The 60,948-nt window shown below is 49.0% G+C and overlaps 1 protein-coding gene across 3 annotated transcripts; it reads left to right on the forward strand.

The window, feature by feature from the left end:
* Positions 1-15,358: 15,358 nt before the first annotated feature.
* NKPD1 (NTPase KAP family P-loop domain containing 1) lies at positions 15,359-53,373 on the forward strand. Of its 3 annotated transcripts, XM_039509669.1 has the most exons (5): positions 15,389-15,466; positions 20,053-20,295; positions 22,137-22,305; positions 41,991-42,122; positions 51,259-53,373. In XM_039509669.1, exons 3-5 carry the CDS (start codon positions 22,188-22,190, stop codon positions 52,962-52,964), a joined length of 1,956 nt encoding a protein of 651 aa, XP_039365603.1. In that variant the 5' UTR covers positions 15,389-15,466; positions 20,053-20,295; positions 22,137-22,187; the 3' UTR covers positions 52,965-53,373. The 3 variants fall into 3 exon arrangements, with proteins under 3 accessions (XP_039365601.1, XP_039365602.1, XP_039365603.1); XM_039509667.1 differs by lacking the exon at positions 20,053-20,295 and having other exon boundaries at positions 15,359-15,466; XM_039509668.1 differs by lacking the exon at positions 20,053-20,295 and having other exon boundaries at positions 15,359-15,466; positions 22,137-22,251.
* Positions 53,374-60,948: the final 7,575 nt, after the last annotated feature.

Genomic DNA, 60,948 nt, shown 5'->3' on the forward strand with positions numbered 1-60,948 from the left:
GTTTTGCTCTGGGCAGCAGCAGGGCATGTGCAGCTCCTCCTCACCTCATTTGTTCAACTTTTAACACTGACACTGTTGAGTGCTGAGCGGTAGATGTGACTACACTGTCTGAACTGCAGGGAGCAGGCTCCGTGGCTACTCGCTGGGAGGGATCATCTTTGTAGCTGGGGAATCAAGGTCTCTGCTACTTTTCAAAAAGGATCCAGTCATGGGCAGCGGCTGTGCCAACAGTCTGGCTGTTATCGCTGTCATCAATTTGTATCACCCTGAGACCCAGTGCTAAACCAGGGCCCTAAGACCGCTTTCGTCTCTGAGAGCCCCTGTGCATCCGAAGAAGTGGGCTGTAGCCCATGAAAGCTTATGCTGAAATAAATTTGTTAGTCTCTAAGGTGCCACAAGTACTCCTGTTCTTTTTGCGGATGCAGACTAACACGGCTGCTACTCTGAAACCTGTCTCCAGCATGACATGTTCCTTCCACACAGTCGAATCTGGGGCCTAGCAGAGGCCTTCTCCCACTGCCCACAGGCCTGAGGACACTAGAAGTACCAACACTGACAAAACAAATATCTCAGCTGGATTTTCCATTCTTCCCACAAACCTTTCTTCTCTAAGGGGGACTCTTTCCTACAGAACACCTCTGCTCCCACCCCTTACCACCCAGGAGCTGTATATTCGCTTTTCTGCACCCATTACAGTGCCTGCATGGAATGTCTTAGCTAGGAAATGGAAGCTCCCACAGGCACAGCTCCCATGCGCAATGATTTGGGGGAGAAATTAGGGAGCAGAAAGAATCCTGCAGCAAAGGATGCCTCCCTCTTCACTCCTGTGAGCAGGGAAAGGGCTTCTCTGCTCCCCCCACCCCGCAACACCCTCCCTGGGAAGGGAGAGAGGGCACTCCAATGCAGCTGCCCACCCAGCCTGAGGGGGTGGTGAAGAACCCCAGGAGGAGCAGAGGTAAGGTTGGGGATGGGGTGCAACAGAACTGATATAGGGGCAGGATTAATCTGGGGGCATGGTGGATTCTAGGGGGACAGAACTGATGTGAGGGGCTGGGCAGAACTGATTTTCAGGGGCAGGACTGATTTGGAGATTGACAGGGCAGAATTAATTAGGGGCAGGGGTAGGATTGCCAGGTGTTCGGTTTTCGACCGGAACACCCAGTTGAAAAGGGACCCTGGCGGCTCCGGGCAGCATAGGATTGCCAACTTTCTAGTCGCACAAAACCAAACACCCTAGCCCCACCCCTTCCCGAGGCCCTGCCCCCCACTCACTACATTCCCCCTCCCTCGGTGGATCACTCTCCCCAACCCTCATTCACCTTCACTGGGCTGGGGCAGGGGGTTGGGATGCAGGAGGGAGTGAGGGCTCCGGCTGGGGGTGCTGGCTCTGGGTGGGGCTGGGAATGAGGGGTTCAGGATGCAGGAGGGGGCTCCAGGCTCGGGGGTGGGGCCAAGGGATTTGGAATGTGGGAGGGGCCTGCGGATTGAGGCAGGCGATTAGGGTGTGGGAGGGGGTGAGGGCTCTGGGGTGGGGCCCGGGATGGGGGGTTGAGGGTGTGGGAGGGAGCTCTGGGCGGGGGCAGAGGGTTGGGGTGCAGGGCGGTTGAAGGCTCTGGGCTGGAGATGAGGGATTTGGGGTGCAGGAGGATGCTCTGGATTTTGGGGGGGCTCAGGGCTGGGGCAGGGCATTGGGGCTTGGGGTTGGGGTGTGGCCTTATCTCGAGTGGCTCCCGGTCAGCGGCACAGTGGGGGAGGCTAAGGCAGGCTGCCTACCTGTCCAGGCACCGCTCTCGCCCGCAGGCACCACCCTCCCAGCTCCCATTGGCTGGATCCTGGCCAATGGGAGTGTGGAGCTGGTGCTCAGGGTGGGGGCAGTGCGTAGAGTCCTGTGTCCCCCACACCCAGGAGCTGGATTTGCTGGCCTCTTCCGGGGCACAGCGTGGTGCCAGCCAGGACGACTAGCCTGCCTTAGTGCCACTGCACTGCCGACAGGACTTTTAACAGCCCAGTCGGTAGCACTGACCTGAGCCACCAGGGTCCCTTTTCGACCGTATGATCCGGTTGAAAACCGGAGACCTCGTCACCCTAGGTCAGCACCCCTGACTGGGCTGCTAAAAATGCGGTTGGCTGCGGCGGGGCTAAGGCAGGCTCTGTGCCTGACTCTGCATGGCTCCCGGGAAGAAGCAGCGGCATGTCCGGCTCCTAGGCAGAGGGGCAGCCGGGGGGCTCCATGTGCTGCTCCCACCTGTAGGCACTGCCCCAAGTGCCGTCTCCACAGCTCCCATTGGCCAGGAATCCGCAGTGAGTGCAAATTGGGGGCACCGCAGCCAATAGGCGCTGCAGAGCTGGCACTTGGGGTGGTGCCTGCGGGCAGGGGCAGCATGCAGAGCCCCTCTGGCTGCACCTCTGCCTAGAAGCCAGATATGCCGCGGCTTCTCAGGAGCCGCACAGACTTCCTCCATCCCTGGGAAATGCCAGGGCAGTGCTGGTGCAGCTGCTAAGGGGCCACCTGAGGTCAACACCTTCTGGAGCCTCCGTGAACCGCACCAGCCAGGGGTGCCCAGAGCCCGCATCCCCAGCCTGGAGCCCATACCCCCTCCTTCACCCCAACCCCTCATCCCCAGCCCCACCCCAGGGCCCGCACCCCTAGCTGGAGCCCTCTCCCCCTCCCACACCCAAACCCCCTGCCCCAGAGCCTGTACCTCCTCCCGCACTCCAACCCCCTGCACCCCAGCCCACACCCCCAGCCCCCTACCATACTCACAGCCCCAAGCACCCTCCTGCTTTTCCTAGCAGCCGCCTCAGGTAAGTGGCCCTGCTCCCTACAAGATAAGGCCACTTAGATAACACTTCCTTATTCACTTTCTCCACACCAGTCATGATTTTATAGATCACTATCATATCTCCTCTTAGTCACCTCTTTTCTAATGGTACGTCTACACTACCCACCAGATCGGCGGGTAGTGATCGATCTGTCGGGGATTGATTTATTGTGTCTAGTGTCGATGCAATAAATCAGTCCCTGATCACTCTGCCGTCGATTCCTATACTCCATCGCGGCTAGAGGCGGAAGCGGAGTCGACGGGGCAATGGCGGCAGTTGACCCCGCGCCGTGAGGATGCAAGATAAGTCGACCTAAAATACGTCGACTTCAGCTACGCTATTCTCTCCCTCCTCCACCTCCCACAGTGTAGACCAGGCCTTAGACAAACAGTCCCTGTCTTTTTAATCGCTCCTTCTATGGAAGCTGTTCCATACCCCTAATCATTTTTGTTGCCCTTTTCCAAGTCAAATATACCTTTTTTGAGATGGGGCAACCAGAACTGCACTCAGGATTCAAGGTGCGGGCGTACCATGGATTTATACAGTGGCATGCAGATATTTTCTGTCTTTTTATCCCTTTCTTAATGGTTCCCAACATTCTGTTCACTTTTCGACTGCTGCTGCATACTGAGCAGATGTTTTCAGAGAACTATCCAGGATGACTCCAAGGTCACTTTCTTGAGTGGTAACAGCTAACTTAAACCCCATCATCTTGTATGTATAGTTGGGATTATGTTTTCCAATGTGCATCATTTTGCACTTATCAGCATTGAATTTCATCGGCCATTTTGTTGCCGAGTCACCCAGTTTTGTGAGATCCCTTTTGTAACTCTTCGCAGTCTGCTTTGGACTTAACTATCTTGAGTAGTTTTGTGTCATCTGCAAATGTTGCCACCTAACTCTTTAACCCCATTTCCAGATTGTTTATGAATATGTTGAATAGCACTGGTCCCAGTACAGATCCTTGGGGGACCTCACTATTTACCTCTTGCTACTGTGAAAACTGGCCATTTATTCCTATCTTTTAACCAGCTATTGATCCATTAAAGGACCTTCCCTCTTATCCTGTGATTGATTATTTTGCTTATGAGCCTTTGGTGAGGGACCTTGTCAAAGACTTTCTGAAAGTTCAAGAATGCTATATCAACTGAATTACCCTTGTTCAAATGTTTGTTGACTTCCTCAAAGAGATCTTGTGAACTCACATAAGACCCTGAACTCAGGGAGTGTAACATTCCCGGGCATTGCCAGATGGTGCTATTATATATCATCATTCATTCACCCCTTTAAGAGCTTCAAAAGAAAGTGAATGAAACATGAAATCATCAGGCCTTGTGGGATTGCAGCTATTGCATGGAGTGCAGATATCTATTGCCAAGGAGGACTGTTGATAGCAGTAGGACTTAAATCATACTGGCCTGCTACGGAACATTGTTCTTGCACTTTTGAGGGTAAGCGTGCTAGTACCAGAAGTGTGTTTCTGCACTTCTTTTTTAGTACTCACACGTTAGATGCCAATCTATATGCCCACGCTCTAGCGACAAAGGAGAAAAGTTAATTCCAGACAAATGCATCTTGTATTTCAGCTACATACACGCAGCCAAGGGCTCAGCCTAAAGAGGCTGCAATCACTGAGATAAGGGCACCTGAAAATAACAATGATCTTTGGAAAAAATACCAGGACAGCTACTTACCATGCCAGGTTTAGCCTCTGCCTTGCAGAGTTTTGGCCACACTGAGAAACTGACTAGACACTCCATGTTTCAAAGGGACTCCCTGCTAAAGGTGGGCAAAATTTCTTGGATGAATAGCTTATTTTCTAAAAATATAGTTTGGGGATGATTGAAGCTGCTCATGAATTTGTGTTGAATTAGTTGACCAAACTGAGAAAGGAAAAGGAGGAGGTCGTGCTGCCAGCACCCTTGTAATGCCAGTAGCTGGTAAAACATAGGAGATCCATGTTCAGTCCCCGCCCCGTTCTGCTAGATGTGGAAAGTGGTTTTGAGCATGGGTCTCCTGCATTGCACGAGTGTGCCCTAACCAGTGGGCTCTGGAATATTCACAGCCAGGGCCATCCCTACCCGTACGCAAAGTACGCAGCAGCGTAGGGCACCAGGAAATGTGGGGCACCAAATTTCCTGGTGCCCTATGCAGCCGTGTGCTGCTCCAGCCCCTGTTCTGCCTCTTCCCCATGGCCTCCACCCCCAACCCTGCCTCTTTCTGCCCCTGCTCTGCCCCAGCCCCGCCCCCACTCCTCTGAGGAGTGCAGCAGGGGGTGGGTGCCCTGCGCCCAGCCTGCTCTATTCCCCTGTGAGTGCTGTGGGGCGGTTCACCCCCGCCCCCCAAGTCCCAAGGCTGGGAGCAGAGCGGAGCGGGTTGGGGCCCAGGGCTGCCCGGGCGGGGGGCAAGTGGGGCAATTTGCCCCAGGCTCTGGGCTCCACAGGCGCCCCCACGAGAACGGCCGAGGCTCCCTCCCCGGCCCCAGCCCGACCCGACCCCGCCTCCGCCCCTCTCCCGGAGCCTCAGCACATCCAGGAGCATCCCTGGATAGGGCTGCAGCGTGGCTCCAGCAGGGCCCCTGAGCTCCGCCCTGCTCAGAGCCACGTGGTCAGGGGGCGGGGCTGCGAGCCCCAGCGGGGCCTGAGTTCCCTCTGCTCAGCCTGGAGCTCGCAGCCTCACCCCCTTACCACGCCGCTCTGAGCGGGGTGGAGCTCAGGGGCCCTGCCGGCGCCACGCTGCAGCTGGGGAGGGACGCTGCTGGATGGGCTGAGGCTCCGGATGAGGGGGAGCCGAGTGTAAGGGGCCGGGAGGGGTTGGCTAAGGGGCAGGAAGTCCCAGGGACAGTCAGGGCACAGGGAGGGGGCAGAGGTTGGGGGCAGTCAGGGGACAGGGGGGTTGGATCGTGGGCATTTCGGGGGTCTGTCAGGACTCAGCGGGGGGGGGCGGATAGGAGTCAGGGGACAGGGAGCAGGGGTGGGATCCCGGGGTAGTGGTGGGTCTCTGGGGGACGGTGAGGGGACAAGGAGCAGGATGGGTTGGGGATTCTGAGGGGGGGGCGGGCAGTCAGGGGGCAGGAAGTGGGTGGGGTTGGATAGGGGGCAGGGCCAGGCTGTTTGGGAGGCACAGCCTTCCCTACCCTAAAGCTCGTTCAGCAGTTTGAGGCTTGCAGAAGAGCCAAGCTGTTCGCTTTTCCATTAGGGCTCCCATCCCTTTCACTTCTCACATGCCAAGTTATAGTCTATATTTAATTTCGGTGCCATAGGGAGATTCATGTCAGGGGAGGGTAGTTTCACTGAAAATTAGCCACTGGGGGAGGGATCACATGAGAAGAGCAATATCCTACACCACCTACCTCCTTCCCGACCCTACCAAGGGAGACACCCACCCTGCATTCCCTGAGGCTTCAGAGGGGTTAATTCAGTGGTTCTCAAACTTTTATACTGGTGACCCCTTTCACATAGCAAACCTCTGAGTGTGACCCCCCCTTATAAATTAAAAACAGTTTTTTATATATTTAACACTATTATAAATGCTGGAGGCAAAGCGGGGTTTGAGGTGGAGGCTGACAGCTCACGACCCCCGGTAATAACCTCGTGACCCCCTGAGGGGTCCTGACCCCCAGTTTGAGAACCCCTGGGTTAATTTAATTTTGGCACCCTGTGTCCATTCACATGCATGTGCTATTTTGAGCATTTCAGTTTTCACAACATAGGCTCATCCCAGATTCTGGAACAAGCTCAAATGCTCAGTTCGTGGCGTATGTACATAGTCTATACTAAAGACAAACCCACAGTAACCGTCTCCAGTTTGTGAGGGACCCCATGGAGCCAGTCTCTAGGAAACAGATAAATGCATGGAGGTTAAGTCCATTAATGGCTATTAGCCAGGATGGGTAAGGAATGGTGTCCCTAGCCTCTGTTTGTCAGAGGGTGGAGATGGATGGCAGGAGAGAGATCATTTGATCATTACCTGTTAGGTTGACTCCCTCTGGGGCACTTGGCATTGGCCACTGTCAGTAGACAGGATACTGGGCTGGGTGGACCTTTGGTTTGACCCAGTATGGATGTTCTTATATTCTAACCTAAATGAACCCAAAGTTATGGAGACAGATATGAGTCAAGGAAGCCAGCAGAGTATCAGAAACCTGGAAAAATCTCTGACTGGATGGGCTCAGGCGTTTGGTCACAAGCTAAGGTGGTTCAAAAGTTTTGGATTGTTTTTAAGCAGAATTTTTTTTATTGTTTCTTTAAACAATCAAACACAGCAAGCAGCAAATATCTGGCCACACACTTCTGAAACCCCAAACCATGTTCAGGTTTTGGCAGATTAATTTCAGCTTTTCAATTAAAAAACCCACAACAAATTTTGAAGGAAAGCAGACATTATCCGTGATTTTTTTCTGCTTTTTAAAAACCCCTAGTTTTCGATCCAGAAAAAGTTCTGACGGAAAATATTTGTCCAACCCTTTTAATGAGCTTTAGTGCCTTTTAGCACTAGCTGATGCTGAGAACCAGTGATACCTTGTAAAGAAGTTTTCTCAAAACTGGGTTTGTGCCGAGATGCGGAAGGTTTATTTTTCCCAGGGCCGCCAGTGGGTGCGGAGCAAGTGGGGCAATTTGCGCTGGGCCCCACAGGGGCCCCCACGAGAATATAGTATTGTATTTTTTTTATGGAAGGGGCCCCCGAAATTGCTTTGCCTCAGGCCCCCTGAATCCTCTGGGCAGCCCTGTTGGGGCCAGGTCACTCCACTTCCCGCCGCCCTGTGAGTGCGGGGTTGGGCCCACCTTGGAATCACCAGGCAGCAGGAAGTGAAGCAACCCGGCCCCAACCTGCTCCACTGACTTGTGCTGGGGGGCGGTTTCCTCCCTGCCCCCCAAGCCAGGCTGCCTGGGAAGGGCCCTTTAATATATTTAAGTGGCTCAATGAGGTAAACAGTGTGACTGAGCTGTCTAATCACTCCCACTGGCACCAAGTGTATAATGGGATCGTGATTAAACCATATTATGACAGAGAGAGTCTAGGTCCTGGCTGTGTGCAGGCAATGGGAGGAGGAGAAGGGAGAAGATCATAGAACCATAGGGTTGGAAGGGACGGCAAGGGTCATCTAGTCTAACCCTCTGCCAAGATGCAGGATTTGTTGTGTCTAAACCATCCGAGACAGCGTCCTTTGGAAAACCTCCAGTGAAGAAGCTTCCACAACCTCCAGAGGCATCTGTTCCATTGTCCTGCAGTTAGGAAGTTTTTCCTGAGATTTAATCTAAATCTGCTATGCCCTGGCATATAAAGAAGATATCTGTATCTTCAGTCAGACTTGGGAAGAGTACGTGACCCATGGAAGGAGGGTGCTTCACAGCATTCAGGCAGCAGCCCTGACTCTCAAGATGGAGAAATGCAAGGTCGAGATGGCAGAAGTAGGCTGTTTTGCTATAGGGTGGGAGGGCTGCATAAAACAAGGGCCTGAAAAAGTGGAGGCTCTTAAGAACCAGCCAACTCCCTACACAAGAAAACAGGTTCAATCCTTTATTCCTGGAGATCCGTCCTGACCACCCCTATCACTGATCTATGTAAAAAGGGTGAGCCAGACATGGTCATCTGGTCTGAGCAGTGTCAATGGGCCTTCTGCAAACTGAAGAAAACCCTAAGTATTGACCCATTTCTGGTAAGCCCCACCTTTGACAAGCCATTTAACGTGGGACTTGGGGCTGTGCCGATGCAGTGTTGAAAAGGGAGTGTATCTGAGCAAGAAATTGTTTCCCTGAGAGAAAGATGATGCAACAATTGAAAAGAGAATGTTTAACCATGGTGTGGGCCCTCAGCCCATTACAGCCCTATCTATCTGGATGGCATTTCATTGTATATGCAGCCCACTCACCACTTACCTGGCTGCGTCAAATGAAAGGACTAATGCCAAGTTGCTAAAATGGAGCTTGGTGCTCCAAGATTACGATATGGAAGTGATTCATGTCAAAGGGAATGCAAAGTTGGTCGCTGATGCTCTGTCCAGGAAATAAATCATCCCTGGCGTGCTAGACAGCCACCTTTGCGGATGCCCACTTCTTTTGGGTGAGACGTGACAGATATTGCAGCTGCCTGCAGTATCTTTGGGAAACCAGATTGCACTGGGTTTATGAACGGTTTGGGTATGTCACTGTTGCTCAGGGATTATATGCAATTCCAGGGTGGAAGAGTTACCACAGTCCCTTCAGGAACTAAAAACAGTGTGGGGTTGATTAAGGGTAGTTGCTGAAACTGTACCACGCTGTGGGGTGGTTTACAAATACTGGTTCCTACTCAGTTCTCAGAGACTAACTGACAAAGGAAGGGCTTTTGGTTTGAAAAAGCTGAGTTTAAACTCACACAAGGCCTTATTCTGATTCAGCAAACAGGCAGGAGCTTCTGTCCAAAGGGGGCGCAATCCTCGCAGAAGTGTTGGAAAGACTTTGGCTTACTAGGGTCCCGTAAGACTGACGGGCGACCTCTGATAAGGTTTTAGCAGGTGTATAGGAACGTTTATATGTTTTTTCTGTGATGCTTTTGCCCTAAGAATAAAAGTATTTTGCTTTATAAAGGCTAGTTGGGGTAGCCTTTATAAAGCAAGGGTTTAGCCACAGGTGCTGGACCTCAGTCAGACCTGCTTGGGAAATTACAGTGAGGTGAAGAGGGGTTCCAAGCCTAAAACCCATTCCGGAGGGACAGACCACATGAGGGTCTCCAACTGAGGGAGGTGACAACTGGGAAGCCTGAATCCTTTAAGCGGGTGCCCTGAAGGAAGACCAGGAGGAAAGTCAAAGGTCCAGTTAACTCTGAAGCTCTGACAGGGTTAACCGACGCTGTTCATGTGTTTGTGTTGATTTAGCCAAATAGTTTTGACCAAACTGAGACAGGAAGAGAAGGAGATGATAGTGGTAGTGGTGCAACCATACCTATAAGTTTTAGTCACGTGGTTAGGGCACTTGCCTAGGATGTGGGAGGCTCAGGTTCAACTCTCCCTCTCTGCCGGATGTGGAAAAGCAAACTGCTGATGCGGGCATATTTGCATACTGTGATATAAATAAGTAGGTGGATCCATTCACGCCAGGACCTGGGGCTGTGTGGCTGCCGGAAAGGAAGCTGGAAGTTTATTCATCCAAGGAAATAAATGATGGCAGCTCAAACAAGAGAGAACAGCTACAGTGGAGTTTGGCCACCAGCTTTTGGAGGAAACAATGACAAAGCCCCATGGCAGCACCTCTAAGGATCATGGTTTAGCAGACGCCAGGAAAGGAGATACCAGTCACGACACCTCTCTGCCTTACCCTCTCTCTTCTGCCTAAGGGCTCGTCCACATTAAATAAATGTGCACTGGTGTAACTTCATCAAAATAGGTACCGTCGTAGAGGCGCTGCACCAGTGCGAAATGAGCTTATGCCCAATGTACCGTAATTTGGTGAATTACGCCTCCATGAGCCCCACCTTGCACTGGAGAAATATGTCTAAATTAGGGGATTGCAGCATGTCCGTGCCAAATTTCTTAATATAAACAAGCCCTAAACTGTGTCTTAGTTGGTAGATGCTGCCTACAGGCTACGCCCACACTAGGAAATCAAATATTACACAGTGCCAAAACATGACAAGCAACCATGACTATGGACAATTGACACAGCCTCCCATTCTTTTCCTCATAGGGTGACCAGATGTCCTGTTTTTATAGGGACAGTCTCGATTTTGGGGTCTTTTTCTTATATAGGCTCGTATTACCCCCTACTCCCTGTCCCAATTTTTCACATTTGCTGTCTGGTCACCCTATTTCCTCATTTGGTTGAGTGCAATGATTCAGACACAAAGAAATATAAAAGATCAGACTAGACAATGTAATGGTCCGTGTGGCCTTAAACACTATAAATGTATGAAATAAAACATCATTATTACTCTGATGGGAGTAATTCTGGAAAGTGAAACTTGATATAGCAAAAGCGACATGACAGCACATTGCTTGTCTCTTAGTTAAGTGATATTGTATCTTTATACACTATCACCAAGCCCAGGTGTTCAAATATTATGAATTAGGCCTAAAACAATGAGTTTAGCTTAATATTTATCATGAGATTTGAAAAATAATAATAATACATTTGGGGCGTCTGTTTTTTCTCAAATGCAGTTACTCTGCACTGGAGGGGACTGGAAGTTCTATGAGGTAGGTATATCTCCATTAAAAAAAAAATAATCCTGAATAAAACCCTTTTATTTTGAATGTGATTCATCTTTATTAGTTTACCACACATGGTGTACAGTGCCTGCAGGTGTTGTCAGTCAGCTTGCATGTGTGTATGTCCTTTCCGTGGGCTGTCCAGCTCTGCGCAGAGAGCTGATTCAGCAGATCTCAATAGTACTACCCAGCCCAATGCTGTTCAAGGTGCTCAGTGTGTCTGTTGTTGAAGCTTCGACGTTATTAGTAGATAGTACAGCATGTTAATTTAGCAGACCTCGATGTTACTCATAAGGAAAGACCACAGGCACAGGTCAGTGGCAAGGGTGCTCGACCAAGTTTATTGTAAACAGAGCATTGTCCTAGTGCCCTGGCTCCGTGGTTACAGATACAGTAAGGCTACGTCTACACTACCCGCCGTATCGGCGGGTAGCGATCGATTTTTCATCGATCGTATATCGCATCTATCTGCGATGCGATATATCGATCCCCGCGCTTTCGATTCGATTCCGCGACTCTCTCCACCCCCCGAGCGCGGCGGCGCGGTCGATGGAGGATCCGGACATCGATCGGCCGGCGCGTGAGGTGAGGTGAGATTATGATATATTCTTCAGCTTCGTTTCGCTATCAGCTGAGCGATTATCTTATATCTCATCTTTTTTTTTGTAGACCAGCCCTCACACAAGTATGATCATTATAGTGGACTCAACTCAGGGTACGTCTAGACTACCCGCCATATCGGCGGGTAGCGATCGATTTCTCGGGGATCGATATATCGCGTCTCATCTCATCTTGATCCCCGAAAGCGCTCCCGTCGACTCCGGAACTCCATCAGCGCGAATGGCGGTAGCGGAGTCGATAGGGGGAGCCACAGACGTCGATCCTGCGCTGTGAGGATGAGAGGTAAATCGCTCTAAGATACTTCGACTTCAGCTACGCTATTCACGTAGCTGAAGTTGCGTATCGTAGATCGATTCCCCTCCCCCCCCAGTGTAGACCAGCCCTCAGTCAGCAGCAGGACTTTTCGCTGCTCTCTTGGCTGGACAAAGGATTAAGGCAAAGTACCCTGCCATTTATAGCCTGAGGCAAACAACTGGAATACACAACACACACACACACAACCATAGGTATTTCATAACCTCTGTTTGTTACCTCCCCTTGTTCCTGATATCTTGGACAAAACATCCCTATTCCTTTTTTTGTCAAACCATCTCATCTTGTACTAGTTTGGGATGTAGCTGTACTAGCTGGAATATATTTACGTAAATAGCAAGTGCTTAGTACACTAACATCCAGCTTTGCCAAGTTCATCTATTGGAGAGTGAACTTGTAAACATCTGCTTACCTACATGGTCTGACGTTGGTTCATGGCCTCTGATCCTGCACCAGGCCCAGTGCTCCAGGCTCTCTCTCTCTACTACAGCTGGCAGTGAACATAATGGTCTTGTACGCTCACAACCCATAGGACCAGTGCCAAACAGCATAGCTGTCATAAATGTCCAGCAGGTATATGATGGTGCGCACACACTCCTCGTGAGCGCCTCCTGTCAGTCGGTGCAACCTGCACTCTGCTCACAGTGCCCCCTGCTGACTGTTGCCCTGGTCAGGCGATGCCTCAGCCCTCCAGCTGAGTCACACACAGTCTAAACACATTAAGGAATCCCTTCCGGGGTAATAGGTCCAACAGGGCCTCTCTCTGTGACCTTGTTACTCTCTTTAGCCCTGTCTCTGGGCTCTGTCCTCAGCCCCTTCTGGGCTAGCTTTAAGTCTGTGTCTGCCCTGGTGTAGAGCAGTGCCCCCAGGGCTTCCTCACTGCAGACTCTTTAAGTCCCACCCTTCACTTGGGCTTCTAAACAAGCCTTCTCCCTTTCTTGGGTCCAGTGGCCAGGGGGAGGGGGGAACTTGGGCCCACCCACTAATCCAGGGACCCTACAAATAGCAGCCAAGTGTAATAGCTGCTGCTGCTGCTATTCCCTGGGCCACTTCCTATGTAGCCCCTCCTCTTCACCCTTACTCAGGGATGATGATCTCAACTCCTCTCCTTCCTCACCCTTCTGGTCCCAGCCAGCAACTGACCTGCTCAGGCCCAGCAGCTCCTTTTAACAAAGACTGCTGTGCTCTGGCTGCTTCCCTGAAGCCTTTCTAGGCAAGTCTGGAAAACCCACCTTCACTGCTTCTTTCCTGGAGTGGGGTGTGGTAGGAACATGAGGACTCCAGCGGGGGGGGGTGTGGCTCAAAGGGCCTAGTACACCCCATCACATAGTACCCCAGTATTATTAGCTGTACTATCATGATATATGCACAGAAGTGCAGGAAGCACCACACTGTTTCTAACAGGTTCCCAAATTGCAGCACCAGGTTGAGCACAGTAGCCACAGCGCATTACTGTGGCTTGCTGTTAAAGTGCTCTTTCAAAGCCTCCCCAAGCCATATACTGTACCTCCTCGTTCAGCTCCGTCCAATAGCCCTTGTGCCCATCTGTTCAAACTCAGCAGACAGCCGCTCCACGTCCACCCCTCTGGCAAGTTCTCCCCCATGGGGCAGGGGTCGCTTGCTGGAGGATTATCTGCTACTTGAAGTCTTTAAATCAGGATTTGGGGGGACTTTTCAACAGCTGAAGAGAGGGAGATTTTTAGAGGGGAGGGGGGGTTTGCTTTTTTTGTCTCCTGCATCTTGTGGGAGGTCAGACTAGATGATCATAATGGTCCCTTCTGATCTTAAGTTCTATGATTCTATGATTCTATGAAATATTATGCAGGACACAGCAGGCAATTATAACCATTGGGATGTTTTGACATTCTTTGGTGAACCAGAATGTACATACCAGAATCAGGAGATTCCTGTAATCCCTCTGTACCCCCTTGTCAGTCGGTATTATGAGGTTCTTGGCTCCACCATCTAGTAATGGATTAATACCATTGTTAGGATGCTTTTTGTTCCGAATATACTTAAAAAAACCTCTTTCATATGGTCCTTAAGGACTCTGCTTACCATAGATTTCTTCTTGTGTCCCTTTGCTTCCCTTATCAAATTTCTACAATTCTTAGCTTCTGATTTTTATTCATTACTATCAACTTCCCAATTATTGCATTTGTTATATATTATTTTGAATTTTTTATAGCTGGTTTCACTTCCCCTCTAAACCAGGTCAATTTTTTAACCAATATGGCCTTCTCCCTCAATTGTGGCTTTTAGGGTCTCTACTTAAATGTTCTTAAACAATTACCAATTATCATTCACATTTTTCTGGTTAAATTGTTCCTCCCAGTTGATTGGCTCATAACTGTTTTCAGCTTTGTGAAATTGGCCCTTTTAAAGCACCAAATATCTATATCACTGTTCTGGTCTTTATTCTGTTTGCACGTTCTAAATGTGATCAAGTCATGATCACTTATAACTAAATTACCATGAATTTTTAGCTTTGTAATCAGTTCTTCTTTATCTGTCAAGAGAAGATCTAACAAAATTCCCCCATGCTGGAAGGAAAATAGTGTTAGGAAATAGTCATCTATAATATTTAGAAATTCCAAAGATGTTTTAGTACTGGCAGCATGAGACATCCAGCATGTGTCACTCAAATTGAAGTCCCCCATGATCACTCATCTTTTCCCCCCTACACATTACTGATAGGCATGCAAGGAGCTGGTCATCCTGTTGCCTAGTGTAATTTGGTGCTCTGTAGAAGACAGCAACTAATACCCCATCTTGCGCTTTATCTGTTAGGACATGGATCCATAAGCATTCAAGATCATTTTCTTCGGAGTTATCAGTGACTTGGAAACAAATAATACCATTTTTGATATACAGCGCCCCCCCACCCATTTTATCCTTTCTAAATAGGTTATAACCATTGATTTTAACATTCCAATCATGGGATTCATCTCAGAAGGTTTCAGTAATACTAGCCAGATCCAATCTATGCTAATAAACGAGCAATTCCAATTCTTCTTGTTTCTTACCCAAATTTGTTTGTGACAAATGGTCACTGTTTCCAAGTCTCACAACTCCACTTAATTCCAGACATCCCCCCTCTGGACAGAGATTGCACATAACCAGGTACCCAAATTTAGTGGTGTAGTCTCGACTGCAGTTCCCCTAATGGAGACATTTCTATCTCCTGACTCAAGTTCAGGGGAGGGCAGTTCTTTGTGTGCTCAGCACTCTATGCTGCCACTTGTACAGCCGGAATTTCTACCTAATCCCCAGCTAATTATTTCCTTTGAGAGGATTCTTTTCTTAGTGTTGTCAGGTGTTTGTCATACCATTCCCCAGAGGGAAAATAAAGAAGGTGTGATAGTAATTAAAGGAAAGAAGCCAGCTTGTGACTATGTATAAATTCAGAAGCGCAGCAGGAACATGAAAGGAACCATAAGTGTGGCCAGAAGAGAAAGACTGAAGAGAAGCAAAGATCACTGGATGTATTCAGAGGCAGAGAGACACCTGACATCAAAGTCTAAGGTAGGCGCACACAGCAGCAACTCCATCAAGGAGTCCCTGCTAATTTTATAATACATCATTTGGAGAATGGGAGAGGATTCAGTGAGAAAGACAAAACTCCACTCAGTGGGTAGAAAGATTCCTTGATGTTTCCCATCCCAGAGCTTCTCCTGGGGACCTTCTGGCCACCCATAAGGATCTACTTGAGGAACCAGGCATAGGTAGTTTCTAAATTATCCCACAATTACTTTTAGTTTGTTGTAATATCTCCCTGCTGAACAGGAGAATCATGAGACTCTGTTCATTCATATTTGTGAAATGTTTTTAGAGCCTGGGATGGAAGAAGCTAAAGATATGGAGGCCTTGATACCTTAGGGTTGTGAAAATCAGGCCCTATCTCCCGGAGGCTACTGCAGACACACTGGGAGATTTGGGGTGCTAACAGCCTTGCAGTGCAGCGGAGCTAAGGCAGGCTTCCTGCCTGCCCTCTCTCCGCATCGCTCCCGGAAGTAGCCAGCACCTTCCCTGTGGCCCCGGAGAGGGGGGTAAGGGGTCTCTGCGCACTGCCCGTGCCCTGAGTGCTGACTCCACAATTCCCATTGGCCTGCATCCAAACTCCACCTCAGAGCCCACACCCCACACTCCCTCCTGCCCCAGGCTCAGCCTGGAGCCCCCTCCCACACCCAAACTCCCTCCCAGAGTCCACATACCCTTCCGCACCCCATCCTGCACCCCAACCCCCTGCCCCAGGTTCAATCCAGAGCCACCTCCTACACTCCGAACTCCTTGACCCTAGCCCAGAGCCCGCACCCCCTCCCACACCTCAACCCCGTGCCCCAGCCCTGTGAAAGTGAGAGAAGGTGGGGGAGAGTGAGCAATGGAGGGAGGGAAGCTGGAGTGAATGGGGTGGGGCCTTGGAGAAGGGGCAGGGGCTTGGGGAAGGGGTGAAGCAAGGGTGTTTGGGTTTGTGCCACTAGACAATCAGCAACCCTAGATACCATTGTGAATGGTAGCCTATAAATACCAAGAGAGACAAGAACAAATGTTATTTTAAGATGCCAGAATCCAAACCTCAGTCAGCTGCTGGGTGGCAGCAGCACTTTGGAGAATCACAATGGAAGCATTTTCTATTCAGCTTCCTAGGTTGGCAGTTTTGTGGAAGTTATTTGCTTATTTGCACTTGGAAATTTGATGTTTAGTGTTTTTCTGTCATTTTACTATTGTTTTTCTGGCATTTTCTTTTCTGAAGATGCTGCTTTGTGTCTGACCTTAATAACGAGCAGGTAATGCTTTCCTGGAATGTATGCCATGGCAAACTCACCTCTGATTAGAGGAATACTGAAATACACAAGTGCTTAACAACCAGGGGAGTGGCAGGAGAAAGGGGGCTTCTTGGTAGCAGGTCAATCACAGAATTAGTTTAGCATCTCAGGTTTTCCCTATTTCAGCCCAGTGTGTGTGAACCTACTCCCAGTTCAGACTTAGACAACAGGAAACTGGTCAGAGGTTTCAGGGTGCTGATGCAATTCACACACAGCACATGGGTGGAGGCTACAAGAAGGAATGTGTCACAGCAATCTGATGAGCAAAGCACCACAGGCCATTTGGCTGGTTTTAAGATGGACAGTCTTGTTTTAGAATGGCTAGTCCCCTGACCAGTACTTATAAAACCAGATGTGGTTATTACACAGAAGGCCATTTTGTGGAGGGCACCACACGCTCCCAACAGGATGACCTTGCACACAGGGCCGGCTCCAGGCACCAGCATTCCAAGCAGGTGCTTGGGGCGGCAATCTGCAAGGCGCAGCAGTCCCTGTGTTTTTGCCCCCAAGCAGCGCACCGAATTGTCACTGCGGACGGCGGGGGCAGTCTGTGTGCCGTTAGGGTGGCACGCGCGTTTCCGCGGCGGCGGAAATTCGGAGGCAGCTTCTGTCTTCAGCCAGAAGACAGAAGCTGCGCCGCTGCGGACAGCTGAACATAGAAGCTGCCGCCAAATTGCCGCCGCCGCGGAAACGCATGTGCCACCCTAACAGCACATGGACTGCCCCCGCCGCCCGCGGTGGCAATTTGGCATGCTGCTCGGGGCGGCAAAAACAGTAGAGCCGGCCCTGCTTGCACACATGAACAGAGGTGGTGGGGTCATGCAGGAGGAAGAGGCAGTATAAAGGGGATGTCCTGGGGATGCATAAGTGGACACCCTAAATCCATCAGTGTGTCCCACAGCTCAGCCCCTCCACCCAGCACCACCGGCCCTGTCAGTGTGTCTCACAGGTCAGCTCCCCCCCAGCACCACCAGCCCTGTCAGTGTGTCTCACAGCTCAGCCCCTCCCCCCAGCACCACCAGCCCTGTCAGTGTGTCCCACAGGTCAGCTCCCCACCAGCACCACCAGCCCTGTCAGTGTGTCCCACAGCTCAGCCCCTCCCCCCAGCACCACCAGCCCTGTCAGTGTCCCCCACAGGTCAGCTCCCCACCAGCACCACCAGCCCTGTCAGTGTGTCTCACAGCTCAGCCCCTCCCCCCAGCACCACCGGCCCTGTCAGTGTGTCCCACAGCTCAGCTTCCCTCCAGCACCGCCGGTCCTGTGAGACTGTCCCACAGCTCAACCTCCCGAAGCACTCTTGACCTGTCCATATTTCACCCCCAGAGTGCAGCACCCCCACGATCTGCCCAGTATATTCAGTGATATTCCTCCTACAGCTCCGAGCCACCGATTATCCTCCTGTTTCTATATCCCTCACACAATCACACAGGAGAAATGCCAATGTGTGGCTGGCTGTCGCCTCTATGAAACGTTCAGTGTGGGGGGTTGATGAGTGGGTGTTTGTGGTGGGTATCCAGTAGATCTAGGATCTGAAGGGTGCTGAGATCCAGAGGTCAGGATTGGCAATCATCTATAGTTAAAGTTAGAGCTCAATTTGAATATGCGGGTATTTAGAGTCAGCTCTGATTCTGGGCCCAAACTCTGTGGCTTTATGCAAAGAGCAAATAGAAACAGAAAGGCCAAAGTGCAGCACATTACAGGGCTCCTAGCTGGGGAGTATAGGAAAAGCAGACATATGGTGCAGAAATTGAGAATGCCTAAGTGTGAAGGTAGCATTATAAGGAGGTGCAGGCCTGTGTTAATTGCCATGCAATGTTTGCAATGCAGAAAGTTTGTTTAACAATATTTTTAGACCTAGTGAAGAATAATTCTAATTCCAAAACATGAGAGAACCAACATGGGGTGAGGCTGACCTGATTTTTACAACACCGTGGATGTGAAGGACTTTGGCGCTGTCAATCATGAACTCATCACATTTATGCTTCAAAGAACAGTTCCAGAATCAGTGGGCAGGGCGAGACATAGATTCATACGTTCAGTTATTATAAGGCCAGAAGGGACCATTGTGATAATCTAGTCTGACCAATGTTCCCTCTGATTTTTTACATCCATGTGCAGAATGAATTTTGTTATGCACACCAATATGGAGGTGATGTATGGTGGGGGTGGGGTCAAGGGGTTGTGAATGTGGGAGGGGGCTCAGGACTGTGGCAGAGGATTGGAGTGTGCATTGGGGGGGTGAGGGCTCTGGCTGGGGGTGGGGCTGGGGATGAGGGATTTGGAGTGCAGTCTGCCCGGCACTGCGGCAGGGAGAGAGCACTCCCCTCAGCCCTCTCCCCGGCCACAGCAGTTCTGGGGTCAGGGGGATAGGTGCCTCTCCCCAGCCGTGGCAGCTCTGGGGCTGTGGGGGAGAGGCTCCTCTCCGCTGTGCTCCTGTGCTGCCCTTGATAGCCTGCTGTGCGGTCTATCTTAGAGGGAACTTAGGTCTGATCACCTGTATAACAGAGTCCATAGGACTTCCGTGAATCAAGTTCTGTTTGAACTAGAACATATTTTGGGTCCAAGCTGTGGATTTCACAGCTAGGTACCGATTTGATTTTGAATCTGTACAGATTTCCAAGATTGTTCAGGTCAAGGGTTATGAGCCAAACCTATGGGCCTCAGTTGTGAGGTTTGGTTCTGAATCCCAATCAGAATATAACCTTTCCCAAATTGGAAGGGGTAGATGTGTACTGCATCCAGCCCATCTCTAATTAGGAGACTACTGCTTAAGTCGATGTAATTTATGTCACTCAGGGGTGTGAAAACAACACCCCTCTTAGTGATGTAAATTACATCTACTTACAGCCAGGTGTCCACACCACACTATGTTCGCAGGAGATGCTCTCCCACCAACATAACTTCTGCCTCTTGCAGAGGTGGAGTAATTATGCTGACAGGAGAGCACTCTCCCATTGGCACAACATTTCCTCACCAGACGCACTCTAGCTGCACCAATGTATCATGATAGTGTAGACTTGCCCCACATCTGAACCCATACATGCACGCCATCCCCAGAGGGCAGCCAGAGGGGCTTCTCCAGAGTTGTTTACAATTCCAGGCATAATCAACTCCACTGCTTGTCATTCTTGTAGGAGCTGTAGTAACCCTCCCCCAGGGCGCAGAACACAATCATGCTGAAACTATTCATAAATGTCACACAATGGTCCCCACAGACAGTGTATGGCATTGCACTGTCACTGTATTATTATTATTATTATTACTGTATATTATTAATTCTTACAGTAACACATAGGAGCCCCAGACATCAACCAGACCCCACAGCCCAAGGCATTGTACAAAACACCGAACCAAAAGATGATTCCTGCTCTATGAGCATCTAAGAATAAGACAAGAGACAACAGCTGGAGATAGACAGAGAGATGGGGGAGCACAAGGAAAAATGAAACAAGTCAGGAAGAGAAGCAGCAATAGCAGCTGCCTGTTAGCTGCCTCCCTGGCTTACACTGCTGTTTGCAGCTGCACTCAGTATGTATCATTTGGAAATGTAATTACTATGACTTCACCCCCTCTCCCAATCTATGGGCACGGCTACACTGCAAGCTGAGGGTGTAATTCCTGGCTCTAGGAGACATACCCATGGTAACTCTGATTGCATTAATGCACTAAAAATACCATGTAGCCACAGCGGTGCAAGCGCCAGGAGGGGCTAGCCACCCAAGTACATACCCATCCAAGACTCTAGCCACATACTCAGGCGGCTAGCCCCTCCTTTTTGCTCATTCTGCCACAGCTACACTCTAGTTTCAGCATGCTGGCCTGATCAGAGCAGGTATGTCTCCTCAAGCCAGAACTTACACCCACATCTCGAAGTGAAGATGTACCCGAAATACATGTTACCAGGCCCCTCCCACCCAACTCAACACACTATCCTCAATCCCTCCAGAGTTGGTTCTTTAGCCAGTTTGCAGAGTATGTGGCAGTACACATCGCTGACCCAGTCTGAATTCACATTGCTAGTAGGATTTCATGAGGAGAGGTATCAAATACTTCGTTAAAACCTAGGTATATTATAGCTACTGCCTTCCCTTCATGCCGTCATACTGTAGTTCAGTCACAATCTAGTTTATATGGAGGGCTCTACCAATTTCACGGCATGAAAAACATGTCACGGACCATGAGATCTGATCTTCCCTAGGGCTCCTAGTTGCTAGTCTGGACATGCTGGGGAGGGACAGGAGTTGGTTTTCCCCTGCATGGCTGCTCTTGGTGAGGAAATCAGACCCACCTCCAGAGGCAGCACAGAAATGAGGGTGAAACAACCTCACTTGTGTGCTGCAGCAGGGATCTGGGCTTCCGTTCCCTCCCTCGCCCTGTGGCTCCCGCCACAGCTCCCAGCACCAAGGTCAGGGCTTCCTCCTCCAGTGGCTCCTGCCAGGCTGGGGGCTTTTGCTCCCGGCGGCTGCAGCTGGGACAGCCCAGTCTCTGGCCTTCTGCCCCCCTCCCCAACACCTTGCAACTCTTGCCATGGCTCCAGGCACGGAGCTCAGGGCTTCCTTCCCCGGAGGCTCCTGGGACTGGAGGCTTCCACTCCTGCCAGCTACAGCCAGAGCAGTCTTGGCTCAGGGCCTCCCCCAATTCAAGCCAGAGCTTGGGGCAGGCTGGGCTGGAGGCTTCCACTCCCCCAACAAAGGCAACCCAGGCTCTGAGCTTCTGCTCCCTGTCATTCCGGCTGGGGCAGCCAGGGCTTAGGGCACCCCCACCAGTCTAGCTGGGTCAGCCCAAGATTGGGACTTCTGCCCTCCCCCGACCCACAGCTTCTGCCACTGCTCCGGGCTTCCTCCACCAGCATCTCCGGTGGGGCAGATTGGCTGGGGACCCCTGCCTTAATCTGTCACTGGCCTGGACTAGCACCTAGGAGCCCCCAGCTGGGGCACAGCAAGCACTATGCGGGAGATCCTACCCACCTCCGGGAACCTCCTCTAACTGCAGGAAGCTCAGAGGCTGCTGCCTAGGCAGCACAGAAGTGAGGGTGGCAATCTTGGGACTCTTCCCCCGCCCCCCCCCCCCGCAACAACTTTGCAAACACCCCCGCACACACGCACGATCCCATTTTGGGACCCCCATGATTACACCACCATGAAATTTCAGATGGAAACATCTGAACCTGTGAAATTGACCAATTAAAAAACCTTCTGGCCGTGAATTTGGTGAGGCCCTATTTCTATGTTAACCCTGTAATGCTACTTATTGCTCCGTCAGCCCCTCCCAGCTCACAAGCTTTTCTTTTATATATGTGTTCGTTCCATTACTGATTAGGAACTAAAGGCAGCTATTAAACTAATCGCCATGATTGTTCTTTTCCCCAGTCCTCTGCCTACCTGGGAAATCTTGGGGACAGATCTCCTGATCTAACACCGATGAGTTCGAGTGACGAAGAAAGCGCCTGCTTAGAACATGTTGAGGAACCTTCTGGAGTCGGAGGTAAAGGCTCAAAGGGGCAGATCTACTTCATGGATCAGGAAACCAACAACAAAGGTACAGCCAGATACAGACATGCTGTAATGCCCTGTCTCTGTTGTGTTTGGGAAGTGGGAGTCCAGGAGAAAGCTGAGTGACTTTACATGCTTTGGAAGTCACATGCAAGAGCCCATCCATTAGCATCAACTTTTCAGACTCTGTGTTACTTCTCATTACTATTTATACGTCTTACCCTCAGTGCCAGAACTGTACATACCCTTTTGTAAAACAAGCAACGGCAAAGATTGCAATTAGGAGAAGATCACAATGCAGGCAGGGGCTTGGGGACAGGACGAGGGCAAAGATGATGTAGTGGGGGCAAAAGACATATCTGGCTTTAAGACTAAGCTTGATAAATTTATGGAGGGGATGGTATGATGGGATAGCCTAATTATGCAGGTAAGTATGCCCAGTGGTCTGTGATGGGATGTTAGATGGGTTGGGATCTGAGTTACTACAGAGAATTCTTTCCTGGGTGCTGGCTGGTGAGTCTTGCCCACATGCTCAGGGTTTAACTGATTGCCATATTTGGGGTCGGGAAGGAATTTTCCTCCAGGGCAGATTGGTAGAGGCCCTGGAGGTTTTTCGTCTTCCTCTGCAGCATGGGGCTCGGGTCACTTTCTGGAGGATTCTCTGCAGCTTGAGGTCTTCAAACTGCAATTTGGGGACTTCGATAACTCAGACATAGGTTAGGGGTTTGTTACAGGAGTGGGTGGGTGAGATTCTGTGGCCTGCATTGTGCAGGAGGTCAGACTAGATGATCATAATGGTACCTTCTGACCTTAAAGTCTATGAGTCTATGATACGAATGGGTCCTTGCCTGGGAGAATAATAGGAAAACTCCCTAGATACACCTTTCTTCCTTTTGTAAACGGCTCCAGTTCTGGAGGAGTGATAGCAACTTTACAGTGCAGGTTCCACCAAGGTTTCTGTTTAAAGCTGATTTTTCAAATGGCTCTAAAATCCACATGCTTAGCTAGATTGCCTTGAAAATAGCTATGCCACCCTAGGGCCCCTGGTAGAATTTGTGGTACAGATTTGGGGTCATTTGACCAGGTTGTGCCCAAGATACAGGGCCTCCAAACTCATCATCTTCTAACCGGTTTTGCAGAGGGATTTAGAGACAACAGACGGGAAGATCCAAACGTATCTCCCCGGACTGCCCTTATGGTGATCTAGTGCTGGCACCAGGCTCACTCCAAACAGTCATTATTAAAGGCTACTAGTTGTCTGGGTCACTTCTGCTGAGCCAACCACTTCTGGCTTGGGCTGTGAGCTGGCTCCACGCTGAACTCCGCAGCTTAGCAAGCAACCTATAGAATATCCTCTTGCCTTGGGGAAAGTCCACTTGCCTTGGGGACTGAGAGTTTGAGTGTTCTTCTCCTGACATCTGTTCGCTGTGAAGTGAACAGAAAGGTTCTTTTTATCCAGTAAGATCTCGTACTCCCAAAGGAAGGCAAGCACCAGTCCCAAATTTTGCAGAGAAGAGATTTTGCAAGTTCAGTTGAGGTAGGGTTAGGATGACAGTCCCTAGACTTAGCCCACTTAGCCACACCGCCTTTTGCAATGCATGGGCCAGATCAGCGAGTCACCTGTGACGGAATATCATCAAAGTAACACTTACGCAGCAAAGAGTCCTGTGGCACCTTATAGACTAAGAGATGTTTTGGAGCATGAGCTTTCGTGGGTGAATACCCACTTCGTCGGATGCATGTAGTGGAAATTTCCAGGGACAGGTATATATATAAGTAAGCAAGAAGCAGGCTAGAGATAACGAGGTTAGTTCAATCAGGGAGGATGAGGCCCTCTTCTAGCAGTTGAGGTGTGAAAACCAAGGGAGGAGAAACTGCTTTTGTAGTTGGCTAGCCATTCACAGTCTTTGTTTGATCCTGACCTGATGGTGTCAAATTTGTACAGTGAAGAAGAGAAGGGCCGCAAATATGATTCTGTGGTGAAGGGACTGGATCGGGACACACAACACTGGAGTACTGCTGCAGATTATTTATGTGATGTTGGGCAAGTCACTCAAACCCCAATCTTTTGAGGTGGCTGCCTTTCTGAGGTCTGTTTAAAGACACACCTGCACCATTTGACCTTATCCAACCTGTTTCAACTTTCTGCGCTCAGTTTCCCAGCTACAGTCTGTTTTGGCTGACTATTTAGGAGACAATTTTGGCTGATTTGGTGCTAAGAAGACCTCTGAAGCTTTGTAGAATCCATGTTCACGGTCGGTCACCCTCTACTCTGGTGGGAGGGGAGTTTGGGGAGCAGCAGGCCTGGGGGATAATGTATTTTTTAGGTTGTAGAAGGCTCCCAAGCCAGGGTAAGAAGCAACAGGAGTTCTGCTATCTCATCCCCTCCTTGGGAACCTTGCAGGCTGTAGCTGGGCATGTGGGTGTGAACACCTGAGGTTTGTGGGCGTTGACAAAACAGGGAAGACAAAGTTACAGCCCCAGAGCTGCTAAGTTCTGTACAGCTCTATGTGTAACATGGTATGCTAATCAGTCAAGGAACTAATCTGCACATAAACTCTGGCTTTATGAAAACTGTGTGGATTTAGTGCTCATGCCGTCCTGGCGAGTGAAGCCCTCAGTTTTTCTACAGGGGAGGAGAAAGGCAAATTTCCCACACAAATGGCCCTCCCAGCGTGCCCCATCCCTGATCTGGGGGTACTTCCTGGAGGGATCACAAGGTTGCTCACTCCCCATGGCCCCAGCAGTTCTTGGCCTCTCTGCTGAGTCTGCAAATTAGTATAGAGCCCAGTGGTGAGTTTGGAGGTGGAGCTGAAACCCACCAAACGCATCTCATGTAGAGGCCACTAAACATCCATTAAAAGAGAACAACTTTTTATCTGCTACGGTGTCCCCCTCTGGATCCCTGATTCTTAACCTCTGACCTCGCCCCACTCCCGTTTTTTCATTTATTGTCCCCTCCGTATTCAATTGATGCCTGGGTCCAGTGGTTCCTCCCCCTTAATTGAAGGGGAGAGCCTTTAATTTTGGGCAGGCCGACACTCACCCATCCCCAATACTTCAAATAATACAAACCCTGTAATAGAGACTCCCTGGCCTCTTCTTAAAGGGACAGCGCCCATTAACCAAAACACAAACACTACAAATGCAACAATAAAATGAACATGAACACAACATCCGAATTCCCAGCTTAATATAACACTTTGCAACATGAAGTCATTTTAAGAATTATTCCAGGGCCTTCACACTAGCTTACAGAGACTTTCCCAGGTTATCATCAAGGTTCAAACCCACAACTGCACAGCGCAGAGCACCTACACTTCAGTGCTAGGGGCCGCAGCGGGTGGTACAGTCCTGTCTGCTGCAAGGAGCAGTCCAGAGAAAGTGACACCACTATCAGAGAACTAGATGTTGGGTACCAAGGTTCTTGGGCTCTGCTTGTGGCAGCAGAATATGATCTAGTGGTTAGAGACAACATATCACCACCTCTCTTTGGGCCATTTGCAAGAACGGAAACTAGGATCTCTAGATCTAAAAGCTTTTACCGCAAGCTCTTCTAGTGACTGCTTTTAATACTTCTATGCACTGTGCAATCCTTATTGAAAGGGCCTCATTTCCTGGCCATAAGGAATAAACTTCATTCTCCATCTTACAGATAACATAATTAACAGGTTGGATAGGCAGAACTGAGATTAGAACCCCATGTCTCTAAAATGAGAACCTACAATCTTTACCATCCTGCCTTTCAGATGAAATAGGCCAAGTTATCGCCTTATGCAACCCATGCTAAAACGACATGTATCTTTGTCCCTCCCAGGTGGCTAGGGGACATATAAGGGTTTTTGAGTCTGTCTCTGCCATTCCCACTAGCAAAGAGGCAGTGAGAGACTAATGGTTAATGAACCTCTAGAACAGCCGCTCTTGGAACTGTCTCTCCTGTTCCTGTTGGGTTCATAAATTGTAGTTCCTGCTGTTTGTTCGTAAATTGTAGTGACACCTGATGCTGCAGAATCTGGTCATGATGCTGTTTCTGCTGTTCCATCATCCTTTCCGGATGTCACCCATTCTCCGCCCCCTCCCCCCGCTTTGTGCAGAGACATTTTGAACACAAGCCCCACCACTGACACCTCATGTGAGCAAGAGTCTTTCTCAACTTCAGCCATCCTGGGCTTGGTTTTATTAATGAAGACATTAATAGCAAGATATCTGTCGTTCAGCTCTAACCTCCCCCGGCTCACACTCTAGAGCCCCTCACTCCAGAGACCCACTTCTATCTCCCTCCAAATGGGGTAATCAGTCACCTGTTGACTCATTGAGACAGCACTCGGAATCACTCCCTGCTAACAGGATGGAAAACATGGCCAGCCAGGACTGGGGAGCAGAGACACCATATATTTTGCTTGACGGTGATATTGGTATGACATTCATCTAGTAGCTGCTCCTAGGCCAGTGGGTAAGGACAAAGGGATTAGCTATTCTTCGGTCCCCTGGTTCTGCAAGCAGCATTTCTGATGCTATTGCTGATTTTCCAGGGATACAGGACAGCGGCACAGTTGGTACCATGCAGGAACATGACCCTGATTGTGTTTCACTGGAGTGTGTGACACATGACTCGGGAAGAAGACACTTCCGTATTTTGCAGATTAGGTCATAGACTCCCAAACTTAAGAATTTAGACATTAAGTTCCCAAAGAAAGAGAAAGATCTGGGATTGGGCTCATTGAGTCTCTCACTATGAAGCAGGTTTTCTAATCCTTGAATCAGTCTTATGGCTCTTCTCTGAGCCCACTCCAATTTACCAACACCCTTCTTGAAGGGATGAACCTAATTGTCCCTTCAGCCCTTAAACTTTATGAATCTAGGAACATGCAGTGGTGGATTTAGAGATAGTGGGGCCCTGTGCTCAGCTTCATTTTTGGGGACCCCCTGGGAACCCAGCCAAGAAAAAGAACATTCTCTCTTATCTCCCCATCCTTGTTTTTCATTCTCTTTTTCTTCATCCTCCTCCTATATTATAAGTAATGGGTAGTAAATGAAAATAAAGTGAGATACCTTGATTGGTTTTGTAGTCTAACTTTTTTTTCACAGACCACTTGAAAATTGCTAAGGGTCTTGGCGGACCACTTAATGATCTTTCCAAACATTGTTTGTACCGTTAGCTAACTATTGTAAAGTGCTTTGGATAAGAGTGCTTTACTAAAAAAAAACATAAAAGAACATTGGGGTGCATGGTCTGACCAGGAGTTAGGATGTGAGAGGAGGCTCAGGGTTGGGGTGAGGGGTCTGGGAGGGAGTTAGGGTGCAGGAGCGGGCTGGGGGTTGGGACAGAGGGTTGGGGTGTGGAGCTCTTACCTGGGGCAGCTTCTGTTTGCTGTGAGGGGTGCAAGTGGGGATGGTGGGGGTGCAGGAACTCCCATTTGGTGCTCAGGGAGGGGATGGGGTTGGGGGCGTGCAGGAGTCAGGACAAGGGTTGTGGGTGGGGCTGGGTGTGTGTGGGGAGGGGTGCAGGAGTGAGGGCAGGGGGCTGATGGGGGTGTGGGAGCGGCTCAGGGCAGGAAGCTACGGGGAGTAGGGGACAGTGTGCGGGAGGGGGTGTGGTTTGGGGCTGGGGCAGTCCCAGTCGTGGCCACTGGGTTACCTTACCTGGCTGGCTGGTCGATATATCCCTGCCCCACTGCTGCTCCTGTTCGCTGCCAAAGGGAGCTGTGGTGGCAGCAGCACGTGAGAGCTGAGACCCCCCTTGCCAGCCGCTCCCTTCCCCATGCCTTTTTCCAGGGGCCGCCAGCAGCAGTGCACGCCAGGGACTGCACCTGTGCTGCCCGGCCTCCAGAGAAGCCAGGCAGCAGGACAGACATGGGCAGACACCCCACCAGGGAAGCACGCTCACCTCCCCTACAGTGCGCCCCCACCCGGCCCCTCACCTGCCTGCCTCACCTGGCTGCCAGTGCCAGCCAGCAGCAGGAGCCTCAGGAGGCAGCAGGAGCCTGCTCACCGGCTGGGAGAACACACCACACGCTGCACCTCCAGCATGGCTCTTAAATGGCTCCCTCCCTGCTCTCCCCCACAGCTTCTGCCCCCCACAGGGGGTGTTGGACGGTGCAGGGCTGCCCGGTCCTGGGGCCCCCTGTAATTGTGAGGCCCCGTGTCAGGGCACCGTGTGTTTCATTGTAAATCCACCTCTGGGAACATGAATCTAAATTAGCACCTTTCTCCGGCTCTCCCACTGTATCCTGTCTATCAATGTCTTTAGACCAGGGATGGGCAAACTATGGCCCACGGGCCAGATCCGGCCCTTCAGGGCTTTGGATCCGGCCCGCGGGATTACCCCTGGTGGTGCTGCGGGCCCGGCGCTGCTCTCAGAAGCAGCCCCCGGGCCGGGAGGCAAAGGGCTCCATGTGCGCACGCAGAGCTCTCTGCCCCCCCCCACCCAGGGGCCGCAGCACTTCCTGGAGTGGCATGGGGACAGGGCAGGCATGCAGGGAGCCTGCCTTGGCCCTGGTGTGCGCCACTGCCACCCCGGAGCCACTTTAGGTAAGCAGCACCGGGCTGGAGCTCAAACCCCTCCTGCCCCCCGCCCCTCAACTTCCTGCCCTAAGCCCTCTGCCTGTACCTCGCACCCCTCCTGCACCCAACTCCCTGCCCTGAGCCCCTTTCTGCACTCCTGTGCATTCCAACCACCTGCCCTGAGCTCCCTGCTGCACCCTGCACCCCGTGCACCCCAACTCCCTGCCCTGAGCCCCGTCCTGCACTCCGCACCCCTCCTGTACCCCAGCCCCCTTCCCTGAGCCCCCTCTTACACTCTGCACCCCTTCTCTGCCCCAATCCCTTGTCCTGAGCCCCTTCCTCCACATCCCGCACTCCACCCCCCCTGCCCTGGCCCTGCATACAATTTCCTCACCCAGATGTGTCCCTCGCCCCAAAAAGTTTGCCCACCCCTACTTTAGACCTAAGGGTTAGATTCACAAAAAGGATTGGGGCTGTGTTAAGCACCTAAATCCCAGAATGAGGTTCTATTGGAAATCACAAAATCCCCGCTCAGCTGGCACTGGACTATAATGGCACCTAAACTCACTCAGTGCCTTTGGTTTTTGCAGTATAAGTTCCATAGGTACCCAAGTTTCTGCCTCTAGGTACACGCACTGCTGCCTCCCTCTAAATGTCTGGACACCTCAGCCCCTGTGTGATGCACGAACCAGGGGAAGACAGTTATTCCTCCACCTAACTGGCCTATGAGGCCTGATCTGGTAGATGTGCTAAGAGGCCACTAACTTTCACTCATCCGCCACTGTACTGAGCCCAATAAGTTGTGTCCAGATAAAGTCTGTCTTCCAGAAAGACATGGAGACTCCATTAATTCCCTTGGTAGTTTGTTCCAATGGTTCATCGCACTCACTGTTAAAAAATTGTGCCTGGTTTAATTTGAATTTGTCTGGCTTCAGCTTTCAGCCATTGGTTCCTATTCTGTCTTTTTTTGCTAGATGAGAGTCCTTTAGTACCTGGTATTTTCTCCCCGTGAAGATACTTATACATTATAACCAAGTCACCATACAGAAGAATAAATGTATTACATCTCTGCAGTTACCTTAACAACCAAACTTGTAATCTCATTTAAGAATGAAATCATTATTGTTTGGCAAGATCTATTTTCCATAAAACCATAGACTCATAGATTCATAGACTTTAAGGTCAGAAGGGACCATTATGATCATCTAATCTGACCTCCTGCACAACGCAGGCCACAGAATCTCACCCATCCACTTCAATAACAAAGCCCTAACCTATGTCTGAGTTACTGAAGTCCTCAAATCGTGGTTTGAAGATCTCAAGCTGCAGAGAATCCATGTTGACTTGTATTAATTATATTCTCATCCTTTCATTCTTTATCAGTTGAATCCTGTATCAGTCTGTTATTATTTTGCCCAGAATTGATGTCAGGCTAACCAGCCTACAGTTACCTGGGTCCTCCCACTTTTGTCCTTTTTGAACATTGGCACAGCATTAGCTCCAGTATTACAAGATTTATTACAAATTAGCGTAAGTGGGTCAGAGATCTCCTTAACCAACTCTTTTAGGATTCTTGAGTACAAGTGATCTGGGCCGTCTGATTTTAAAAACATTTACCGCTAGTAAATGTTGTTTAACATTCTCCTTATTTGCTAATGGACTGGAAAGTTCTTCCTCAACCTCATCAGCTATGAGGACTTCAGCGTGCTGTTTTCCCAATATAGAGCAGAAATATTTATTGAACACTTCTGCCTTCTCTGTGGCATTATTAACAATGTTGCCATCTCCATCTAGTGAAAAGCCTGTATAACTGCAAGGGTTTCTTTTGTTCCTAATATACTTAAAGAATTCCTTATTTCCTTAGCCCTACCAGCCATGGATTTTTCCCTGATGTCTTTTGGATTGTACCTAGCTGCCTCTAGCATTGATCCAGCCCCCATTATGGGGCCTCACAGTTCTTTAAAGCATCTAGCCTCCCTCTTCAGGCAGGGCAGTACTATCATCGGCCATCTTCAGCTGGGAAACTGAGGCACAGAGAGATTGAGGTTTGCTCAAGATCTCACAGGAAGTCTGCAGCAGAGCAGGGAGTGGAAGACAAGTCTCTGGCTAGCATACTATCCATTGGACCACACCCCTCTCTAATAAAGTGTGTTGAAGGCAGCGGAGGATTGAGCTATATGTTAGTACTGGGCTTTTGCCAAAGAAATGTGTGTTTAAGAGGGAAGCGCATGGCTGGTGCTCTGAGCCTGGGAGGCTAGCAGCTGCCTTTTGTATGCACTGGAGAGGAGGGAGTATGGTTCAAGGTTATACAGTGACTTCTTTTTTTAAATGGAAATGGAATGACATGAATCCAGGAGCTGGAGCTTTAAAAACCTCCAGTATTGCAAAACTCATGATAAAACCATGAGGGTTACCAACACTGAGCAATTTTCCATTCCGTTCATAGATTCTAAAACCAGACGGGACCATTATGATGATGTAATCTGACCTCCTGTATCACCCAGGCCAGAGAACTGGCCCCCGATAATCCCTAGAACAACTCCTAACACAGCTGATCACTACTCTTCTAACTGTAGCTGCATGTCAAGCAAGGGTTTTCACTGAGCTGCTCAGGTCCAACATCCAGGAGTCCACAATTGGTACCTCCCCTGATGGCTCTCTCCCCTCCAATTCCTGAGCTCCCCCCCTCCACGCTCTAACACAGGGGTTCTCAAACTTTTGTACTGGTGACCCCTTTCACATAGCAAGCCTCTTATAAATTAAACACTTTTTAATACATTTAATACCATTATAAATGCTGGAGGCAAAGTGGGGTTTGGGATGGAGGCTGACAGCTCGCAATCCCCCGTGTAATAACCCTGTGACCCCCTGAGGGATCCTGACCCCCAATTTGAGAACCCCTGCTCTAATAGCAATATGGCTCCCCCCTCCTCCCTTTCTAAAAGCTGCAGAGAAGAGGCACGTGTAGGCTGAGTCATTAACCTCTTAGGGTATGTCTATCCTGCAATTAAAAACCTGTGGCTGGCTCATGCCAGCTGATGCAGACTCACAGGGCTTGAGCTAAGGGGCTGTTTAAATGTTGTGTAGATGTTTGGGCCCGGGCTGGAGCCTGGGCTCTAGGATCCTGCAAAGTGGGAGGGTCCCAAAGCTTGCTCAACCGGGAAACTCTACACCACAATTAATCAATTTAGCCAGAGTCCCCTAAACCGAGTCACCTGGTATGGGCCGGCTGCAGGTGACTAATTGCAGGGCAGACCTCAGAGGTGAAAGTAAGCAGGTCCGGTCCGGTACGGCGTACCAGCAAGAGCCAGTACGCCATGCCGGACCACACTGGCTTCTGTGGCCGGGATTAAAAGGGCTCTGGGCTCCCCGCAGCAGTGGGGAGCTCTGAGCCCTTTAAATCCCACCTGCAGCTCCGGCGGCCGGGCTGGAGCCAGAATTTAAAGTGCTCGGAGTTCCCCGCAGCCATGGGAGCTCCGGGCCCTTTAAATCCCAGCCCCAGCCCGGCAAGGCTCAGGGCTCCCTGCAGCCACGGGAGCCCAAAGCCCTTTAAATCCCAGCTGGAGCTGCGGTGGGGATTTAAAGGGCCCGGAGCTCCATGGTGGCCAGAGCCCCAGGCCCTTTAATTTGCCTGTGAGCGCCAGGGGCTCCCAGCCACCTCTGCAGCTGGGAGCCCCGGGGTGATTTAAAGGCCCTGGGGCTCCCGGCCACAGCCGGCAGCCTACCCGTAGGGTCACACTGGCTCTCAAGCTTTGGCTGACCACAGGCCCTGCTGAGCACACAGTCTGATCTCAAACAGAGCTGGTAAGAAGCACAGCTCAGGGTGCTCCCTGCCATGACCTGCCTGCGCTGACAGCATTTGAAAGGCAAGGCCCCTCTGTGCAAAAATAAATCCTTCTGGGTTAGGCATTTAACACTCTGGCCAACCATGGCTCTGGCATGCCATTGTGGAAAAGAAGAGGGAGGAGAGCGAGAGGTTGGTGGCACTGGGGGCAGGGGCGGCTCTTTGTATTTTGCCGCCTCAAGCACGGCAGGCAGGTGGCTTTTGGCGGCGCGCCTGCGGGAGGTCCGCCGGTCCCGCGCCTTCGGCGTACCCGCCGCCGAAGCCGCAGGACCGGCGGACCTCCCTCAGGCATGCCGCTGAAGGCAGCCTGACTGCCGCCCTCAGGGCGACTGGCAGGCCGCCCCACCGTGGCTTGCTGCCCCAGGCACACGCTTGGCACGCTGGTGCCTGGAGCTGCCCCTGACGGGGAGAAGAGAGACTGAGAGAATGTGGAAATAATAAATATAGGAAGAAAGAGCAGAAGAAGAAGATTTAAAAGGACAAATGTCACAGTCTGGCTAAAAATCACAGTTTAGAGTGTTTTGCTTCTGTGCATAATCTGCATGCAATGTGAATGCGCCATTCACAGGAACTCTGTGTTAATATGTCCACTTAGTCCCACTGTCTAATAACTGGTCATTTGCACATGCAATTCCCTGACCATGCACACAATTGCTGTAACTGCTTGTGTAAATTAAAAGCATGCATTTTTGTGTGTGGACAGTTTACAGGTCCATACATTTTTACAAAACTAAACTTTCTTCTCTGCATCACTAATAAACCCTCCATTAAAACTGAGAAAACCTCAGACAAGTCCCTCTTCTAGTGTAAATAATCAGCTGGAGTAATATTAAAAAACGAGAGTAGTAGAAATGGGATAAAATTTAATAGTGCAAACTGCAAGGTCATGCATTTAGAGGCTAAGCTGGGGACTTATCAGTTGAAAGTTATAAAGGCGAACAAAGACCTGAGTGCATTGGTTCATCACAGGATGATTATAAGTAAGGCTACATTTTAGTCATGGGTATTTTTAGTAAAAGTCATGGACAGGTCACAGGCAGTAAACAAAAATTCACGGCCCATGACCTGTCCATGACTTCTGCTATATACCCAGGACTAAATCTTGGGGGTGGGGGGGTAGCCCGGCGATGCCGCGGGTGCTGGGGGGAGGCTAGTGGGCGGTGGTGCATAGCCAGTCGGGACCCCCGCTAGTGCTGGGGGGAGGGGTTGGCGGGGCCGGCAAGCTCCCTACCTGTCTCCGCCCCTCCCCAGAAGCGGGGACATCCCCCTTGCTCAACTCCTAGGTGGAGGCATGGCCAGGCAGCTGTGCATGCTGCCTGCGCCCAGAGTGCTGGTTTCACAGCTCCCATTGGCCAGGAACCATGGCCAATGGGAGTTGAGGGGTGGTGCCTGCAGGCAGAGGCAGCGTGCAGAGCTGCCTGGCCACGCCTCCACCTAGGAGCTGAGTGAGGGGGTTGTTGATGCTTCTGGGGAACCCCTGCGGTAAGCACCACCCAGACCCCATCTCACCCCATCCTGTGCCTCAATTCTCTGCCCCCTCTCACACCCAAACTCCTGCTGCTACTGGGGGAGGGGGCATGGTGGCCTGAGACTGTCCCAGCAGCGGCTGGTGTGACTGCAATTCCAGTCTCTCATGTCTAAGATTCAAACTGGAACAGGTGCAGAGAAGGGCTACTAGGATGATCAGAGTGGAGAGGAGAGGAGACTCAAGGAGCTTGACTTGTTTAGCCTAACCAAATAAAGCTGAAGGGAGATAAGATTGTTTTCTATAAATACATTAGAGGGATAAACATCAGGGAGTGAGAGGAGTTAAGTTAAGCACCAGTGTTGACACAAGACAAATGGATATAAACTGGCCATCAACAAGTTAAGGCTTGAAGTTAGAGCAAAGTTTCTTACCATCAGAGGGTGAAGTTCTGGAACAGCCTTCTAAGGGGAGCAGTGGGGGCAAAAAACCTAACTAGTTTCAAGACTGAACTTGGTAAGATTATGGAGGGGATGGTATGATGAGACGGCCTACAATGGCATGTGGCCCATCGGTGACTGCTAGTAGCAAATATCCCCAATGGCCGGAGATGGGGCATGTGATGGGGAGGGCTCTGAGTTACTACAGAGAATTCTTTCCAAGGTGGCTGGCTCATGGGTCTTGCCAACATGCTCAGGATCCAACTGATCGCTATATTTGGGGTTGGGAAGGAATTTTCCTCCAGGTCAGATTGGCAGAGACCCTGGGGGTTTTTCACCTTCTTCTTCAGCATGGGGCATAGGTCATTTGCAGGTTTAAACTGATGTAAATGGTGGATTCTCTGTAGCTTAAAGTCTTTAAATCATGATTTGAGGACTTTAGTAACTAGAGATTATGGGTCTATTACAGGAGAGGATGGGTGAGGTTCTGTGGCCTGTGATGTGCAGGAGGTCAGACTAGATGATCGCAATGGTCCCTTCTGGCCTTAAAGTCTTTGAGCTCCTGGAGTTACGTTGGCATTTATGTTGGAATTATGTTGGTTTACATCAGAGGAAGATCTGGCCCTTTGACTCACTATTTGTCTTTATTGTTTACTTTTTTGTAGGGCTGTCAATTAATCACACTTAACTCAGGCGATTAACTCAAAAATTAATTGGAATTAAAAACATTAATTGCAATTAATCACAGTTTTAATTGCACTTGTTAAACAATAGAATACCAATTGAAATGCATTAAATATTTTTGGATGTTTTTCTACATTTTCAAATATATTGATTTAAATTACAACACAGAATACAAAGTGTACAGTGCTCACTTTACATTATTATTTTTATTACAAATATTTGTACTGTTAAAATGATAAACAAAAGAAATAGTATTTTTCAGTTCACCTCATACAAGAACGGTGCAATCTCTTTATCGTGAAAGTGCAACTTACAAATGAAGATTTTTTTTTGTTATATAACTGCACCCAAAACAACATAAAACTTTAGAGCCTACAAGTCCACTCAATCCTACTTCTTATCAGCCAGTTGCTAAAATAAACAAGTCTGTTTACATTTACAGGAGATAATGCTGCTGGTTTCTTATTTTCAATGTCACCTGAAAATGAGAACAGGCATTAGCATGGCACTTTTGTAGCCGCATTGCAAGGTATTTACATGCCAGATATGCTAAACCTTCTACTACTCCCAAACAGGGAAGAATTGGTAGGGGAAGTAGATATGGGTGGCAACCTGGGCAGCAGTGACCATGAGATGGTCGAGTTCAAGATCCTGACAAAAGGAAGAAAGGAGAGCAGCAGAATACAGACCCTGGACTTCAGAAAGGCAGATTTTGACTCCCTCAAGGATCGGATGTTCAGGATCCCCTTGGAGGCTAATATGAGGGAGAAAGGAGTCCAGGAGAGCTGGCTGTATTTTAAAGAAGCCTTATTGAGGGCGCAGAAACAAACCATCCTGATGTGCAGAAAGAATAGCAAATATGGCAGGCGACCAGCTTGGCTTAACAGAGAAATCTTTCCTGAGCTTAAACACAAAAAGGAAGCTTACAAGATGTCTAAACTTGGACAGATGACTGGGGAGGAGTATAAAAATATTGCTCGAGTATGCAGGGGTGTAATCAGGAAGGCCAAAGTACAATTGGAGTTGCAGCTAGCAAGGGTCATGAAGGGTAACAAGTAGGGTTTCTACAGGTATGTTAGCAACAAGAAGGTGGTCAGGGAAAGTGTGGGACCCTTACTGAATGGGAGAGGTAACCTAGTGACAGATGATGTGGAAAAAGCTGAAGTACTCAATGCTTTTTTATTTGCCTCAGTCTTCACAGACAAGGTCAGCTCCCAGAGCTGCACTGGGCAGCACAGTATGGGAGGAGGTGACCAGCCCTCAGTGGTGAAAGAACAAGTTAAAGACTATTTAGAAAAGCTGGACATACACAAGTCCATGGGTCCGGATCTAATGCATCTAAGAGTGCTGAGGGTGTTGGCTGATGTGATTGCAGAGCCATTGGCCATTATCTCTGAAAATTCATGGCAATTGTGGGAGGTTGGAAAAAGGCAATTATAGATTGAAAAAGAGAAGAAAGAGAACCCGGGGAACTACAGACATCAGTCCCCAGAAAAATTATGGAGCAGGTCCTCAAGGAATCCATTTTGAAGCATTTGGAGAAGAGGAAAGTGATCAGGAACAGTCAACATGGATTCACCAAGTACAAGTCATGCCTAACCAACCTGATTGCCATCTATGGTGAGATAATTGGCTCTGTGATATGGGGAAAGCGGTGGATGTGATATACCTTGACTTTGGCTCCCACAGTATTCTTGCCAGCAAGTTTTAAAAAGTATGGGTTGGATGAATGGACTATAAGGTGGATAGAAAGCTAGCTAGATCATCGGGCTCAACGGGTAGTGATCAATGGCTCGATGTCCAGTTAGCAGTCGGTATCAAGCGAAGTGCCCCAGGGGTCGTTCTGGGGCCGGTTTTGTTCAACATCTTCATTAATGATCTAGATGATGGGATGGATTGCACCCTCTGCAAGTCGCGGATGACACTAAGCTGCGGGGAGAGGTGGATATGCTGGAGGGTAGGGATAGAGTCCAGAGTGACCTAGACAAATTGGAGAATTGGGCCAAAAGAAATCTGATAAGATTCAACAAGGACAAATTCAGAGTCCTGCCCTTAGGATGAAAGAATTCCATGCACCACTACAGGCTGGGGACCAATTAGCTAAGCGGCAGTTCTGCAGAAAAGGACCTGGGGATTACAGTGGACGAGAAGCTGGATATGTGGTGTGACGAAGTTCCTCCTCTACCTTGGTGGGTCTTGCGCTTATTGGAGGATTTGCTCGCCTCACAGATTCACACTCTGGGTTGGGAAACAGCCCAGAGACCTTCCCCTCTGGTAGAAGCCACAGTCCAGGTCAATTCCTCCTGTGTTTGATCAGGAGTTGGGAGGTTTGGGGAGAACCTGGGCCCGCCCTCTACTCCGGGTTCCAACCCAGGGCCCTGTGGACTGCAGCTGTCTAGAGTGCCTCCTGGTACAGTTGCACGACAGCTACAACTCCCTGGGCTACTTCGCCATGGCCTCCTCCCAACACCTTCTTTTTCCTCACCACCAGACCTTCCTCCTGATGTTTGATAACGCTTATACTTCTCAGTCCTCCAGCAGTGTGCCTACACACTCTCAGCTTCTTGCACGCCTCTTGCTCCCACTTCCTCACACGCACTTCCTCTCCTCTGGTTCCCTGGCTCCCTTTGGCCTGACTGGAGTGAGCCCTTTTATAGCATCAGAGGGGCCTTAATTACAGTCAGGTGCTTAACAGCCTCATCTGACTCTTAGCAGGTTAATTGGAGTCAGGTGTTCTCATTAGCCTGGAGCAGCCTCTGCTCTGGTCACTCAGGGAACAGAAAACTGCTTATCCAGTGGCCAGTATATCTCCCTTCTATTACTCTGCTGTTCCCAACTGGCCTGGATCTATCACAGTGGATATATGGCTAATGGCATATTGGGTTCCATTAGTAGGAGCATTGGGCTGCATTAGTAGGAGCATTGCCAGCAGATCGAGGGAACTGATTATTCCCCTTTATTCAGCACTGGTGAGGCCAAATCTGGAGTATTGCATCCACTCTTAGGCCTCCCACTACAGAAAGGACATGGACAAATTGGAGAGAGTCCAGCGGAGGGCAACAAAAATGAGTAGGGGTCTGCGGCTTATTACTTATGAGGAGATGCTGAGGGAACTAGGCTTATTTAGTCTGGAGAAGAGAAGAGTGAGGTGAGATTTGATAGCAGCCTTCAACTACCTGAAGGGGGGTTCCAAAGAGGATGGAGCTTGGCTGTTCTCAGTGGTGGCAGATGACAGAACAAGGAGTAATGGTATCAAGTTGCAGTGGGGGAGGTCTAGGTTGGATATTAGGAAACACTATTTCACTAGGAGGGTGGTGAAGCACTGGAATGGGTTACCTAGGGAGGTGGTGGAATCTCCATCCTTAGCGCTTTTTAAGGCCTGGTTTGACAATGCGCTGACTGGGATGATTTAGTTGGTGTTGACCCTGCTTTGAGCAGAGGGTTGGACTAGATGACCTCCTGAGGTCTCTTCCATCCCTAACCTTCTATGATTCATATGCTACTTCGTGCTTCGGCCACCATTCCAGAGGACATGCTTCCATGCTCATGACACTCATTGAAACAATAATGTGTTAATTACATTTTGACTGAACTCCTTGGGGGAGTATCGTACGTCTCCTGCTCTGTTTTACACACATTCTGCCGTGTATTTCATATTCTTGAAGTCTCAGATGATGACCCAGCACATGTTGTTTTAAGAGCATTTTCACTGCAGATTTGACAAAATACAAAGAAGGCACCAATGTGAGAGTTCTAAACATAGCTACAGCACTCGACCCAAGGTTTAAGAATCTGAAGTGCCTTCCAAAATCTGAGAGGGACGAGGCATGGAACAGGCTTTCAGAAGTCTTAGAAGAGCAACACTGTGATGCGGAAACTCCAGAACCCAAACCTCCAAAAAAGAAAATCAACCTTCTGCTGGATGATGAAAATGAGCATGTGTTGGACTGCATTGCTTTGGATTGTTATCAAGCAGAACCTCTCATCAGCATGGATGCATGTCCTCTGGAATGGTGGTTGAAGCATGAAGGGACACATGAATCTTTAGTGCATCTGGCACGTAATTATCTTGTGACGCCGCCTACAACAGTACCATGTGAACACTTGTTCTCACTTTCAGGTGACATTGTAAACAAGAAGCGGGGAGCATTATCTCCTGCAAATGTAAACAAATTTCATTGTCTGAGTGACTGGCTGAACAAGAAGTAGGACTAAGTGGACTTGTAAACTCTAAATTTTACGTTGTTTTATTTTTGAATACAGTTATTTTTTTGTACATAATTCTACATTTGTAAGTTCAACTTTCATGATAAAAAGATTGTATGAGGTGAATTGAAATATACTATTTATTTTGTTTTTACAGCATAAATATTTGTAATAAAAAATAACTATAACAGTGTGATTAATCGTGATTAATTTTTTTAATCACTTGACAGCCCTACTTTTTTGCTTTTCGCTCATGTTGAACAATCTCATTGTAGCTTTTAGTCAGTTTCACATTCTCATTTGCATGCATTTGCAAAAGGCTCTTGACTTTGGGTTACAACCCTGCTAGGGAAAGTTTAATTCCATGGTAAAACCCTGTTTGCACAGGAAGTAAAGAAAGACAGTATGAAAATCATTCTACTCACTTTAAAATGTTTAAAACGTTGTTTTTATAAACCCTAATTGTGGGGCCCAAAGTGACCTGTCTGAGAAGGAATTGAATTTGGCAAAGAAAAGAAGAAGGAAGGAACACAATACATATTTAAAATAAAAACAATGTTGGAAGGGTGTAACCTGCCTTAGCAGAGGAAGCAAGTAGGGACTGGGTTTGGAACGAAAGGTTTTCAGTTGACATTAATTTGCATCGTTTTAGTTATAAAATAGCCAGCTGTTAAAGTGTGGCTCTGCTTTGAATAGAGACTGTAATGATAGAGACATTGGGCTTCACTTTTATTGTCTAAGGGCTTCTCTATATACAAAGTGATAAAGGGTATGTCTACACTACCCGTCGCATCGGCGGGTAGTAAGTGATCTATCAGGGATCGATGTATCGCATCTCGTCTAGTCATTATTTAGAGTGGAACAGCATATTAAAACATAACAGATTTCTTCTCCCCCATTCATGGGAGAATTCCAGCAGATACACAACAGGTGCATAATTCATATATCAGACGGGGAGCCGTGTTAGTCTGGATCTGTAAAAAGCGACAAAGAGTCCTGTGGCACCTTATAGACCAGGGGTAGGCAACCTCTGGAACGGGTGCCGAAGGCGGCACGCAAGCTGATTTTCAGCGGCACTCACACTGCCCAGGACCTGGCCACCGATCCAGGGGGCTCTGCATTTTAACTTAATTTTAAATGAAGCTTCTTAAACATTTTTAAAACCTTATTTACTTTACATACAACAATAGTTTAGTTATATATTATAGACTTATAAAAGGAGACCTTCTAAAAACGTTAAAATGTATGACCGGCACGCGAAACCTTAAATTAGAGTGAATAAATGAAGACTCGGCACACCACTTCTGAAAGGTTGCCGACCCCTGAAATAGACTAACAGATGTATTAGAGCATAAGCTTTCGTAGGTGAATACCCACTTCGTTGGATGCATGTAGTGGAAATTTCCAGAGGCAGGTATTTATATTTAAACCTGCCTCTGGAAATTTCCACTACATGCAGCCAACGAAGTGGGTATTCACCTACGAAAGCTTATGCTCTAATACGTCTGTTACTCTATAAGCTGCCACAGGACTCTGTCGCTTTTTATAACTCATAGAGTTTCTGTAGGTTGTATAAAAGAATCAAAGATCTGTTCAAAGTCCTTTCCCTGTCTGTGGTGATCAAGGGAACAATAGTTGTTCATTACAACAGATGTTCATTTTTAGATTTAAATAACCTCCGTAAATGCTTTGCAAACAAAGATCTCTGTACCCAGGCTGTCTGCCTAGGCAGGGCACAGGGATCAGCTCCAAAGTTCACTCTATCCCAGAAAGCAAACAAGGCTCCCAAAGAACAACACACCTGCTAAATTCATAGCTCTGAGGCCCAGAGTGTCTGGGTTTAAGCAAACTCTGCAGAGCTGCTGCACAGTCATTGCCTATGCATGGCCTGGTGGGGAGGATTCCTCCCACAGGGCCAGATTCTCTTCTGCATCCAGCTTACGTTGGGCACAGCAGCAGTGGGAATTGTCAAGGAGCCAGCTCCCCAATCCTCGGCCAAGGCCCATTTTAGTGCAGCCCACTGGTTGTGGCTCCCTAGAGACTATCCACCATCTGGGGATTTGTGCTCTTGCCACTCTCCCTGCCTGCCCCTCCTTGTTACTGACATGCCTTCTGCACAGGGGGCTCCAGGGAGGGAGGTAAAGGAGACAGCTGTACCAGCTCTGCCTACTGGCAACTCCTCCAGCTGGGGAGTTACTGGCGGTTTCTGCTCCCAATGCACTGCTTGGGCACTGAAAAAGAGTTCCGCAGGCCAGAGACTTTGGCCTGAAACATGTATCCTCTCAGCAATGGGCTACTTGGCTGATTAGCAGGTGCTGAGCTGAGGATCCTGAAGGATGAGCCAAAAACATTTGTTGTTCTGAAGAAAGAGTAAAATGTGTCCCTGGAAAAAGATTTGCTGCGTGGAGCTTATGCTAATAAAGAGACTGAGAACAGGGTCACAGCCACTGGCCCTGTGCAATCCCAAGAGCTCTCACACATCCTGTCCAGCCCAACCACTCCTGGCAAACAGCCAAACAGATTGGGGGGGAGGGGGGGCAGCAAGTATGTTTATTTCTCTGTGTTTATGGATGCCTCCTCTTCCCCAGATTTTCTGACTGAAGATGATATTTATTGCTGCTGCCTCTCCAAGACACTGCTGCACACCTCTACGCCCGTGACCATCGGCTTCTACTGTCCCGTTGGGAGCCGTTTTAATTCGCTGCTTGATAAAATAACAGGTGGGCTCAGGGATGCTTTGGAGTTTCCCCAGGCAGGAGAACTGGCGCTGTCAGACAGGCTAGAATACCTCGGAGACACTGGGTGGAGCGCGGCAGGCCGGCACGAGACAGGCTGCTGGGGGTAGCGTGACCAGACAGAAAGTGTGAAAAATTGGGACAGCGGGTGGGGGGTAATAGGATCCTATATAAGAAAAAGATCCAAAAATCAGGACTGTCCCTATAAAATCGGGACATCTGGTCACCCTAGCTGAGGGGGAGAGAGAGAAGAACACCAATATTCTCCCACCTAGCCCGGCAGTGAACAGGTCATTGCATGGTGCAGCCTGGGACCTGTACTGATCCACGGCAGGGGGCTGCGAGTGCTACGGGATGCCAGCTCCGAGGTGGCTGGTAGCACGCTCAGAGGCAAGTGCAGTGGGTGATCCAAGCAAGGGGTTCTACAGGCCCCAGTCCTTAGGGGGTTCCCCAGAACATGTGCATGCTGCAAGTCAGAGCGAGGACGCTGCACTGGGACTCCGGGCACAAAGGTGCTATTGCCCTGGGCACGATGGCTTTACCTTACAAATGAAACACGATAAACTCAGCACATGTCAGGCCCCAGCCTTGCGGCTTCCACCACAGTCATTTTCCCTGATGCCCTCCTCCTGCTCAGAGCTGGTCTCTGCATCCTGCTGCAGCTACTGCTGGGCGCTGGCCCCTCTCAGCAGCAGCATGTCTCAGCCTAGCCCCCATGTCCTCCAGTCCCATCTCCCGTGCTGTAGGTTACCCAGCCATTTCCTTCATGACCAGCCCCCTGTTCAGCCCAGCTCCCCCCCGCCACCCCGACCCTTCCCATCCTTTGGAGATTATGGAGCCCTCTGATGGGCAAATGGTAAACAAGAAGTTAACACAGTAGTGTCCAGACATGGGTGGCGGGTGAACCAGTTGTTGGGGCAGGTTAGCTCCCTCTGCCTGAGGCCCCTCCCCCTCCTCTCCTGCCCTCCCTCCCCCACTGGAGCCCAGAGCACTCCACTGTGGATGCACCTCCCCACCACCCCAGCCCTGGGCCATCTGAGCGCCCAGAGCCCCAGAGCGTCAGGGGCATCCCCAGTGCCCACAGCCCCAGAGTGCTGGGTGGGTGGCACATGGGCGGGGCCACAACGGGCTGTTTGGGGAGGCTCAGCCTCCCCAAGCCTATGATAGCCGCCAGCCATGTGCCCAGTGATGTGTTGGCAGACTTATTACCGTACTAAAGGCGTCCCAGCTCGAACAACTTCTGGACTGGTGTAACACATTTTGTATTGGCCAGCCTGAGAACAGTCTGTGTACTGATTTAACTACAGTAGAACCTCAGAGTTATGAACACCTCGGGGATGGAGGTTGTTTGTAACTCTGAACAAAATGTTCCTTCAAAAGTCCATTGATTTAATACAGCTTTGAAACTTTAATATGCAAGATAAAAATGCTGCTTTTCCTTTATTTTTTAGTAGTTTACATTTAACACAGTACTGTGCAGTATTAGCCTTTTTTGTTGTTGCTGTTGTTGGTCGTGGCTGCTGCCTGACTGCATACTTCTGCTTCCAAATGAGGTATGTGGTTGACTGCTCAGTTCGTAACTCTGGTGTTCGTAACTCTGAAGTTCTACTGTATATTGGTTTTGAAAGTGTCCATAATAGTAAAACTTATTTCAGTAAACAGAAGTTATATATTTATATCAGTGTAACTGAGGCCATGCTGGGGGAAGTATCAATATACTTACATCCATTTCTAAAGGAGGTATTGCTGCTTTTTCTGTATCAGTTTCTTTATTGGTTATAGCTTATTTTTACAAAAATACGCACTACCAATATAAACGCTTTTAATCAGCTACCAAATCACCTTTCAAAATGGGATTTAGGCTCCTCAGTCACTTAGGACCAGATTTCCAAAGCTATTTAGGCACCTAAAGATGCAGATAGGCTGCTAGCCCCAAATTTTTAAAGATATTTAGTAAGACTGTCAATTAATTGCAGTTAACGCAAGCAATTAATGCAAAGCAAATTAACTAGATTAAAAAATAGTTGCAATTGATTGTAGTTTTAATCACACTGTTAATAATAGAATACCCACTTGAATTTATTATAAATATTTTGGATGTTTTTCTATATTTTCAAATATATTGATTTCAATTACAACGCAGAATGCAAAGTGCACAGTGCTCACTTTATATTATATTTGTTATTACAAATATTTGCACTGTAAAAAAGAGAAACAAAAGAAGTAGTTCTCAATTCACCCCATGCAAGTACTCTAGTGTAATCTCTTTATTGTGAAAGTGCAACTTATAAACGTAGAATTTTTTGTACATAACCGCACTCAAAAACAAAACAGTGTGAAACTTTAGAGATAATGCTGCCCACTTCCACCATTTTGAAGCACTTGGAGGAGAGGAAGGTGATCCGGAACAGTTAACATGGATTCACCAAGGGCAAGTCATGCCTGACCAACCTGATTGCCTTCTACAACGAGATAACTGACTCTGTGGATATGGTGAAAGCAGTGGACGTGATATATCTTGACTTCAGCAAACCTTTTGATACGGTCTCCCACAGTATTCTTGCCAGCAAATTAAAAAAGTATGGATTGGATGAATGGACTGTAACATGGATAGAAAGCTGGCTAGATTGTCAGGCTCAACGAGTGTGATCAACGGCTCGATGTCCAGTTGGCAGCCAGTATCAAGCGGAGTACCCCAGAGGTCAGTCCTGGCCAGGGCCACCCGGGGTGGGGGGGCAAGTGGGGCAATTTTCCCCAGGCCCCGCAGGGGCCCCGCGAGCCCTGGCCGAGAATCCCTTCGCTGGGCAGAGGTGCCTTGTACTCACCCAGCGGCGCTTCGGGTCTTCGGCGGCACTTTGGCGGCGGGCCCTTCACTCGCTCCAGGTCTTTGGCGGCGGGTCCTTCAGTGCCACCGAAGACCCAGAACGAATGAAGGACCCGCTGCCAAACTGCCACCGAAGACCCGGAGCGCCACCAGGTGAGTACAACCACCATAGCGGGTGGCACCTTTTTTTATGTCCACTCCACTGAAATGACTTTGCCCCAGGCCCCCTGAATCCTCTGGTCGGCCCTGGTCCTGGCACCAGTTTTGCTCAACATCTTTATTAATGATCTGGATGATGGGATGGATTGCACCTTCAGCAAGTTCGCAGACAACACTAAGGTTGGGGGAGAGGTAGATAAGCTGGAGCGTAGGGATAGGGTCCAATTGGAGGATTGGGCAAAAAGAAATCTGACGAGGTTCAACAAGGACAAGTGCAGAGTCCTGCACTTAGGATGGAAGAATCCCATGCACCGCTACAGGCTGGGAACCGACTGGCTAAGCAGCAGTTCTGCAGAAAAGGACCTAGGGATTACAGTGAATGAGAAGCTGGATATGAGTCAGCAGTGTGCCCTTGTTGCCAAGAAGGCTAATGGCATATTGGGCTGCATTAGTAGGAGCATTGCCAGCAGATTGAAGGAAGTGATTATTCCCCTCTATTCGGCACTGGTGAGGCAACATCTGGAGTATTGCGTCCAGTTTTGGGGGCCCCCCACCCATTACAGAAAGGATGTGGACAAATTGGAGAGAGTCCAGCGGAGGGCAACAAAAAATGATCAGGGAGCTGGGGCACATGACTTATGAGGGGAGACTGAGGGAACCGGGCTTGTTTAGTCTGCAGAAGAGAAGAGTGTGTGTGTGTGGGGGGCGGATTTGATAACAGCCTTCAACTACCTGAAGGGGGGTTCCAATGAGGATGGAGCTGTTCTCAGTGATGGCAGATGACAGAACAAGGAGCGATGGTCTCAAGTTGCAGTGGGAGAGGTTTAGGTTGGATATTAGGAAACACTAGTTCACTAGGAGGGTGGTGAAGCACTGGAATGGGTTACCTAGGGAGGTGGTGGAATCTCCATTCTTTGAGGTTTTTAAGGTCAGGTTTGACAAAGCCCTGGCTGGGATAATTTAATTGGTGTTGGTCCTGCTTTGAGCAGGGAGTTTGACTAGAAGACCTCCTGAGGTCCCTTCCAACCCTAATCTTCTATGGCCTTATCTACACTTGCAGATGTAGAGTGCCGGGAGTTGAATCAGCCCTCGGATAGAGCAGCAGGGAAAGTGCTTCCATGTGTTCACACTGACAGCTGCAAGCGCAGTGGCATGGCCACATTTGCGGCACTTGCAGTGGCATTCGGAGTGGTGCATTATGGGCAGCTAACTCGCAGAGCATCTCTTCCCATTCTGTCGCTGAGGCTTGTGGGAAGGGGGTGAGGGGGCGCGGGGCATCCTGGGTCCTGTCCCAATGTCCCATGATGCATCGCTTCGCATCCCAGCAATCCCTGTGCTTCCCTCCATATTTGGCGCCATCTTTCAATGTTTTTTGTACTGCGCGCTCTGTCTGTCTTCCCTTTCGGTCTGCGGGAATGGATCCCGAACTGCTGAGGAATATGCTGATGGGTCTTGCCAGCAAGTCATGTTTGGCAGTCGAGTTACTCCTTATGCTACAAAGTGACAGTGAGGAGTCCGACGATGATGTCGACACGCATAACGCATAAAACACAAGATTGCTTGTGGCATTCACGGACATGCTCACCACCATGGAACACTGCTTTTGGGCTCGGGAAACAAGCACTGAGTGGTGGGATCACATCATCATGCAAGTCTGGGATGATGAGCAGCGGCTGCAGAACTTTCTTATAAGGAAAGCCACTTTCATGGGACTGTGCTGAGCTCGCCCCCACCCTGCGGCGCAAGGACACGAGATTAAGAGCTGCCCTGCCGGTGGAGAAGCAGGTGGCTATTGCAATCTGGAAGCTGGCAACTCCAGACAGCTACTGATCGGTGGCTAACCAGTTTGGAGGGGGCAAGTTTACCGTTGGAATCATGTTGATGCAAGTTTGCAGGGCCATTAATTGCATCCTGCTCAGAAGAACCGTGACTCTGAGCAATTGTGGCTGGCTTTGCACAAATGGGTTTCCCTAATTGCGGAGGGGCAATAGATGGGATGCATATTCCAATTCTGGCACGAGACCACCTAGTCTCTGAGTACATAAATCGGAAGGGGTATTTCTCTATGGTTCTCCAGGTGCTTGTGGATCACCATGGGTGTTTCACGGACATTAACGCAGGCTGGTCTGGAAAGGTGCATGACACATGCATCTTTCGGAACACTGGCTTGTTCACGAAGCTGCAAGCCGGGACTTTCTTCCCGGACCAGAAGATCACCGTAGGGGAAGTCAAAATGCCCATTGTGACCCTTGGAGACCCAGCCTAACCTTTAATGCCATGGCTCATGAAAACACACAGGGAGCCTTGACAACAGCAAGGAGCGATTCAACAATAGGCTGGGTCAGTGCAGAATGACTGTTGGGTGCTTTTGGGCATTTAAAAGCCTGCTGGCACTGTCTGTATGGGAAGCTGGACCTGGCTGATGACAACATCCCTACGGTTATAGCTGTGTGCTGTACCCTCCATAACATTTGTGAAGGGAAGGGTGAAAGCTTCACTCAGGCATGGACCTCGGAGGTTCAACACCTGGAGGCTGAATTTGAACAGCCAGAGACCAGGGCTATTAGAAGGGCCCAGCAAGGGGCCGTAAGGATTAGGGAGGCCTTGAGGGAGCAATTCGATGCTGAAAGCCACCAGTAATGTTTGGTGCCCTGCACGGGAGTAAAGTGCAGTGGTTCCAATGTTAGTAGGCCTCTGTGTTTGCTATGTATGATGCACTGACTAGCAGTGCCTGTTGCTTTCCTGGGCTACGCTATCTTTTAGTTAATGAAATAAAGAATGTTTCCAAAACCAAAAAATTCATTTATTGAAAAGAAACACAACTGTTGGAGAAACACACATGTGTGCAGTGTGGGAGAAGAGAAGAGAAGAGGGCGGGGTGGGGAACGGAACAATCACAGACTTGCGTATATCCTGTTATCGTATTCAGCCTTCCTGTCTGGAGTGTTGTGCAATGAGTGCCAGCTTCAGGCTGGCTAAAATGCATGGTGATGGGGGTGGAGTGCAGTGGCTAAGGGTTGTAGTTTGCAGGGCTGGGCGGTGAAGCTACAGGTGTTGGAGGCAGCTAGTGGCAATAAGAACCTGGATGTTGGGGAAACTGGGTTGACAGTGACATAGGAAAGAGTTTTGGGATAAGGGCTGCAGGGTGAGGGGGCGGCTGGATCTCAAGGTTGCATTTGTAAAGCCAAAATGTAACATTTAACAGAGGCAGCATTGTTATTACTAGACAGAGCAATGATTCGGCCGAACTTAAAGACAAGCACAGTGCACACAATAACACAAACTGCCTGTCCCAAGGCGAGCGCACATTACTCACAAGAGCCCCGAAATGGTGAGTAACCACAGGGGCAAGAGAGACTGATTGTTCCAGGACTGTACTGTTCTCTGGTGTCCTGTGCCTTGGGGAGAGCCAACAGCTGCAGGGGGCCCCTATACTGAACACTGCCCCACATTTTCCACAGGATGGGTTTGTCCTGGACGATATCTCACTGCTAAGGGTGACCTGGGAAGCAAAGGAGGTTCTTCTACTACAATGCGGCTTCTGCCCTGGCCCATATTCAGCTTGCCTGTGTGCAGCAATGGTCCCCCCGCCAGTCACGGTGCGGACATGTTAGCCTTACTGGAACAAGGAGCATGGTAGCTCTGCCAAGGAACCTGTGCGAGCGGATTGCCCAGCTTCTGCATGAGACCTTCGATGAGATCACTGAGGCCGATTACTGCGATGTGAGAGACGACACCAACGCCCTATTACGCAGCTAGGCATGCATGCAGCCCTAAGCCTCCTCGCCCCATCAGCCTGCACCCAACAACTCCCTTCTCAAAATAAAAGCCGTTTACCAGGCACCTCTTCTGCTGTTTGTTCTTCCCCGAGCACCGTCCGCTGCGGCTGGCTACCTTCCTCCTGGCTTGAAAACAGCTCCTGGCCATCTAGGGATGCCGGGCCGTCCTCTGGCTCTGGGCCCCCGTCCTCCTCAGCACCCTCGCTCCCGCTTTCCACCTCCTGCCTTGTTGCCACGGCCTCTGAAGTGTCCATGGTGCTCTTCGGAGTGGAGGTGGGGTTGCCCCCAAGTGTCTCGTCCAGCCCTTTGTAGAACCTGCAGGCCGTGGGGGCAGCACCGGAGCGGCAGTTTGCCTCCTGCGCTTTGTGGTAGGCGTTCCGCAGCTCCTTCACTTTAACCCCGCACCGCACTGCGTCCTGGTCATGCCCCCTTTCTATCATGGCTCTTGATATCTGCCCGTAAGTATCATAATTCCTACGGCTGGAGTGCAACTGGGACTGGACGGCTTCCTCCCCCGAAACACTGATGAGGTCCAGCACCTCGCCATTGCTCCATACTGGGGATCGCCTGGCACGTGGAGGGATGGTCACCTGGAAAGATGCGCTGAGAGCACACCACGCCTGGCTGAGCAAACAGGAAGGGGACTTTCAAAATTCCCAGATAATTTAAAGGGCAGGTCTGACGGTTGGTCATCTGAGGGCAGGGCAGTAGACTTCAAAGTGATGACCAGAGTGGCTAGAACAGGCATTGTGGGACACTTCCTGGAGGCCGATCAGAGAGCATTAATAGACCAGGGTGTCCACACTGGGGCACAGAAAGCTCTATGCTTCTCATGGAGATGGATTACCAGGGGCGCTCCAGCTGCAGAGTCCGGGCGCTCTACATGCCAGTGTGGACACCTCAGGAGTTAGGGCACCTGGGGATGATTTAATGCGCTCCAACTTGCAAGTGTAGACAAGGCCTATGAGTCTGTGATTCTTATTTACAATGTCACGTGAAAGGGAGAACAGGCGTTCACACGGGCATTGTTGTAGCTGGCTTGCATGGTATTTACGTTCCAGATATGCTAAACATTTGTATGCCTCTTCGTGCTCCCACACACAGACAGCTAGTGAGCTGGCTTGGTTAGGTTAGTGCTGTCACAGCGTATGTTATTCCTCCCAGTTAGAAAAGTTCAGGGATGTTGCAGTCTCTGACAAGGGGGCTGAACAGAGAGAGGAGGTTACTCGGACACTTCACATGAGGATTGTAATACATAACTAAAAGTCCCCCAAACACCCTGTTATAAGAGTCAGGTGACAATCACAGCCCCCAGTCTCTCTGGGTTTTTCAGTGATTTTTGTTTCAATCTACTATACTCTGCAAATTCTCTGTTTTCGTTTATATAAACGAACTGTGTTCTGCCTTCTTCACTGCCAGGATCCCCATGGAAACTACTGGGCAGCTGCCTTCCAGCAATCTGTCCCCAAACATATCACATTTCAGCAGCAAAGACAGGAGCTCATCCCACCATTCTCACCTGAATAAAATGCACATTTCAGAGCTATATGGGAAATGCTATGCTGGGACCCAGATCCTGGAGACTTCCAAGTCTTTCAATTTTCACCCAGGCACTGCAGTCCAAGGCCCCAGGATCTCACATATTACATGCAATTTCCTCAAAAGCAAAACAAGGAAGTTAAATATTAAATAAGCCTCCATTAAAACTCCAGAAAGTCAGGAAACAGCATAGTTAAGATTCCAGCAGCAATGTTAATTCAGCTACTTTGCACACCTGTGAACTGAACACAATGCCCCAGGGATAGTTGCATCAAAGCCATGTCCCCCTGCTCTGTAGTGTGATTCTTTGCGTATGCTGCGCACCACATGTGCAATGGTCTCTTCTGCTGCCTCATAACATTTCAAGCTCCTGTCTAATTTGCTGCCCACTGCCACACACCAACCCTTTTTGTCACCCTTGGAGCATATGTGTTTGGGATAATTTTCCTGGGATGCACTGGCTGCATCTTGCAAGCTGAATCCATTTTATTTTTTCTGACTCTTCTCCAAATCTCTCTAGGTCCCTTCATGTTATTTCTCTGGCCTCCAAGTTTGCAGAACCTCCCAGGTTAAAATCATCTGCCATTTTTTCTAATATGCAATTTATCCCCTTTCTTGGGATCATTAATGAAGATGTTAAATGAAGTAAGCCTGAAGCTAGCACAGATCCCTATGGCCCCCTATTAAACAGTTTATTTCAGAGACCCAGTAAGACAACAAATCAGGGCCACATGACCTGTTTGGAAGGGCCTCCCCACTCCCCTTAATGCGACACAGTGCCATACAGCAGAGTAACCAGTTGTTTTTTCTGCTTCTCCAGCCTGCATGCTCAAAGAATCCATTCAGAGAGAAGAAGAGGAGCTGAGAAAATCACACCAAAAGCCAAGAAGACCGGAAGGTTGGGGCTATTTTCTTCTCCTGTGGTATCTGCTCTTCTACCAGCCAGTGATCACTGAAGTCCACCTTAGGAGGGAGAACATTCAGTTCCTCTTCATCAGGTTTAGTGCTTGGCAATATGCTGGCAGCGATAAGCTGTGGGCAGGGCTGGTCACCACGCTCTGTCAAAGCATCCGCAAGCACTTCGGTGCCCTGCCTTTGAGCTTTTACCACGTGATGGGGAAAAGGCCCAGATTTGCCTGTGGCTTTAGCCAAGACGAATGGCTTCTCAACAAACGGACCTGCCTTTCATTAGGAGGCCTCGTGTTTGTCCTACTGGCCGGCGTAAGCCTGCTCTCAGTGGCGATCTTTGTTCCAGGAATAAAAGACAGCAGTGCGTTAAAGGTCATTGGCAGCGCTACCACCGGCCTGTCTGGATCAGGAATATTAGTGACTGTTTTCTCTGTGGTTAAGAACATGGTTATCAGCCAGAAGCAGAAAATTGAGAAGATGACGGACAGCGAGAAGTTTAGCAGTCACCTAGGCTTCATGAGCGAAGTGAAGAAGGAAATCGAGATGCTGACCAGCTTTGTGTATTACATGGAGATCTACGAGAGACGGCGGCTGCGCATCGTGCTGGAGATCACCAGTTTGGATATGTGCTACCCAGAGAGGGTCGTCGGGGTTTTGAATGCAATAAACACTTTGCTCTCGGACACTAACGCCCCATTCATTTTCATCCTGGTGATAGATCCCAGCATCATTGCGTCGTGTTTGGAACAAACCAGCTGCATGAAAGGAATGGCCGACAATGGGTACCTGTTCCTGAACCGCACGGTGACTTTGCCTTTTTCAATCCCAGAGATGGGCACAAAGTCCAAACTGCAGCATTTGCAGGATGCTGTCCAGAGCCGGGAGGACCTGATGTACAAAATCATCACAAAAAACATGGAAAGGGGAGTCAGGAGCGTAAAGGGAAAAATGATAAAGCTGGTAGATATGGAGACGTCCAGTGAAATGGACCAAAGCCAAATCGATGCTCAAGCTGTGAGGTATATTCATGAAGCATTTCATGCTCTGCACAATGACACTGATTGTCTCTATAAATACATCCCAGAGAGCATTGTTCAAATGAAAAGGATCGTCAACACAATTCCCATCACCATCAGACTCATGCTGCAGCAGAACATTACGAGACATACAATGTCTCCAAGGTCCGTGGCAGCATGGGTGGTCATGGCTAATCAATGGCCATGCCGCTTGAGCTGGGTGTTGCAGTGCCTTGAGGACAGGCAGCAGATTCGACCAACGGAGGAGTTCAGGAACCAGTCCCTATGGGGAATCTTCGTGGAAAACTGTAAAGAGCTGTACTCCATGCACAAAGTCCTCCAGAATATTCTGGCTTTGGATGGGGACCCAGAACTTTTTGGGAATTTTTTGTCTAATGATTTTCCTTTCACAGTACAGGAGGCCAACACCTTTCTAAAGTCCACAATCAATCTGGACCATTCAATAAGGCATAAACTGGGACTAATACGAGGAGTTAATTCACTGAATAAGGCAAATGATACAAGCGTAACTAAGTCTTCAGTTAAGACTGTCCAGGTGTCTACGGGTGTGCAGTGTTCTGGTATAGAGGAGTGCAGTTAAACAATTGAAAAGACTTCAGTTATTTGCCTTAGAAAGGAAAAAAGGAAGAAGTTACCATCTATAAACTATTGAATGATTCAGTGAAAACCAGTCTGGTGCTTCTACTGACTAAATTTGCAGCTACCCTCGCCTAGGTAGTTAAGTTAAAACTACTTAAATGCTGCCAGGTCTCCTGTTTGAGGGTACACAGTGCTTATCTGAGCCAAAGTAACAGACTAAGTCTTCATTTTTAAGAGAGTCTCAGCCTGGCCGCTGCCATTGCAGGCCCAGATAATTGTGGCCTCATCTCACCCAGCGATTCTAACTACCTGCTTGCTGGCTGCAGCTACATAGCTAAAGCCAACATTGTTTGGGGTGCTCAACTTTAGGTGTTTTAAGCTGGGCACCCAAAACTTGAGGCAGCAAAAGTCAGGGCCCATTTTTGAAAACTTTTCCCTAAATATTTAAGTGCAATAAAATTTCACTCACAATTCTTGTCACCCACAAAATTGCAGATGTAAATTTGGAAGCAACTTTTCAAAATCAGGCTCTAGACAAACGCCAATGATTTCCTCTAGTTCAGTGGTTCCCAGACTTGTTCCGCCACTTGTGCAAGGAAAGCCCCTGGCGGGCTGGGATGGTTTGTTTACCTGCCGCGTTCGCAGGTTCGGCCAGTCGGGGCTCCCAGTGGCTGCAGTTCGCTGCTCCAGGCCAATGGGAGCTGCTGGAAGCGGCATGGGCCGAGGGACGTACTGGCTGCCGCTTCCAGCAGCTCCCATTGGCCTGAAGCAGAACCACAGCCACTGGGAGCCGCGATTGGCCGAACCTGCGGACGCGGCAGGTAAACAAACCAGCCCGGCCCACCAGGGGCTTTCCCTGCACAAGCGGCAGAACGAGTTTGGGAACCACTGGTCTAGTATTGCAAATACGGAGCTAAAGCCTTCCCTTAGCCTCTCCCATACAGCTTGGCTCTCTTGGATCTAGTACTGAGCAGAACTTGCCCTGGACCAGATGTGAGGTGTGTACGTGAGCGGCAACTGATCCTAATTCTCAGGCCACTTTACAGAGCTCTGGCAATGTAACGGGGCCTAAAGTGGGAGAAACTGATAAGGACCCCCAGAGCACTATGTCAATGGGAATCAATTTCCTGGGTACAGTGCATGGAGATGTATCCCTGCAGTGGGGCAGGGAGGCAGTGATCCATGTGTGCAGTAGCAAAGGTGCTCAGTGAGTAAGTCTGTGACTAGGAAGGTTGGTACATTTGAAGGGATGCTGGTACGCAGGTACAGTGTGAAGGTGCAACGTGTTGTAATTATGGTGTGAGTGTGCTGGTCGAATGAGGATCAGCTGTGAAGGTATGAGCTGTGTGCGCGCATGCCACAATGAGTTACAGAAGCAGGCATCAATGGTTTGTGCAACCCGTAGGCATGAGGTGTTGTAATATGACATTAGGTGCATGGAAGTCTAGCACTCTACTGGTTTTAACATTATAATCACCTATTAGCTCCATCTCTGCTTCTCTTTCCCTTTGAATTTAGATGATAAGAGTGAAACAAGTCTGTCAGGCTTCTGTATAGAATGCCTACCAGAGTGTCTCATTTCTTGCCTTACAATGCCATCATGTGGCCGGTTATTTTGCTGATTTAAAGCTACACAAAGCTCTGTCTTCACGTTTTATTAATCTTTTACTACTTTATTATACTCTTGTTTTCTCTGTTGTTCTAACAATCGGTTTCCCAGCCTTTGGATGTTTGACTATTTATCTTCCACTGGCACAGATCCGAGAAGCACCAGCAGCCTGTCCCCTCTGTGGAGTGGTGCTGCCCCTATGGGGATGTTACCCAGGAGGAGCAGAGAACTGTGATTCTTTCTATCTAACTTTTATTTTTGTAACTACTTGCAATCCACAGACAGGACCGGTTGGTTTGCGGGGTTTTTTTTTGCTCTCCTCTGTAATCCTAAAATGACAGTGTCATGATTAGGGAGCTAGCTGACCCTCTGTCCCGTTTCTGGTCTCTGGCACCCAGCTTGTGTCCTGGGCCTCTTGCCCTTCTCTGCTTTGGGGTGGAATTTGGCAACTGTCCCGCTCTTAGCCCTGCAGACTTGACTGGGTTTGAGCGCCTGCGTTTTTTCCCTTGGGGAACCTGAGACAGGTGATAGTGACCAACAGGCTCCTTAAAACAAAGTGTATTTATCTAGCTAGCAGTTGGAACAAAGCATTAGAGAAAAATCGATTTTAAAGCAATAGCCTTCATGCACATCTAGTCTCACACCTCACTATGAGCTAAGCTATACAGGCTTTCCTCTTGATTTACAGGAAGAGAACTGACCCAAATATTATTCTCCTAGCCCACCCAGATTCCCTTGTGTCTATGGGTCTCTCCCGCCTTGGCTTCACGACTAGAAGAGTGTATTGTTTTTTACCTTGGGGGAATTAGTGTGGGGGAGCTATCCCAATGTAAAAACATAGTGAAGAGAAGGCACTTTCTTTTTACCGCAAGGTCAACTAAGTGATGACAGCACTATACTGGGGCTGCTCCTGTGGTCACATATGGTCAGCGAGAGGAATCAGAGGCAGGAAAAACCATCATGGTCCTGACTCTCCATGGCCCTGTACCTTGTCCTTTAAGCAGCACAAAGTGGGTGTACAGTGCCACCATCCTGGTTCTGGAGCAGTTTGCATGGATGTAAATGGCTGAACAAGGTGGATTTTTTTCTTGCTATTTAGCCTAAAGTTCATCTCTTGCATCTTCTTAACCAAGGGATGCGGTTCCCCTGCTGTTTAGCTGTTCTAATGCTTGCACAAACGTATCCTGTGCCCCATAGTTGTCATCTGGTCAAGTTCTTTCCTAATGTAGAGATCACCCAGGCTGGAGGGAGGGGTGCTGTCCTGACCTCGCCCACCAAACCTCAGCTCCTTAAAAGAGCAGCATCCCAAATGTGCAGAGGCTCCTGCCGATTTGGAGAGGACAGGATGCCACGTTGCCTCAACCCACCCCTCTCCTGACAGGCTTTGAGCCCAAGGAGCAGGTTTCCTGCTCCATTCATCACCCGCATGAGAAAAGGCGGCAGTGATCTGGTCCTACATGTGCTTCCTGCCCAACAACCTGTCTGAGTCATATTACTGCTGTTGATACTCTTTACCCGCACGGGAAAGGTCCCTGGGCCCAGAGAAAGGCATGACGGCAGCTCTGTTAAAGACCTTTGTTTGCAGGCTTCTCATCGTGGCAGGGCACTGCTGGGGAATCCTCAATCAGCCCCTGCCACTCCAGCCCCAAGCAGAGGAAATGGATTGAGGCTGGGTAAATAGCCTAGGTTTGCCAAACCACTGACTGCACCTGCCAGGTTCATTAGGCAGGAGCTCTGAGGCTGGGAGGAAGTGAGTGAAGCAGGGCGGGGCTCGGCGACAGGTAGGAGCCTGCTACGCTGTTGCCCGTGTTAGGCGAAGCCACTGTAAATAGCAGGAAACTGGTGGTGGGAAACAGACACAAATAAAGAGTACGGGTGTTGCACCAGCTTGGAGTGTCCCTGAGTCCATGGGAAGCAGGGCCAATGGACTGACTACACAGGGGCGTGCCGTGCACCTATTACATCCATGCAGGGAGTCGGGAGAGCTTTACTCTCTAAAGATAGGGAAAACCTCCATTTTCTGGTGGTGTCCATTGTTGGGTTTTTGTTTGTTTGACTTGGTTTGAGCCAATCAGTCCCAATGTTTGTGATAAGAAGATGACCATTGCCTATCAAGCTGCCCTCCTAATGTAGCGAATACAAGGAGACGAAAGTCTCCTTCCAGTGTAAATGGTGCAACTCCATTGCAGCCAGTGGAGTCAAACCCATTCACCCCAGCACTGCGCTTGGTTCTGCCATACGTATATTTGTGCATGTCCACAGAGGCTCACACTAGTCAATGTATGTCTCTATATGCCATCACTGTACCATCTGAGTGCTGAATGGTACTTGCCCGATCAGGGCCCACATTCACCCACAGCGCCTCGTCCTCGGCCGCCATGTTCTCTTCATGTTTCCCCATGCTGAGAGCCTTGTGACATGTGAGTTGTGATCCGCCAGTTATTTATAATCTCCTTGTGCCTGGCTGCAACTAAATTGCTGACCAGTCTTTTGTCTTATGACTGAACATGTAACCTGCAGGGAATTCCTAGTCTAGATGAGAGCATGATGGGGAAGGGCTGGCGACATCGCAGAGCATCAAATGGCTCCAGTCAGAGCCAAAAGTCTTTAATAGTGACACTCTCAAAGGTAATGTGCAGCATGGTCCTCTTGGCAGGACTCAGAGACAAGATAAGCACCCGCAGCTCCCATAGAAATCAGTGAAGCTACACACGCCCGCTCCTCCGAGCAGAGCTCAGTACAGGAGTCACTGGCTGAAATTCTCTGGTCTGTTATACAGGACATTAGACTAGATGATCTAATGGTTCCTTCTGGCCTTAAAATCTACCAATCTATGGAAACCTCTCAGGGTGAAACACCATGTCACCAAAAGGCAGCTTCTCCGCTTACACCTGCTCTCTGTAGTTCACCTGGATTCTGTAAGAATTGGCTGAAGACCAACGCTAAGCTAAGAATCATAGAATCATAGAATATTAGGATTGGAAGAGATCTCAGGAGGTCATCTAGTCCAATCCCCTGCTCAAAGAATGCACCAGCTGTGAATCCCGTGAAGAAAACTAACCACAAGAGTAAATGTAATATTAAATGTAAACTGTGAAGCACACTACAACCAGGAAATACAATGTTAAGGTTAAACGATCAGTCTCAACTCTGCCTCACTGAGTGCAATGCATTCAAAGAAGGCTCTCTTGATTTCATTGCATAGAACTTGTCAGGTATTCGAATATAATATCACAGCATGGAAATGGAAAATTTAGCTTACAGATGCACAGATTTGTGTACATGAGCTCCTAGTGCAATCCTGTGGCGAAAAGAGATCACACAACGCATGGATGTATTAGTAGGGGAATCTGAGGTAGGAAGAAGGAGGTGGTAGAAAGCAATGAGGAGAGCAGTCCTAGAATACTTGGTCTAGAACTCAATCTGCTTAGCCTATTGAAAAGAAGGTCATATTATGACTTGACTGTGGCCTCTACATGAGGAGAAGATATTTAATCTAGCAGACAATTGGTAAAACTTTGCTAAGTGCCTATGTGACTTAGGAGCCTAAATCCAATTTTCAATATGTGCGGAGTGGGCTCCTAAATTGCTTGGGTACTTTTGAAAATTTTACCCATTTTACTCATTGAAAATGGGATTTAGGTTACTAAGTCACTTAGGCACTTTTGAAAATGTTACCCCCATATGTGAATTTAAAGGACACAAGTCATGGAGAATTTCTCACGTCCCTTTGCAAACTGTCGCAATGGCTAATTATGCTCACAGTGCAAAATGTGTGTCTTACATCCTGCTTGAGCATTGCTGATTTCATCTTCCAGCCATCGGATCTTCTTATGATTTTGTCTGCTAGATTAAAAGGCCCTCTCCTATCAAATATCTTCTCCATATGTGGGTACATATAGATTGCAATCAAGTCTTTCTAAATGATCTGTCCTAGCTCATCTACAAGTTGTTGGACTGTCTGCAGGAATTACTGAATGGAATTCTCTGGCATGTATTATTCAGGTCAGAGTAGATGATCACAGTGGTCCCTTCTGGCCTTAAGATCTATGTAAGGGGGTGCATTGCTGTAATATGATGATTATGTCTCAGCTGAAATATAGCAATTTTGTTTTTAGAGACCAAAACTAAGTAAGCGAATAAAGCAAAGCCTTGTGATTTTTGTAAATACATGTAAAGTATCCAATCCATAGTGAAACACTTTTAAACTACATAATTTATACAGGAAAATATTTATTTTGACAGCTGTATGTGCACTGGTAGTGTACAGTAAAACAGAGTGTACATCTAACCCATTAAAAGGCACAGGAGTCTCCTTTGTTTGCTAGTCATTTGTCAGTCTGAATAAAGAATTTTTAAGAATAATTGGTCACAATGCTTCATGCTTTACTCCTGTATGTGTGGGATGAGTCAAGTCCCTTGCCAGCCATATTCAGTGAGTGGGGAATGGGATCTGCAAACCAGGCCTAGTCAATTGCCTCTTCTTTAACAGGCCTTACAGCTGGAGCATACCACAGATCATCTCCACAGGCCAACTCCAAGCTCTCTACCGTCAGCAAGGCCTTGTCGAAAATCTTTAGGGGTGAAGTTCTGGCCCTATTGAAAGTCTATGGCAGTTTTCCCTTTGATTTTAATAGGGCTAGAATTTCCTCCCATTTGTTTTCCTCTTCACCACATCATCGATCCAGCCCCGCTATGCCCTGCACTTTCTGTTAGTTTCAGCGAGATGATTTCTCTGGCGCTGGTCTGTTCCCAGCTCTCAGAGCTGGGATGGGGAGGTTCGATTTATTTACACTTTTGAAAGCATTAAAGCCATACAATGGGTCTGGAGGCAGACGCTGCCCTGGAGATCTAAATCAGATTCCTGGTGCTGTATCAAGAAGCCCAGATCTCCACTGGTTCCCCTCTGTAGCTATTACTAGAATTGGTCAAGAATTCCCCATTGGATTACTTTTCCAACAGAAAGTGCCCTTTTCACAGAATTAACATTTTTCTGGGGAAAATGTCAGTTTTCCTGAGAAATTTCAATTTTCTATCAGGAAAATCAAGCTGACAGCTTCCAGGCTGCCTAACTGGAAGGGTTGTATCAATTTCTGCATCCAGGGAAAAAGAAAATCAGGAAAAGCCTGCCCAGCAAGCCATGGGCCGAATGAAAAGTTCCATTTTGGTTCTGCTGAAACAGTGTTTGTGAAAAGTCAAAAATTAAAAATTTCTTGCAGGAAGTAGAGGCAATGACTCCCGAAGGGGAGTGGGAGCCAGAAGCACGGTGCAGTTGCCTTGGGGAACACTGGGGCAGCTCCAATGTAATAGTATCCTGGAGATCCCTGGGCTATGCAGGTTCATAACACCTCCCTGCATAGGAGTCTCTACGCACAATCTCTCCCCGGGGTCATGTTACCATAGGTGTGACCAGTGCTCAGGTTGGATGCCCCTTGATTGAAAGTCCCAGAGCTACTATGCTATGTGCAGATCAGATAGTGTGAGCCATTTGCTGTGGTTTGTTTACTGTAAGGTGCTGCAGAACACTACCAGATCTAGCAACACCAAACATGATCAGCAAATGAGATTTTCTGCCCTGGCTCTGAGCTCTGGAAAGACACAATAACCCACCAGGGACATCTACAGACACCTGAGCCCTGAGAACACACGGTGACCCACGGGGCCATCTAGGGCCATCTGATGAGGTTCAACAAGGACAAGTGCAGAGTCCTGCACTTAGGACGGAAGAATCCCATGCACTGCTACAGCCTGGGACCGACTGACTAAGTTGCAGTTCTGCAGAAAAGGACCTAGGGGTTACGGTGGACGAGAAGCTGGATAAGAGTCAGCAGTGTGCCCTTGTTGCCCAGAAGGCTAACAGCATATTGGGCTGCATTCGTAGGAGCTTTGCCAGCAGATCGAGGGAAGTGATTATTCCCCTCTCTTCAGCACAGGTGAGACCACATCTGGAGTATTGCATCCAGTTCTGCCCCCTTGCCCCTCCCCACTACAGAAAGGTTGTGGACAAATTGGAGAGAGTCCAGCGGAGGGCAGCAAAAATTATTAAGGGGCTGGGACACATGACTTATGAGGAGAGGCTGAGGGAAGTGGGGTTATTTAGTTTGCAGAAGAGAAGAGTGAGGGGGGATTTGATAGCAGCCTTCAACTAGCTGAAGGGGGTTTCCAATGAGGATGGAGCCAGGCTCTTCTCAGTGGCGGTAGATGACAGAACAAGGAGCAATGGTCTCTAGTTGCAGTGAGAGAGGTCTAGGTTGGATATTAGGAAACACTATTTCATTAAGAGGGTGGTGAAGCACTGGAATAGGTTACCTAGGGAGGTGGTGGAATCTCCATCCTTAGAAGTTTTTAAGGCTCAGCTTGACAAAGGCCTGGCTGG

This window comes from Mauremys reevesii, linkage group 22 (genome assembly GCF_016161935.1).
Source record: "Mauremys reevesii isolate NIE-2019 linkage group 22, ASM1616193v1, whole genome shotgun sequence".
In the NCBI taxonomy this organism is placed as follows: Eukaryota; Metazoa; Chordata; order Testudines; family Geoemydidae; genus Mauremys; species Mauremys reevesii.

What these genes read in the sequence shown, in the direction of transcription:
- NKPD1 (XM_039509667.1), top strand. Translation starts at nt 15,365, where the DNA reads ATGAAAGGAACCATAAGTGTGGCCAGAAGAGAAAGACTGAAGAGAAGC. An exon ending in ACCTGACATCAAAGTCTAAG is followed by an intron (nt 15,467 to 22,136) that starts GTAGGCGCACAC and finishes TCTTTTCCCCAG; the next exon opens with TCCTCTGCCTACCTGGGAAA. An exon ending in GCTGCTTGATAAAATAACAG is followed by an intron (nt 42,123 to 51,258) that starts GTGGGCTCAGGG and finishes CTGCTTCTCCAG; the next exon opens with CCTGCATGCTCAAAGAATCC.